The sequence below is a fragment of the Macaca thibetana genome, chromosome 4 (genome assembly GCF_024542745.1).
Source record: "Macaca thibetana thibetana isolate TM-01 chromosome 4, ASM2454274v1, whole genome shotgun sequence".
NCBI lineage: Eukaryota > Metazoa > Chordata > Mammalia > Primates > Cercopithecidae > Macaca > Macaca thibetana.
Genome location: NC_065581.1, coordinates 129,554,580 through 129,626,668, shown reverse-complemented (window position 1 = coordinate 129,626,668; position 72,089 = coordinate 129,554,580).

The window sequence follows — 72,089 nt, the reverse complement described above, 5'->3', positions numbered from 1 at the left end:
AAAAAACTGAAACAAGCAAACAAAAAACCATAACAACAACAACAAAAAACAAAAACAGAAAGGTACAATAACTGAGAAAATCTCAAGAAATGCAAAACCTACAATATGGTCTATTTTTAACTTACCGAATTCACGTTCAGCATTTATTACAACAAGCAGCAGGGATCACATCAGTCTTGGTGTGTATAAGTATCTTCTTTAAGGTGAAAAGGTCCCGCTGATTGTCTGTTACACCTGTAGAGCTTATTTGCTTCCTTGTCAGTAGGCTGTGTAAAAAGGGAGGTGGGAAAGGTAACTTGGAGGGAGAAGTTGGACATCATTTTCCTACCTTTCTCACCTTTGTGTAGCATAGTACTCAACAGATATCCAAGGCCTCCCTCACCTGGCATCAGTATCTGAGAATGGATGTATCTAAATAAATATTGTCCTATGTACAGTAGGACAAAATCTGATGTTTAATATTTCTTCAATCAGTATTCCACATGGAAGCTCTCGAGACATTTAGCAGCCCACTAGGATTCTGTAGAACTTCTGTTGAGAAAACTTGTTGAGACAATCTCACCTACACTCATGGCTTCAGTTATCTAACGCTTTCAAATTTATGTCTCCTGTTGGTTCTGGATTTAAAATTGCTGACTCACCATCTCCTCTTGATCATTTCATAGGCACATCAAACTCAGAATGCCTAAACTTAATTCTCAATTGTGTCTCTACTCCCTCTGCAACCATGCAAAAAAGAAAATTGTGAGCCACTTCCAGTGTTGTTCCCCTCAGCAAATGGCATCAATGTCCACACCCCAGCAACTGGGACATCATGGACATCATTCTTTACTCATTTCCCTTAATTGTACCTTCCATTCTATGTTTAATCAGTCTCTAATTCCTGTTGATTCTGTTTACTAAATGTCACAACATTGAATCTTATTCTATATCCCCACCACTCCAAATCAAACTATTCCCTTTTTTAGGGCTGAATTTCCAGAAGAGTCTCTTAACTGGTCTTATCTATTATGAAACCAGTCCAAGCCATTCTCTACTTTGTTGCCAGTTGGTTGACTTTCTAAAATGCAAAATCTTATCACATTTCTCCCTGCTTAAAACTTCTCAATAACTACCAGCACATTGCTCTTAAGATGAAGACCAACATCCTTAATAGGACATACAATGATGTGTATGATCCTCCCCTGCTAACCTCACAAACCTCTTCTCTAACTTCTGCCTTCCCTTACTGTATTCCATCCATGAATACTTATCAATCCCCTCTTTTAAGAGGCTCCCTCATGCTGTCTTCCCTCTGCTTATAGACCTCCCACTCCTTTCATCTCACTCTTACTCATCCTTCAGATCTGAGTTGAAATGTCATTTCCTCAGAGAAGCAAGAATTTCCTTAGTTCTGTGTATTTCTGCCTAATTTCACTTACCACAATTCCAATTGCACAGTTTGTTGGTTATTGTCTATCCCTGAAGCAGCTCTGATTGCTCTTGAAAGGCAGGGATTGCATTGGTTGTGTTTACCACCTATCTCCAGCATTAACACACAATAAAAACAGTTCGTGGGACAAATGAGTAAATGAATTATTAAATTGACTAATTTGCTTCTTTCATGCTATCGCTCTCAAGTTTAGGAATAAAATCACTATACTCATTACATAAAAGAAATCTGAATTTCTAATTTTAGGGTATTTTTATTAGTTGAACTTTTTACTATAAGCAAAATTGTGTAGCTTCGAAATACCTTTTTAAAAAATGTTGCCTAGTCTACCATCTCATGTATGTTGTAAGTTTTATGTGATTAAATACATTTTGATATACAGCAAAATAACAACATGAAATTATAAATTATACTAATAGTCTGTGACTTTATTAGCATGAAAAAAATCTTCCCATTTATTTATAAGACCAAATAAAAATATTAACGAGATTAGCACTGCAGCTGTTGAGTATTTCAGTGCTATTAAATATTGGAGGACATAATTTTAAAATGTACAAAGATCATACACAGATCATTTTATAGTTTTATTTTTCTTACTATTATTTAGAAAAAGACATTTTGAAATCAGTGTTTCCCACAAAGAAAAATACTTAAATATGTAATTTTAATACATGCGTATGCCAAAGTTAATATTTATTTATTTTTGTTTGGATATAAGCCAACATAGACATGAATGTAGCTCTTTTCTCCTGAGATGGAAGAACAACTATTCAAATTCAATCGGAGCATCTAGATGTAAATGAGCTGTTCATCTAGAGTCCACAGGATGTTCACTTTGGCTTCAATCCTTCGAGACTGGATCCATACCAAGACTTTATATTATTACTATTAATTAGCAGTTCTGGCAAAATTAAGGAATATTGTTATGTCAGCTTGAAATCCTTTAGACTGACTAGTGATCTCAAAAAAAGGTAAGATTTGATCAATAATTATTTAAAGTATGATGATTAAAAATTAAATTCCTGATGTGATCCATGATTTTTTTTCCCCTCTCTTAACTCTATTTTAGAAAAACAGGGTAGGTATTTATCAGAGAGGAATCCAAAATCAGAGGTAGAAAAAGGCATGGATTTTAAGGTCTTCTCTGTCTTCATTTAGTCTTCCCTTTCTTTCCACAGATTACAGATCCAGACTCCTGTGCCTTACTGCTGCCCATGGCCAACTCTCTGCTGATGACCGGGCATGACTACACCAGTTGTTGGGTACTTTGACTAGAACACCAACCAAGTCACTAGAAATATAATGCTTTGTTCTTTCTAGCTCCAAGATATGAACATGTGACAACCTAAACAAACAAAATCCCAACAAGAGTGTCAGATCTGCAAATTACAGTTAACCCTTGAATAACAGAGAGGGTAGAGGTACTGATCACTGGCACAGTTGAAAATTCAGGTACAAGTTTTGACTCTCCCAAAACTTAATTACTAATAACCTACTGTTGACTAGAAGCCTACTGATAATATAAATGATTTATTAACACATATTTTATATGTTATATGTATTAGGTACTGTATTTTTATAATAAAGTAAGCTAGAGCAAAGAAAATGTTATTAAGAAAATCACAAGAAAGAGAAAAGATATTTACTCTCCACTGAGTGGAAGTGGCTCATAATAAAGGTCTTCATTCTCATCATCTTCAAACTGGGTAGGCTGAGGAGGAGCAATAAGAGAAGGGATTGGTCTTGCCATCTCAGGGATGGCAGAGATGGAAAACAATCCATGTATAAATATGGACCCATGTAGTTCAAAGGTCAACTGTATTTACCTTAAATTAAATTACTTGTCTGACCTGAGATTTTCCTGACCATAATCCAAGAGATTGACACATTTTTAAAGTTTGTTCTTGTGCTTTGCAAAATGACAATTTGTTTTCCAGAAGTTGCCCACCACCATGATTTAAGACAGAAGAAGCCTGAGGTTCTCCCAAAGTCTATTGAGCATAAGAGTTTTTTGCCTTCTAGTAAAATAAACCCATATTTGTAAAGTGTCTGCACCAGAAAAATCTTCCATATTATCTTGTGTTTAAGTATTAGGATTGTGCAACACATTTCTTAGAAGAATTCTGCCTACTACTCATGCACACACCAAGCAGGACAAATACAAAGGTGACCACATCTAGACAAATCATATTCAAACTGCTGAAAACCAACAACAAAAAACAAATCTTAGAGGGAAAAGAAACCTCGCATGGGGTAACAATGATCTAAATGATGGCCAGCTTTGCAGGCCAGAAGACAGTGAAATGATGCCTTTACAGTACTGAAAGAAAGACAAAGTCAACGTAGAATTCTATGTCCAATAAAAATATCCTAAAAAATAAAAACATTTCCAGTAGACAAAAGCTGAGAGCACTAGTCTTTGGTAGCTTTGTACTACACAAAATGCCATGAAGAGGTTTTCAGGCTGAAGAAATATACCAGTTGGAACCTAAATGAAGCATGAAGAGTACTAGAAACAGCAAAGATTAAAGACTACTGTAGCATCTTTATTTTTAATACATATGGACCTATAAATTTTAACTTCTTCAAAAAATTGACTTTTTAAGATAAAAATAATAACAATGTATTGAGCTACAGCATATGTGGAAGTAAAATATAGGAAAATAAGAGCACAAGGACCAGAAGCATAGACACCTAGAATTATATATTTACCAGGTTCTTACATTGTTTGTGAAGTAATATAATATCATTTTAATGTAGATTGGGATAAACTTAAAGGCATATATTCTATACTGAGCAATCTGTAAAAAACAAAGAAGCATATCTAAAAATTCAACGGATGAGATTAAATTAAATACTAAACACTACTTTATTAACCCAAAATAAGACAAGAAAAAAGGGATGAAATGAGACAAATGTCACAAATAAAAAATCAATGGTAGGTTGTAACCCAATCATACTAATAATTACGCTGAATATAAATGAACTAAGCACTCATCCCCAAAAAAGTGATTATCAGATAGGAAAAAAGAAAGACCTATCTATATGCTCTTTATAAGAAACATATTTAAGGCTCGGCTCAGTGGCTCACACCTGTAATCCCAGCACTTTGGGAGGCTGAGGCAGGCGGATCACGAGATCAGGAGTTTGAGACCAGCCTGGCCAACATAGTGAAACCCCATCTCTATGAAAAATACAAAAATTAGCACATGGTGGTGCGCACCTGTAGTTCCAGCTACTCGGGAGGTTGAGGCAGAAGAATCGCTTGAACCCGGGAGGCAGAGGTTGCAGTGAACCGAGATCACGCCATTGCACTCCAACCTGGGCGTCAGAGCGAGACTCCGTCTTGGGGGAAAAAAAAAAAAGAAAAGAAACATATTTAAATAAAATGACACAGTCAGATTGAAAGCAATAAGTTGGGGAAAAATACCATGAAAAAATGAAGTATAAGAAAGCTGGTGTGGTTATATAAATATTAGTCAAAGGAGATGTCAAGACAAAGATTATTACCAGAGATAGGGAAGTATGTTTCATAATGATAAATGGATTAATTCATCAAGAAAATATAAAGGTCTTAATTGTGCACCTAATGACAGAGCATTAAACAAAAGGTGACAGGACAAAAGGAGAAATAGGCAAATTCTCATTTAGCTAGTGTGGTGATTTGGTTTATATGTCAACTTGAGTAAGCTACAGTGCCCAGTTATTTAATCAAACACCAATCTAGGTGTTGCTTTGAAGATACGTTGTACATGTGGTTAGATCTACATTCAGTTGACTGTAACTAAAGGATATTACATGATAATGTGGATGTGGGTTCGCCTAATCAGTTGAAAACCCTAGAGCAAATACAAGTTTCCTGGAACAGAAGATATTTTGCCTCAAGATTGAAGCACTAACACCTGAGTTTTCAGCCTGCTTACGTATCCTATTGATTTCAGACTTGACAGCTCCTAAAATCACAGGAGCTAATTCCTTAAATAATTGTCTTAATACATAGATATGTATATCTTCTATTGTGTCTGTTTCTTTGGAGAACCCTGACTGACATAGTGATGTTAGCATCGCTTTGCCTAAGTAGACAATATAATCAGTAAATATACAGAAGATTTGAACAGCATTATTAACCAAGTTGATCTAATTAACAAAGGCAGATATAAATTATTTCAAGTACTTATGGAACATTCATAAAGATCAACATATGCTGCATCATAAAACACATCTCAACAAATATCAAAGATTGAAGTGATACATAGTATATTTTGTGACCACAACAGTATTAAAGTGGAAATTGGTAACAAATTTAAGTAGAAAATCCCCAATATTTAGAAATTCAGCAGCATTCTTTTGAATAACCCATGTGTCAAGTGAGAAATTATGTTGGGGATTAGAAAATTTTTTGAACTGATTGATAATAGAAAACATTATAAATGTGTGAGATGCAGCTAAAAAAGTGCTTATGTGGAAAGTTATAGCTTTACATGCTTATGTTTAAAAAGAAGGAAGGCTTATAATCAATGACCTACTTCTGCTTTAAAAACCTGGACTAAAAACTCTGGTTTCCATTGTAACATGTAAGGGTTTGGAAGTCATTACTTTATCCTAACAACAGACAAAAAGCTGAAAAGGGCCTGGAAAATAAAAACTTGTCTCAGATCTATCAGAGAAGTGAGGTCACAGGACAAACTACTGTCCTAAAAATTAGAGAGACTGAATACAGAGAATCACAACTTAAAGGAGAAGAAACCCACAAGCAGAAACCTCCACAGGAACCAGTGTTGGGCTATATAAACCTAAATTCTAATCAACAAATTCTTAGAGCCTTAATGTGGAGAAATCTAAGAGTTAAAACTCCAGGGGAACCCAGTCATATGGGAACCCCCACACTTTCACGAGTTTACCATTAAGAGATTGACCCTATTCTCACAGTAGATATTGAAGAAAAATCCTCTCATGCTTATGGCAGGGGAAGGGGGAAAGTAATCATTTAAAAGTATACCAGAGCATGCCATTCTTCTTAACAAGGCCTGCCCTCAGGAGAAACTATTTTTACCAGAGCCTAACCTATTGGAGTTTTTCAGAGCCCAGCTGACTGAAGAAAGGAAATATTCAACTCTACCCTACTCTAGCCATCCTCTTCCACCTAAAAGGGGAGATAAGTGAGAAGCACATACAAAGGTCAGAGTCCAGAGGCACAGGCTCACTAAAACACTGAGTGCTCATCACAGTACTAAAGAAATCTACCCTACCCACACTGTCCTACCTCACTAAAGGCCTATTTACTACAGTTCCTTTTACCCAGTCCATGCCCACCTTTCAACAAAGAAATTATGAAGCATACTTAGAGGCAAAATGTACAGTTTGAAAAAAGTAAGCATCAGACCCAGAGTTGGATATAGCAGGAATGTTGCAGTTACCAGATTAGGAATTCTAAAAAATTATGATTGATGTGTTAAGGGCTCTACTGGACAAAATAGAGAACATGGAAGAATGGACGCATAATGTAAGCAGAGTGATGGAAATTCTAAGAGGGAAAAAAAATAAATACTAAAAAAAGAAATGCTAGAGATAAATAACCCTGTGACAGAAATGAAGAATGACTTTGGTGAGCTCATTCATGGACTGGAGACAGCTGAGAAAAAAAAATCTCTGAGCTTAAGGATATATCAGTAGAAACTTTCAAAACTGAAAAGCAAAGAGTAAAATACTAAAAACAATGAAATGAAATATCTAAGAAATGTGATAAAACTACAAAAGGTGTGAATACATGTAATGGAAATATCAGGAGAAGAAAGAGCAAGCAAAAGCAATAATTAAAGCAATAAGCACGCAATTTTCCCCAAATTCATGACAGATATCAAACCACAGATCCAGGAAGTGGAGAGAACACCAAGCAGGATAAATGCAAAAAACCAAAACAAAACAAAACAAAACAAAACCCAAACCAAATCAAAAACAACTTCCTGAAAGAAGTCATAGGAAAAAAACACCTTACCTCTAGAGAATCAAAAGTAAGAATTACATCCAATTTTCTTCAGGAATGCATGCAAGCATGAAGAGAGTAGAGTAAGTTATTTATGGTGTGTATTAGTCCATTTTCATGCTGCTGATAAAGAGATACCCAAGACTAGTTAATTTATAAAGAAAAACAGGTTTAATTGACTCACATTCCACATGGCTGGGGAGGCCTCACAATGATGGTGGGAGGCAAAAGTCATGTCTTACATGGTGGCACAGAAGAGAAAATGAGAACCAAGTGAAATGGATTTCCCCTTATAAAACTATCAGATCTTGTGAGACTTACTCACTACCATGCTACCATGAGAACAGTATGGGGAAAACTGTCCCCATGATTTAATTACCTCCTATGGGGTCCCTCCCATGACACATGAGGAATTACGAGAGCTACAATTGAAGATATGAGATTTGGGTGGGGACACAGCCAAATCATATAATTCTACCCCTGGCTCATCCCAAATCTCATTTCTCACATTTCAAAACCAATTATGCCTTCTCAACGGTCCCCTGAAGTCTTAACTCATTTCAGCATTAACTCAAAAGTCTCATCTGACACAAGGCAAGTCCCTTCCACTTACAAGCCTGTAAAATCAAAAGTAAGTTTGTTACTTCCTAGATACAATGAAGGTACAGGCATTTGGTAGATACATCTATTCCAAATAGAAGAAATGGGCCAAAATGAAGGGGTTAAAGGCCCCATGCAAGTCTGAAATCCAACAGGGCAGTCAAATTGTAAAGCTCCAAAATGATCTCCTTTGACTTCATGTCTCACATCCAGTTCAGACTGATGCAAGATGTGGGTTCCCATGGTCTTTGGAAGCTCTGCCCCCTGGCTCTACAGGGTACAGGCTCCCTCCCAGCTGCTTTCACGGGCTGGTGTTGAGTGTCTGTGGCTTCTCCAGGCACATTGTGCAAGCTGTCAGTTGACCTACCATTCTGGGGTCTGGAGAAGTGGCCCTCTTCTCACAGTTTCCCTAAGCAGTGCCCTAGTGGAAACTTTGTGTGGGGGCTTCAACCCCACATTTTCCTTCTGCACTTCCCTAGCAGAGGTTCTTCATGAGGGCTCATCCCTGCACAAACTTCTTACTGGACATCCAGGAGTTTCCATACATCCTCTAAAATCTAACCAGAGGTTCCCAAACCTCAATTCTTGACTTCTGTGCACCTGCAGACTCAACACTATGTGGAAGCTGCCAAGGCCTGGGGCTTTCATCCTCTGAAGCCATGGCCTGAGTCATACCTTGACCCCTTTCAGCCATGGAATGGCTGGGACACAGGACACTAAGTCCCTAGTATGCACACAGAAGAGGGGCCCTGGGCTCCACTCACAAAACCATTTTTTCCTCCTAAGCCTCTGGACCTATGATGGGAGGGGCTGCTGCAAAGGTCTCTGACATGCCCTGGAGACATTTTCCCCATTGTCTTGGTGATTAACATCTGACTCCTTGTTACTCATGCAAATTTTTGCAGCTGGCTTGAATTTCTCCTCTGAAAATGGGATTTTCTTTCCTATTGCATTGTCAGTCCTCCAAACTATTCCAACTTCTGTCTGTTACCCAATTCCAAAGTCACTTCCACATTTTTGCGTATCTTTTCAGGAGCATCCCACTCTACTGGTACCAATTTGCTGTATTAGTCTGTTCTCATGCTGCTGATAAAGACATACCCAAGACTGGGCAATTTACAAAAGAAAGAGATTTAATGAACTTACAGTTCCATGTGGCTGGGGAAGTCTCACAATCATGGTGGAAGGCAAGGAGGAGCAAGTCACCTCTTACATGGATGGCAGCAGACAAAAGAGAGAGGTTGTGCAGGGAAACTCCCCTTATAATACCATCAGATCTTGTGAGACTTACTCAGTATCATGGGAGCAGCACAGGAAAGACCTGCCCCCATGATTCAATTACCTCCCACTAGATCCCTCCCACAACACATGGGAATTCAAGAAGAGATTTGGGTTGAGACACAGTCAAACTATATCAGTGCATTAAGGATTGTCATGTCTTTATGGAGTATTGACCCTTTTATCATTTTGTTATGTCCCTCTTTATCCCTGATAACTTTCCTTGTTCTGAAATCTGCTCTGTATGAAGTTACATAGCTACTCCTGCTTTCTTTTGATTAGTGTTAGCATAATTATCTTCACTCATTTTCTTTTAATCTATATGTGTCTTTATATTTAAGATGAGCTTTTTATAGACAATGATAGTTTGGCCTTCTTTTTTGATCCACTTTGAGATACGTATTTCAATCAGTGTATTTAGGCCACTGAGTTTTAAAATGATTGTCAATGGATCTGGACTCATATCTACCATATTTGTTAATGTTTTCTGTTCATTTACCTTGTTCTTATTTTGTCTTCTATTCTGTTTCTGCCTTTTGTGGTTTTAAATGAGCATTTTATATGATTTCATTTTCTGTCCTTTCTTAGCATAACAGTTATACTTCTTTTTGTACTTTTCAAAGTGATTCTCTTAGTTTGTAATACACATTTACAACTAATCCAAGTCCAATTTCAAATAACACATTACCACTTCATATTATTACCAGTACTTTGTAATAAAATATTCCAAACTTCTCTCTGCCATACCTTATATTATTGTTGTCATTTATTTTACTTATACTTATAAGCATGTATAAGTATCATAAGCTTAAATATATCTATATTTAAACATATGTACCCACATAAGCATACATAAAAAATATAGATTTTTTAAAACAAACTACTGTTAGATCAATTAAGAATAAGAAAAAATAAAAGTTTGCATTTTACTTCCACTTATTTCTTCTTGATGCTCTGTTTCTCTTTATATAGATGAGAGTTTCTGAACTATATTATTTTCTTCTGTCTGAAGAACTTCTCTTAATGTTTTTTCAAGGCACTCCTAGTGACAAATTCACTCCATTTTTGTTTGCTGAGAAAGTCTTTATTTCTCTTTCACATTTTCTTTTTTTTAATTCTTCACTTTTGAAAAATAATTTCACAAGGTACAGAATTCTAGATAGGGGGTGGGGGGTTCTCTTAACATCACGACATGATTTGATTGTGGCCCCACCCAAATCTCATCTTGAATTGTAGCTCCATGAGCGGGGCTCTCATAGAGAACCTGTGCTAGGGCAGTGAGGAAGGGAAATGTGGGGTTGAAGCCCCCACACAGAGTCCTTAGTTGGGCACCACCTACTGTAGCTGTGAGAAGAGGGCTACTGTCCAGACCCCAGAATGGTAGATCCACCAACGGCTTGCACCATGTGTCTGAAAAAACCACAGACACTCAACACCAGCCCATGAAAGCAGCTGGGAGGATATACCCTGCAAAGCCACAGGGGCAGAGCTGCCCAAGACCATGGGAACCTACTTCTTGCATCAGTGTGACCTAGATGTGAGATATGGAGTCAAAGGAGATCATTTTGGAGCTCTAAGATTTGACCACCCCGCTGGATTTTGGACTTGCATGGGACATGTAGCCCCTTTGTTTTGTCCTATTTCTCCCATTTGGAATGGCTGTATTTACACAATGCTTATACCTCCCTTGTATCTAGAAAGTGACTAACATGCTTTTGATTTTACAGGCTCATAGGTAGAAGGGACTTGTCTTGTCTCAGATGAGACACTGGACTGTGGACTTCTGAGTTAATACTGAAGTGAATTAAGACTTTGGGGGACTGTTGGGAAGGCATTATTGGTTTTCAAATGTAAGGACATGAGATTTGGGAGGGGCTAAGGGTGGAATGATGTGGTTTGGCTCTGTGTCCCCACCCAAATCTCATCTTGAATTCCCACATGTTGTGAGAGGGACCCAGTGGGAGGTAATTGAATCATGGGGGCAGGTCTTCCCCATGCTGTTTTCATGATAGCGAACAAGTCTCACCAGATCTGATGGTATTATAAGGGGAGTTTCCCTGCACAAGCTTTCTCTTTTTGCCTGCTGCCATCCATGTAAGATGTGACTTGCTCCTCCTTGCCTTCTACCGTGATTGTGAGGCTTCCTCAGCCATGTGGAACTGTAAGTCCATTAAACCTCTTTCTTTTGTAAATTGCCCACTCTCAGGTCTGTCTTTATCAGTGTGTTAGAACAGTCTAATATGTGCACATAACAACAGAGTGTCAAAATATGTAAGCAAAAACTGATACAAGTGCAAGGAGTAATAGTTAAATCAAGTATTATTATTGGAGATTTTAACACACCCCTCTATTAGAAATGGACAGGTCCAGTAGGCAAGAAGATTAGTAACAACAGAGTTGAACTCAATAGCACCATCAATCAACTGGTTATAATGGATATTTATTGACTGCTTCATCTAACAACAGCAGAATACACATTCCTCCAAGCTTACATGGAACATTCACCAATATAGAACACATTCTGGGTCAAAAAACACTTATCATAACAAATTTGAAGGAATAGGAATCATACAGTCAATGTCTTCTCTCAGACTGTAATAAAATTAAACTAGAAATCAAAAACAGGTAGTTGGAAAATCCCCACATACTTAGAGATTAAACAACACACTTCTAAGTAACACATAGGTCAAAGAAGAAATCTCAAGATAAAATTTTAAATACTTTGAACTAAATGAAAATGAAAACACAACTTATCATCCCACAAGTTTTTAAAATGCTTAAAGGGAAATGTATACAGTAGTACTTCCTTATTTGCAGTTTTAGTTTTTGTGGTTTCAGTTATCTGTGGTCAACCACAGTCTGAAAATATTAAGTGAAAAATTCCAAAAATAAACAATTCTTAAGTTTTAAATTGAATACTGTTCTGAGTAGCATGATAAAATCTCTTGCCTTCCCACTTCATCCCCTATGAGATGTAAATCCTCCTTTGTTCACCTTGTATACATTCACTACCTGGCCATTAGTCATTTCGTAGCTGTCTTTTTTTTTTTTTTTTTTAGAAAGGGTCTCACTCTGTCACCCAGGCTGGAGTGCAGTGGCTCAATCTTGGCTCACTGCAAACTCTACCTCCTGTGTTCAAGTGATTCTCCTGCCTCAGCTTTGCTCCCCTCCACACCACCACTCCCACCACCCCGAGTAGCTGGGATTACAGGTATACCACCACGCCTGGCTAACTTTTGTATTTTTTGGTAGAGGTGGGGTTTCACCATGTGAGCCAGGCTGGTCTCGAATTTCTGGCCTCAAGTGATCTGCCTGCCTTGGCCTCCTGGAGTGTTGGGATTACAGGCATGACTTGTCTTGGTTATTAGAGTGACTGTTGTGATATGGCAGTGCTTGTGTTCAAGTAAACCTTATTTTACTTAATGGCCCCAAAGCACAAAAGCAGAAATGCTGGCAATTCAGATATGCCAAAGGAAGCCATAAAGTACTTCCTTTAAGTGAAAAGGTGAACATTCTTGACTTAATAAGAAAAGAAAAATATTATATGCTGAACTTGCTAACATCTATGGTAAAAATGAATCTTTTATCCATGATATTGTGAAGAAGGATAAAGAAATTCACGCTAGTTTTGCAGTCACACCTCATACTGCAAAAGTATGGCCACTCTAAGTGCCTAGTGAAGATGAAAAATGCATTACATTTGTGGGTGGAAGACAGAAATAGAAACATGTTCTGATTGACAGCATGTAGGCTGGGTACTATTCAAGGTGTCCGGCATCCACTGGAAGTCTTGGAACACAGCACCTGTGGGTAAGGGGAAACTACTGTAGTATTGAATGCATATATTAGGAAAGCAGCAAGATCTAAAATCAATCATGCAAGCTTTTACCATAGAAAACTAGAGAAAGGGCAAATTAATCCAAAGTAAGCACAAGAAACAATAAATATTAGAGTAGAAATCAAAGAAATTGAAATAGAAAATCAATAGGGAAAATTTTTGAAACCAAAAGCTGGTTCTTTGAAAAGATAACAAAATTGATAAGCTTCTAGCCAGGCTAGCGAAAAAAGAGAGAGGGCACAAATTACTACTATTGGAAGGAGGAGATTTCACTTCAGAGCCCATGGACATTGGAAGGATAATAAAGGGATACTATGAATAATTCTGTGCCTATAAATTTGATAACCTAGAGGATATAGACGAATTTCTTGAAAAATGAAATCCGATAAAACTCACACAAGAAGAAACAGACAGTTCAGATAGGCCTAGATCTACTAGGCCTATCTATTAATTCTGAAATAGAATTAATAATTAATAACCTTCCAAAACAGAAACCATGAGACCCCGATCAGTTCACTAGTAAATTCTACCAAATACTTAAGGAAAAAATTATTTCAATTCTCTATAGTCTTTTCTAAAAGATAGAGGCATATGGAATATTTACTGACTCATTCTATGAGACCAGCTTCACCATAATGTCAAAATCAGACAAAAACATTATGAGAAAAGAAAACTACGGATCAATATTTCTTATGAACATAGACACAAAAGTCCTCAACAAAATATTAGCAGACTGAATCCAGCAATGTATAAAAATAATTATATTCCATGACTAAGTGGGATTTATCCCAGGTACGCAAGGTTGGCTCAAATTTGAAAATCAATTATTGCAATCCATCACATCTACAGACTAAAGAAGAAAAATGACATGGTTATATCAAGAGATGCAGAAAAAGCATTTGTCAAAATTCAATACCTATTTGTAATAAAAACTCAGCTAGAATTTTAGAGGGGAACTCCCTCATCCTGATAAAGAATATCTACAAAACTCCTACAACTCACATGAGAATTAATGGTAAGAAACTAAAAGCTTTTCTACTAAGATCGGGAACAAGACAAGGATGTTCCTTCTCACCCCTTCTTTCAACATTTTACTGGAAATTCTAGCTTATACAATAATACATGAAAGGAAATAAAAGATATACTGATCGAGAAGAAATAAATAAAACTGTCTTTGTTCATGGATAATATGATCGTCGAGGTAGAAAATCTGAAGAAATCAACAAAACAATTCCTGGAACTGATATGTGATTATAGCAAGATTGCAGGGTACAAGGTTAACATACAAAATCCAATGTCTTTCCCATATGCTAGAAATGAAAAAGTGGAATTTGAAATTAAAGACAAAAATCCATTCAGATTAGTGCATCCCCAAAATGAAATAGTTAAGTATACATCCAACAAAATATGTACAAGATCTATATGAAAAAAACTACACAACTCTAATGAAAAAAACATCAAGGAACTAAATAAATGGAGAGAAGGCCGGGTGCAGTGTCTCATGCCTGTAATCCCAGCACTTTGGGAGGCTGAGGCAGGTGGATCATCTGAGGTCAGGAGTTCAAGGCCAACATGACCAACATGGCGAAACCCTATCTCTACTAAAAATACAAAAATTAGCTGGGTGTGGTGGTGTGCACCTGTAATCCCAGCTACTCGGGAGGCTGAGACATGAGAATAGCTTGAACCTGGGAGGTGAGCTGAGATTGCACCATTGCATTCCACCCTGGGTGACAGAGTGAGACTCCATCAAAAAAAAAAGAGATAAATTAAGAGTTATTTCATGTCCATGCAAGGAAGAGTCAATATTGTTAAGATGTCATTTCCTCCCAAATTGATCTACAGATTCAATGAAATTCCAATTAAAATCCTGATAAGTTATTTTGCAGATATCAACAAACTGATTCCAAAGTTTCTGTGGAGAGGCAAATGACCTGAAATAGATAACAAAATGCTGAGTGAAGTTGGAGAACTGACACTATTCAACTAGGTTACAAATGAAATGGGAAAATAGTTTCATAGTTGGCTTTGTTCTATAGTTTACATTAGGGTTAACTCTAGGTGCTGTACATTCTGTAGGTTTTGAAAAATGCATTATATGCTGTTTGGGAAAAACCAAAAACAGTAAATGAGTAATATATGCCTTATCAGCCTATCTTTATTAATTCACATATTTAAAGCAGACTTATTCATATAAAGCTTTGCTTCTTATAAGAAATAACTTTAATACTGGCTTTCTCTTTAAAATAAGCTGAAGCTGTTTGAGATCATATAAAACATTATATATTGATGAATAGGGAAAAACTTTCTTGTGTATACAGGATTTTGTAATTAAGGTTGAAAATGTAATCTTTAATTCTAAAAGGCTTAAAAAAAATTTTATCCCCCACATGTAAAGTGAAAAGTGATGTTTGTCTTTCTATGCCTGGCTTATTTCATCTAGCATGAGGTCTATCATGCTCATTCATGCTGCCTCAAACGACAAGATTTTATTATTTTTATGCCTAAATATTATTCCATTGTGTATATATACATGACATTTTCTTTATCCATTCATCCTTGGAAAGACACTTAGGATGATTTTATATCTTGGGTATTGTGAATAGTGCTGCAATAAACATGAGAGTGCAAATATTTCTTTGACATACTGATTTCATTTCCTTTGGACACATACCCAATAGTGGGGTTGCTTGATCATATGGTATTTCTATTTGGAGTTTTTCGAGAAAACTTCACACTGTTTTTTATAATGGCTGTACTAATTTGCATTCTTACCAACAGTGTAAGAGAGTTCCCTTTTCTTTGCATCCTCACTTGCATTTGCTATTATTTGCCTTTTTGATATGGATAATAGCCATTTTAACTGGGGTGAGATAATATCTTATTGTGGTTTTGATATGCATTTTCCTTATAATTAGTGATGTTAATCTTTTTTTATTATACCTGTTGGCCATTTGTATGTCTTCCTTTGAGAAATGTTCATTCAGGTCCTTTGCCTACTTTTTGATCAGGTCATTTGTTTTCTTCCTACTGAGTTGAGTTCCTTAAATATTTTAGATATCAACCCCATATCAGACATTCAGTTTGAAAATATTTTCTCTCATTCTATAGATTGTCTCTTTATTCTGTTGATTGTTTCCTTCTCCGTGCAGAAAATTTTTAGTTTGATATAATCCCATTTGTCTATTTTTGCTTCTGTTGCCTGTGCTTTTGAGGTCTTATCCAAGAAATGCTTGCCCAGACCAATGTCCTGAAGTCTTTCCCCAATGTTTTTTCTAGTAGTTTCACAATTTCAGGTCTTACATTTAAGTCTTTAATCCATTTTGATTTTATTTTTATATACTATGAGAGAAATAAATCTGATTTCAAATTTCTGATTTCTTCTGCATTTAGATATCTAGTTTTACCAGCACCATTTATTGATGAGACTGTTCTTTCCCTTATGTTTTCTTGGTGTCTTTGTTAAAAATGATTTGGTTGTAAATGTCTGGATTTACTTCTGAGTTCTCTATTCTGTTTCATTGGTCTATATGTCTGTTTTTATGCCAGTACCATGCTGTTTTGGTTACTATAGCTTTGTAGTATATTTTGAAGTCACAAAGCCTATGCAACTATTATCAATCTGGGCACATGGATAACATCAAAATATACATTTTTTCTTTCTTAAGAGTCATTCACATCAAAATTTGGGAAGTTTTTGGTGAATATAGGACTTTAACTTTTGTGAAAGTTAAAAAAGTAAAAGAAGATCTTCCCCTAAATAAGAAAGGATCTAGTGTTGGAGAGAACAGAAACACAGCTGAAAATATTCATGAAAAGATGTGGAATAAGAGCTCAGGGTCAACCAAGGATATTAATCAGACTATTAAATATATTCTCTTCTAATTACATCTGAAGTATGTTTACCCTGCTTAAAAAAGTGGACCAACTGATAAGTACCAAACAATTCTGGAGTGACATAAAGAGAGGCATCACCCAAAGAAGGTCATGAGTTCACTGGAAAAATGAAGTAACACTGTTGTCATGAGTGGCCAGAGTAATAGCCAGAAGAGATTGAATGTGCCTAAGTTTAAGGATAAAAAGGTAATTGTGATGGGAGTTTGGAGAGGAAGCTAGGCCTGTAGCCAAGGAATGAAAAGAAAAAAAAAGGAAATACAGACAAAGGTAGCAAAAGAGTTGGGCAATTTAGGAAGCTAGGTCTGTGAACAAAGGGAATGTACTAGGTTCCTCCCTTCATGCAGTGCCCAGGGAACACTTTCCAGGGCTCAAGTGCCCTCTAAAGGCACCACTCTGCCAGGTTGGACTCAGAGCCAAATGTAATTGTGCTGCTCTCTTCCATTCAAGTAGGCACCTTTGTTTAACATAAATGACCACTTTTAAAGAGCTCAATCTTCTTGGTTCCACTCTTGAATTTTCAGTGTTATCAACAAAAACCTGTTTTGTTTTTGCATTTTCCCCTCAGTGCCTTAGCATGGTGTCCCAAACACTTCTTGATGATTTTTAATACTTGGATTATAAACAAAATGCCCTTCATAATCTCCATTTCACTTCCCCTCAAATAAAATAAAAAATTTAAGATACTGCATTCCTGAGTCCAAGGAATGTTACAGTTGTCACCCCCAAAATTAGGACAATAATCACACAAATTATAATTCTTCTATTCAGAACATAAATCTGATATTCTTGAGCTCATTTGCTAAATATTAAGTATCCTCATATGGTTTCTGGTTTACATACATTTGCCATGTATAATATCCATAAGCCATTCTGGGTGTGTGTCCCTATTCTATAATCTCTGGTTGGGAGAGAGAGCATCAAGCCTTGAAATTACCACCTCATGCAGAATAACAGCTCAGGGTCAACCAAGGATAATGATCAGACCATTAAATGTGTTCTCTTCTGTTTGGATCTGAAGTGCGTTGACCCTCTTAAAATAGTGGAGCAGATGATAAGTACCAAACACTTCTGGAGGGATATAAAGAGAAGCATCACCCAAAGAAGGTCATGAGTTCACTAGAAAAATGAAGTGAAACTTCTTCATTTCATGTCAGCTCCTAAAGGATGTGCTGCAGGATGTAGGGTGTGGCTTTCTTGATTACCCATTATGGTGATCCTACCAGTTTTCATTAACGAGAATATTGTCACTGAATCTTAGCATTTTTGAAATGAAATGTTGTGGCTGTATTATGTAGTTCTTTTTGCCAGTCCCTGAAATCAGTTTTTTAAATAACTTACCTTTAAACTCTTCCTCTGCATTCCCTTTTGTTTCCTGGATGTGAATGTGGATTCAATAGTAGATGTTAGGCCAGGGCTACCTTATCAGTCATTTCTTGGCTCTTCAAGGTGAAGCCGTGACCACAGACAGTCTTAGAAGGGAATTCTCTTATCTCCTTTCCTTATTTATTCAAAGACATTCAGATTGTATTTCACTATTGCTAGAGAATTATTTAGTACAGCTGGATGGATTCTCCAATGCATTGGGAACATTCATTCATGGAAACTGGCTCTAGAGCAGTGTTTCTCAGACTTGTATATGCATATGAGTCCCCTGGGGATCTTGTGAACACGCAGATTCTATCCTGTAGGTCACTTAATTTCACTGAATTTGTGCAATGCAAAAAGTCCCTTTCTGAACCTGAACCCATGGATCACCAGCAATACCTGGAGCTTGTTAGAAAGGCAGACTTTCAGATCCCACTCCAGATCCATAGAATCAGAATCTGCCTTTTAATAAGATTCCAGAGAGTATTCGTTTGTACAAAATTTGGGAACCATCATCCTGAAAATCACATAGGATCAGCTACATAATGGCGAAAGCAAAAGCAAATTTACTGTACCTTGTCTTTGCTATGTTATTCTCTGATTATTCCCTGAGGATGCAGCTGCATATGATACGGAATCATTCATATCAAGAGAAGCAACCTGTCCAAAATACCTTCCTTTTTGTATTGAAATTTGAAACAGTGATGTCATTTCCTGTAATATACCACATGCTAACAGTTGCAAATTGGTATCTGAGGGCTGTGTCTAGACTGAAGATATGTTTTGTTGGTTATTTTGTTTGCCCTGTGCATGATTAAAAGACAATGTTATTGTACAGGTGTGAGCAGTTAGCAGCTATTTTCTCACATAGAGAAAATAATACAGAGGTGTTATGCATGGTATCTATAGGCATTTGAGTTTGGAATCCTTAAGAGCAATAATTCCCAACATAAATTCCATGGAACAGTAATGTAAGAAAGATAAACAGGTATTATCTGAAAAAATAAAAAAAGATTTCTGTGATGCATTGGCCTGATAAGCAGTGAAACAGAAGAAATTTGGGGGAAGGATATTACAGAGGCTTTATGTTATAAAATACAGTTTGAACCTCCACCGCAACATTTCTCAAACTTATTTACTCAGGAAACTCTTTGTCTCAAATGATTAGAGCTCTATAGAACATACTTTAGAACAGGAGTTGGCAAACTATAGCCTGCAGACCAAATCCAACCTGCCACTTGTTTTTGTACTGCCTACAAACTAAGAACAGTCTTTACATATTTACATGTTTAAAACCAAAAGAAGAATAATATTTCATTACACATGAGAATTCTGCAAAATCCAAATATTGGTGTTTATAAGTCAATTATTTTTTGAACACAACCACACTCATTGGTTTACATTTTGCCTTTGGCAGCTATCATACTATACGGGCAGAGTCAGCAGCTGAGACAGTGATCACATGGCCTGTAAAGCTGAAAATATCTATCATCTGACCCTTTAAAAAAAGTTTGCCATCACCTACTTTAGAGCACACTGTGATTACCGCAACTTTTTTTTTTTTTTTTTTTTTTTGACATGGAGTTTCCGCTCTTGTTGCCCAGGCTGGAGTGCAATGGCATGATCTCAGCTCACTGAAACCTCCACCTCCCAGGTTCAAGCAATTCTTCTGCCTCAGCCTCCTGAGTAGCTGGAATTACAGGCACCTGCCACCACACCCTGCTATTTTTTTGTAGTTTTAGTAGAGATGGGGTTTCACTGCGTTGGCCAGGCTGGTCTCAAACTCCTGACCTCAGATAATCCACCTACCTCAGCCTCCCAAACTACTGGGATTACAGGCGTGAGCCACCGTGCCTGGCCTGCAATTACTTTTGCATCAACCTAATAAAAAGGCTTGGCTTCCTCAACTGGAAAATGATAATAATAACATAGTGTCTTTTTTGATAAGTATAAGTGTACTAAAGATAACATTGAGTAACAAATAAATATTTTCTCTTGTAGACAGTTTGAAATCAATGTAAAATCATATAAAATATTCATTTTACTACATTATAATAATAATTCTTTTCTGGGGATTACCACTGTTTTCAGGCTTTTAAAAAATAGAGTTTAGATTTGATAACAAATGTTTGCAATATTCAGTTATTACAACGTGTGCCTAAGTACATTTTAAGCTGATTAATCTTTTCAAACTTTTTAGTCTCAGGAGCCCTTTACACTCTTAAAAATTATGAAGGGCCTCAAAGATATTTTATTTTTATAGGTTATATCTATGAATATTTCAGAAATTAAAATTGAGAGAATTTTAAAAAGTATGTATTACTCATTTACAAATATTAATAAACCATTTTATATAAATATCAATAACATATATCTTGTGAAAAATAACTATATTTTTCAAAGAGTGGGATTTTTTTTTAAATAGCTCATTAACATCTAGTTTGATAGGAGATAGCTAAATTCCCATATCTACTTCTTTATTTAACTGTTGTGCTATTACACTTTATTAGGCCACTGGAAAACTCTTCTGATTCTTTGTGAAAGAATAAAAGTGATCTCAAAAAATTTTTAAAAAATAAGTCGTATCAAGTATCTTATCTGACCACAATGAAAAAAACCTAGAAATCAATAAGAGGACTCTGGAACATTTGGAACTGTACAAATACATGTAAATGAAACAAAAAGCACCTGTTTAACCAATAAGTGAAGGAAGAAATTAAGAAGGAAATGTAAACATTCCTTGAAACAAATGAAAATAGAAACACAGCATACCAAAACCTATGGGGCACAGCAAACATAGTATTAAGACACAAGTTTATAGCAATAAATTCTTACATAAAAAAGAAAGATTTCAAGTAAACAACCTAATGATACACCTCAAGGAACTAGAAAAGCAAGAACAAACTAAATTCAAAATTAGCAGAAGAAAAGAAATAATGAAGTTCAGAGCATAAAAAAAATTGAGACTAACAAAATAGGAAAAAACTCAATGAAACAAAAAGTTGCTTTTTGAAAAGATAAACAAAATTGACAAACTATTAGCTAGACTAAGAAAAGAGAGAAGATCCAAATAAATAAATAAAATCAGATCTGAAAAAAAGGACATCACAACTGATGCCACAGAAATACAAAGGATCATTAGAAACTATTATGAGTAACTATATACCACTAAATTTGAAAAGCTAGAGAAAATGGATAAATTTCTGGACACATACAACCTACCAAGATTAAACCAAGAAGAGAGAGAAAACTTAAACATACCAATAATGGATAACAAGATTGAATCTGTAATAAAACGTCTCCCAATAAGGACAGGTCCAGAACCAGAGAGCTTCAATGCTGAATTCTACAAAACTTTGAAAGAACAAATACCAATTCTCAAACTATTCCAAAAATTTGAAGTGGAGAGAATTCTTCCAAACTCATTCTATGAGGTCAGCATAACCATGATACCAAAACAAGATGAGGACACAACAAAAAAAGAAAACTACAGACCAATACCCCTGATGAATATATATGTACAAATCCTCAACAACAGACTAGCAAACTGAATCAAACAGCACATAAAAAGATCGAACACTGTGATGTAGTAGGATTTATCCCAGGGATGCAAGGATGGTTCAACATATGCAAAACAATAAACATGATCCATCACAATAACAGAATGAAGAACAAAAACCATGTATCATCTCATTAGATGCCAAAAGAACATTTAATAAAATTCAACATTTCTTTATGATAAAGCCTCTAAATAAACTAGGTATAGAAGGAGAATACATCAATACAATCAAGACCATATGAGACAAACCCACAGCTAACAACACACTGGACAGGGAACAACTGGAACAAAACAAGCCACTCTTAGCACTCTTATTCAGTATAGTACTAGAAGTCCTAGCCAGAACAATTAGGCAAGAGACAGAAATTAAGGGCACCCAGATTGGAAAGGAAGAAGTCATATTGCCTGTGTTTGCAGATGCCATGATCTTATATATAGAAAATTCTAAAGACTGTACCAAAAAATTCTTAGAATTGATAAACAAATTCAGTGAAGTTGCAGGGTACAAAATCAACACATAAAAGTCAGTAGTGTTTTACACATAAACAACTAACTAGCTGACAGACAAATCAAGAGAGTAATTTCATTTCCAATTGCTACAAATACAAATTACCTAGGAAAAAATTTAACCAAGGAGGTGAACAATCTCTGCAAAGAAATCTATAAAACAGAGATGAAAGAAATTAAAGAAGTGCACACAAAAAAGGAAAGACATTCCAAATCATCCCAAATTTATAGCCTGGAAAATTAATACTGTTAAAATGACTACTATCCAAAGTGATCTATATTTTCAATGCAATCCTTTATAAAAATATCAATAGTAGTCTTCAAAGAAATAGAAAAAAATTCTTAACATTTGTATGGAACCACAAAATACCCTGAATAGCCATAGCAATCCTAAGTAAAAATAACAAAGCTGAAGGCATCACATTTCCAGACTTCAAAATATACTACAAAGCTATAGTAACCAAAGCAACATAGTACTGGCATTAAAAACAGGCACATAGACCAATGAAACAGAACCCAGAACCCCAAAATTAACTGACATATCCACAGCCAAATGATTTTTGACAAAGGTGCCAAAAACATTCATTGGGAAAAAGACACTCTTTCAATAAATGGTGCTGGAAAAACTGGATATCCATATGCAGAAGAATAAAATCAGATCCCTGTCTCTCACTATATACAAAAACCAACTCAAAATTGATTAGGATCTAAATGTAAAACTTGGAAGTATATAACTACTAGAAGAAAACATAGGGGAAATGCTTCAGGATGCTTGTCTGGGAAAATATTTTGTGAATAAGACCTCTAAAGCACAAGGGACAAAAGCAAAAGTAAACAAACGAGATTGAATCAAACTAAGAAGCTTCTGCGCAGCAAAGTAAAAATCAAGAGTGAAGAGACAACCTACAGAATGGGAGAATATTTTTTCAAACTATTCATCTCACAGGAGATTGAAATTCAGAATATGCAAGGAACTCAAAGATCTCAACGGCAAACATAAAAACCTCCAATTAAAACATGGGCAAAGTAGCTGAATAGATATTTTTCAAAAGAAGATAGACAAATGACCAACACATATATGAAAAAGTATTCAACATCACTAATCATCAGGGAAACAAAACCGGAACTGCAATGAGATATCATCTCATCCCAGGTAGGATGGCTGTTATCAAAAAGACAAAAAATGACAAATGCCAGCCAGGATGTGGAGGAAAGGGATCTCTTACCCACTGTTGGTGGGAATGTAAACTAGTACAGCCACTACAGGGAACAGTATGGAGGTTCTTCTAATAACTCAAAATAGGACTACTATATGATTCAGCAAGCCCACAACTGGGCATTTATCCAAAGGAAAGGCAATTATTATATTGAAAAGACATCTACACCATCATGTTTATTGTGGCACTATTCACAACAGTCAAGATATAAAGTCAATTCAAGTGTCCAACAACAGATGAATAAATTAAGAAAATGTGGTATGTACACAATGGAATATTATTCAACCTTTAAAAATAATAAAATCTTGTCATGCATGGCAACATGGCTGGAACTGGAGGACATCATGTTAAGCGAAATAGGCCAGAAACAGAAAGTTAAACATCACATGATCTAATTTCTATGTGGGAACAAAAAAAAGTTCTTCTCTGAAGTAAAAAGTAGAAGAGAGGCTACTAAAAGCTGGGAAGTGTAGGAGAAAGGGGGAGATAAGAAGAGATTTGTTAAAGTATACAAAATTACAGCTAGGCAGAAGGAATAAGTTTTAATGTTTGATAGCACTGTAGAATGACTGTAATTAGCAATAATATATATTTAGAAATAGCTAGAAGAGAGAATATTAAACGTTTCCAACACAAAGAAGTGATAAATGTTTGAGACGATGGATATGCTAATTGCCCTGATCTGATCACTAAACATTGTATGTATCAAAACATCACTATGTGCCCACAAATATGTACAATTCTTTTGTGTCAATTAAAAACATAAATTAATTAAAAAATCAAAAAAACTAGTTAGTGTTGAGAAGGATGTAGACCATATGTCATTCTCACACATTGATGGTGGAAATACAAAATGGAACAGTTACTTTGGAATACAGTTTAGCAGTTCTTTATAAAGTCACACATATACTTACAATATGCCTCAGTTATCCATCTCCTAGGTATTCATCCAAGATAAATGAAAACATATTTTTGTACAACAATTTGTTCCAGAAGCTTCATTCTAGCCACAAACTGGAAACAACTCAAACGTCTTATAGATGATAAATGGATAAACAAACTGTGGTACATCCATACAATGGAATACTATTCAGTAACAAAAAAAAGAAGAAAATACTGGTACACACAACAACATGGATAAATTTCACTTCTGTTAAGTGAAAGAAGCCAGACATAAAAGGTACATACTGTATAATTCTTTTATGTGAAATTCTAGAAAGGGTGTAAGTATGGTGAAAGAAAGCAGGTCTGTGGATTCTCACAGCTAGGAAAGAAGGGGTTACCTATAAAGGGCACAGATGAACTTTGGGGGGTGTTGGAAATATCCTATACCTTGGTTGTTGTGGTGATCGCACAGCTACATACATCGATCAAAACTCACCAGACTGTATACCTAAAATTGGTCAACTTTAGCCTGTATAAATTGTACCTCAGTAAAGCTCATATTAAAAATCAATCACATGGCTATACAGCAATGTGAATGTACTTGATGCCACTGAACTGTACAATTAAAATGAATAAAATGGTAAATTTTATGTCATCTATATTTTATCTCAATTAAAATACATGAATAATATCCCTCTCTAAAAATGAGAGTGAAAAAGGCAAATAATATCTTAGAATTATTATGGGTCCTCTGAAGGTGTGTCAGGGGCCTCCAGGGTTCCCTGTACCATACTTTGAAAACTGTTACTCTTTTGTAACTAAGAATGAATAATCATATACATCACACACACACGTGCACACTCATACACACGTTTATAGTGGTAAAAATTATCAATGGTCTTCAATTTAGGAATGTAGTGTTTCAAATGTTTGCTTTTAAGTATCCTGTTTGCTTGTTGAGCCCAATTGACTTGTACTAATAGTATTTCAGAAACCATCTGTTTAGGTATTTGTGATTCTGTGTATAAATATATAGAGAGTCCAACCTGGATGACAGGAACATGACTCCCTTCTTGCTGACAAGTAACAGTGCTGGAACCTCTATCTCCGCATCACTCCTTACCTGATAGTGAAATTTGGGATTTCTTCAGCCCGAAGCTCCTACTGGGGCTCCCCTGGCCAGGGTTGGAGGTAAGAACCTGATGAAAATAGGGACTTGGGATGTGAGTAGGTAGGTGTGAAAAACTTTTCTTTTATGAAATGCAGGGATTCGTGCAACACTTTTTTTTCATCCTATTGCTTCTGTGTTTTGGATCAAGTCCTGTCTTGTTCTCTCCTATTTCCCCATATCCTCCTATATTTGCTAGGCCTCTTACAATTCAAACTAGCTTACTTAAAGACAAGATAATGTGTTGGTTCACATTACTTGAAAAGTCTAGGTATAAAAAGTAGAGGAGCTAACTTCAGACACTTTTAGATATCATCAGGACGTTTTCTCTCTTCTTCTCTAAACTCTACTTCTCTGTGTTGGCATCATTCCTAGTTAAACTGGTCCTTTCTATGTGGTGAAAAGTAAGGCAACCTGAATGCATAGTCATTGCGGAAGGAAAGAAACCTGCTTTTTTGCCAATGATTAAATCAGTCCCAGATTAAAAGATGCCAACTGGCCAACCAGGGCCACATGCCAGTTCCTTAGTGGAAAAGGGGAGTCCTTGATTGGAAACCCCTCCAGAATACATGGAAAGGAGTAGGAGAGTTGGAGAAGGGATTTAGGGAAGACAGCAAGGGAAAAATTTGTCCTGCAATTCTTGTTTCTAAGTGAAATCAAGGACCCTTTGAAGTTTTCTAAATGTCTTAGCAATTTTTAAATTTTCATTGTCAATTTGAATTAATTTGCTATAATAATTAATTGCTTTGAAGGAAATGGAGAAATAGATTCCAAACTGTAGGTAGGATACAGACTTTTAGAAATGTCACTCTACAACTAACCTAGTATTCTTCAACCCCAACTAATCATGGCTTCATGCTCTTCAGCTTCATGACCAATGTATGTAGCTGTCTGTTTCTGCCTTGATCATTTCTGAAGCTGCTGTATCCTTATGTTTTCTCAACACAGAGGAAACATATGCTACTATGCCTTTTTTCTTGAGGGGGAAGCTGAGACTCAGTGAAGTCAAATAATTTGTCCAAGGTCTCTATTAGTAAGTGATATTATAGAACTGAATCCTTTTCACCCCAAGCTAATTTTCTTTCCACCATAGGCTCTACCTCCCCATTAAACCTCTTGCTAGCCAAATATGCTCTGAATTTGTTCATTCATTTTCCAAATATTTATTGACAGGCACTGTTCTGGACACCGAGGGAGGATACACAGTGAACAAAATAGACAAGTTCTTGTTCTCATGGAGTGAATGCCCTAGTGGAAGGGCAGAAAAATAAGCAAATAAATATATATGATGTCACACGGCAACAGCACTGGAAAGAAGAGGATGAGAAAAGTGTGCTTTTTAATTAGGATGATTAAAGATGACGTCTCTGAGGTTACGCTTGACCAGAGCCCTCAGTGAAGCCAGGAAGCATGGCAGGGGGATAGTGAAGTAAGGGCATCCCAGACAGGAGAACTGGAGGACAAAGGCTCTGGGTGTGAAAGTCTTTGGCATATTTACAGGGAACAGGATAGAGGTGGGGGGACCTGGAACTGATTTGGGGTCAGGGTGGAAGCAGCAGGAGATTAGATTAGAGAGGTAGTCAAAGGATGTTTTAACCAGAAAGACCAGAGAGATGGCAAATATTCAACTGTGTGTTCTCGTTCTCTGGAAGAAGAAAGCACTTTATCATGTTACAGTGCTTATCTTGAGAATATGAAGAAAGAGAATCTTTTATCATTTCAGTCATCTATAAGTGAGTATTCAAATTTATATGTTCAATCATTTAGTAGTTAATTCTTTCAGTCAACATTTACTAGGCACCCACTGTACCCTAGATACTCAGCCAGATGTTAGAGCTATGAAAAAGAAAAAGAGATACCATTTTCTGTTCTCCAGAACCAGATGTGAGCATGTTGTATACAACTGGAGGATGATCAGGTTGACAAGGGCATCTTGTGTTACTGTCCACACATTTTTTACCCCCCAAAATGTGCGGTTTCCACAAGTACTAGCTGGAAGCCTGCCATTTACTGACATGTTGCTACAAATTTTTAAATTAAATGTTTTACTAGAAATGGATTCAGTGTGGTATTGCATCCGTCTGACTACTGTTTCAGAAGGGTTTAAAAGCATTTAATTTCCATGTCACATCCATTAAATGTGAATGATGTCATGCACTCCAGGGAGCAATCCATTTCATAATTTAAAGTGAAACCAACAAAACACGACTCAAAAGGGAAACAGAGGTGACAAGGTATGGAATAACATGAACCAGTGCAGCTGCACCTGTCATGACCTTTCCTGGGGTTAACCTGGCAGAGAACAGAGAGTTTAAGGGAAAATGAATCAGAGAACCAAGCTACATTCCATCTTCCTCAGAGAGAAAAGAGCGTAAATCAGGAAGAAATAAAGTTAATGTGGTATGCAGCACACATTTTTAGCGTTGGTTTCCTCCACACTGAAATGAGGAAAACAGAGCATAAGGAAAGCCACGTGAGGGGACTGCATAATGAGCTGTGGGATTCCAGAGGATGTAGATCTGCGCGAGCCCTCTGACTCCACACTTGAACTGCGAGGCCAGCTGGCACCCTCCCTCTGTCTCCACACTGCCTGAGGCCCTTTCCTGTGCCTGCCCTTCTGAACAGGAGAAGAAACCCGGGGATATGCTCTTCCCAATACTCACTCCCCTGCCCTTCAGCTCCTTCCACCTTGTTTACATTTGTACTTGTGTATTTCATGTGGGTTGTGAAAGCTGGTAGCATGTTATGGCTACAGAGTGCTCTATTATATTTTCAAGGGCAGAAAAAGTCTGTATGTGAAGCTGCCAAATCAAATCCTTGCCAAAATGGTCCAAGCTAATGAGAAGGTTTGTAAATTACAGTTCAATGGATGAGACAAGGAGGACAAGGAATACCATGTCCACCCAGCAAATAGAATCACTGGGCATCACTAGCTTTTTTACTGGTGTGTGTGTATATTTATATTTATATACACACACACACCATATATATATACACACACATATATAATATATATAATGCAAAAAATATATATATTTTGCATGATCTTAGTCAAAGTATTAAAAAATTTAAGCATTTATAGAGTAAAGTTTTATCAATTCCTATATATCTAAGCTGGAACTAGATCAGGTGTTACTTAAACTGACACCTAATGCAATGTTTTATATAATAAAGATGATCAATAAATTACTGCTTAATGAAAGAATGTGTGTCTACAAAAATAAATAAATATTAGATTGCAGAACTGATCATTAAGGGCAACATTACCATTTGAGTCCATTTCCTGCCCCACTTCATCCCCACAGTAAAGTTTAGAATTTTCCACATATTCTGATATGATTTAATTTTAAGTAGTCCTAACACTTATCAGCTCATTTCTAGACTGATTAACGGACGTCAACCAATTTTAAATTCTAAATTGGTCTTTTCCCTCTTTCTTTAGATTTTGAAAGTTTTGTATGCATTTGCTTTGGAGCCAAACAAGAGAATAAATTTTAAAAATCACAGCTCTTTGAGTCTTTAAACGTTTTTCAAGTTATGAAGTCATTTAGTTTCAGAGACTTTTCCATTTTCTAGCTGAAAGCAAGCAACTTTAAGAATCCCTGTATAAGAATTCCTAGAAGTGCCTGGTCAGAAAATTAAAGCAGAGGAAGAATTGATTTCTTTGTTATAGTCTCCATAATTGTTTAATCAGAAACAATGCAAAAAATTAATCCATTTCTTAAAATGTTTACATGACTCTTTCTATGCATATTCATTAAAAAGTATAAAATATTTTTGTAATGGATCAAAATTTAACAAAATTTAATTTATTTTATTAAACTAAGTTTTTTTCTTTAATGAAAACAATCATGATAATTAAGAAAACAGAAAACATTCAAGTTAGAATAAAGCCAATAATATTCCACACTATCAAGCTTAAAACATCATTATGAAAATTTTGAAGACATTAATTTTAGATTCAGGGAATGTTAATTGCTTGGGCTTTGCCTGCACATCAGTAGCAATGATAGTCAGATACAAATTTAGACTTTAACTGAATTCCTCTTTTCCTGCAGGTCCTTTCTCCTGTATAATTATACTCAATCATTAAAAAGAAATGAACTCAATACCTTAATATACATGGAATTACTCTGTTGTATCTACAAGAAGCACATTCCCTATTTTCAGTAAGAGTTTAAAAGAAAAGAACACAACCTTTTGAATTATTTTTAAAATGCAGTTTGTAAAAGCTCCAGTGTTGCTTTTTGTTTTTAATTTTTTTTTGTTAGTTGTTTCTTTTTGTGCTATTCACTATGATGCATTTTGTGTTGCTGGAAACTAGAGGTAACAATGGAATAGACAAAAAGACGGGAATAAAAAACAAAGGGAACAAAGTAAAAAAGGAACTATGAGACTTTTCGTGTGATATGTTCTAGAGTTCAGTACAGAATACTGTGGAGTTTGGTTTTAGGTGGAGTTACCTCTGCCTATTGGAGTCAGGAATGGCATCCACATAAAAAAATGTATCCGAAAAATGTCCAAAGCAATCTACAGATTCAGTGAAATACCTATCAAAATCCCAATTTTCTCTTTTTACAGAAAAAGAAAAAAAAATTTCAAAATTCATATGGGACCACCGATGACCACCAATAGCTAAAGCAATCCTGAGAAAGAAGGACAAAGTTGGAGTTCTCACACTTCTTGATTTCAAATTATATTACAATGCTGCAGTAATTAAAAGAGTGCATACTGTCATAAAGATAGACATATCGCCCTGTGGAACAGAATGGAGAACCCAGAAATAAACTCACACATATATGGTCAACTGATCTTTGACAAAGGTGCCAAGAATACACAATGGAGAAAGACTTTTCTCTTCAGCAAATGGTACTGGGAAACACGCAAAAGAATGAAAATCAACTCAAATATATTAGAAACTTAAACCTAAGACCCAAAACTGTAAACCTCCAAGAAAAACATAGGGAAAAACTTTATGACTTTGTCTGGCAATGACTTCATGGATATAACATGAAAAACACCATCAACAAAAACAAAAACACCATAAGACTCCATCAAACTAAAAAGCTCCTGTGGAGCAAAGGAAACAATCAATGGAGTGAAAAGGCAATTGATGAAATGAAAGAAACTATTCATGAACCATCTATCTGATAAGGGACTAATCTCCAAAATGTATAAGGAACTTCTATAATTCAATAGCAAAAAACCACATGACCTGATTTAAAAATGAGGTAAGGTTTTGAATAGACATTTCTCCAAAGAAGATACAAATGGCCAACAAGTATAAGAAAAAATGCTCAATGTTACAAATCATTAGGAAAATGCAAATAAAAACCACCATGAGATTTCACTTCACACCTGTCCAGATGGATGTCATCAAAACAAACAAACAAACAACAACAACAAAAAAATCAAAAAACAAAAGACAAAAAGTGTTGATGAGGATGTGGAGAAATAGGAACACTTGCACACTGTTGGTGGAAACGCAAAATAGTGAAGCTGTTACAGAAAATACTATGAAGGTTCCTCAAAAAATTAAAAATAGAACTTCCATATATATGATCCAGCTATCCCACTTCTGGATATTTATCTACAAGTGTTGAAACCAGGATCTTAAAGAGGTATCAGCCACTCTTATATTCATTGCAGCACTATTCGCAATAGCCAAGATGTAGACATAACCTAAATGTCCGTTGACAGATGAATAGAGAATATATGATATATACATTGAAATATTATCAGCCTTAAAAAGGAAGGACATTCTATAATATGCAACGACATGATGAACCTGGAGGACATCAAGCTAAGTGAAATAAGCCAGTCACAGTAAGACCAATACTGCGTTATTCCACTTATATGAAGTATCCAAAATAGTCAGATTCATAGAATCAAAGAAGTAATGGTGTTTGCCAGGGAATAGCAGGAGGGAGGAATAGAGAATTATGAATCAACAGGCATAAGGCTTCAGTCAAGCAAGATGAATGAGCCCTAGAGATTTGCTGTACAACATTGTACTTAGAGTCAACAATACTGTATTGTCCATTTAAAAATTTGTTAAGCGGTAAGTCTCATGTTAAGTGTTTTTACCACAATAAAATGAAATAGTAAGATAAAATGTACCCGAGCTGAGACTTGCAGTCCTGTGTGAGGGACAGGAGTTTGCCCAAAGAGGAGAGTGAAGATGGAGAGAATGTTACAGACAGGCCGCAGCCTGCTTCGGGACCTAGAAGTGAGTAAACAGGCTCCCTACAGGATATGCAGACAGTTGGGCCTGGGGAGAGTGTGCTGGGATGCTTTGAGGGCCATTGGGAGGTGAGGCTGTAAGGCAAGCTGTGGCAGACCATCACAAGCCCTTTATAGACCTGCAAGAGACTTCCAGGTTTATGGTTTGCCTGATATGAGGGGCTACTGAAGAGTTTTGTGCAAGACACGTGAAGAAGTATTTGTGACATGATAAAATGTCGTTTCAGCCATCTTAAAACCGCTCAAAGCTGACGGTCTCCTCGCCTGCCTCCCGCGGCTTCCATCACCATGGAAGAGACTATGGTCCTTGAGGTGGTATAGAGTACTGAAGCAAGGCTGTCTTGAAGAAGAGGAGACAACCCAGTAAGCACGTTAGTCAGCATAAGCTAGGTTATGACGTGGTAACAAACAATGCTTAAATCTCACTGGCTTAGCACAACACGAGGGTATTTCTCACTCTTTCTGGATGACCTACACAAGACAGCAGGAGGTGAGGTGGGTCTGTTCCACAGTGGCACTCAGGGACCCAGACTCTGCCATCTTTTGACTGCACTATCTCCAACATGAGAACTTTTTAGTCACCACATCAGGGGAGAGACAACTGCAAGGGTTTGCAGTGGCTCCTTTATGCTTCACAATGGAAGTAACACATGCTATTTCTTCTTGTAGTCACAGCCAATTCCATGGCTTTGCCTAACCACAGCAAGCTGGAAAATGGGGTAGGGGGGTGGAGGAAGCAGATAGGTGCTTGGTGAGCACCACAGTTTCTGCCATGGTAATTTCAGGTAGCTAGATGGAAGCCATGGGAGGCAGGACCATCAGCTTTGAGTGGTTTTAAGATGGTGGAAACGACAGGCCACAGAGACTGAGGCAGTTTGGTGGGATTGAGAGAGGAGTGGCTCAGGATGATTGCTGGGTACTCACTAGTGGCAGCATACTCAGCTTAGTGAGCAAAACTGGCAGAGAGTAGGTGTGAGGTAGGGATAAGGGTCATCTTGACTAGCACTGCTATCTGTGAAGCCTAATCAAACATGTCCACGTCCGGGCGAAGCCTAATAAAACATATCCATGGCTGGGCACGGTGGCTCATGCCTATAATCCCAGCACTTTAGGAGGCCAAGGCAGGAGGTCAGGAGATCTAGACCATCCTGGCTAACACAGTGAAACCCCGTAGGTATTAAAATTTAAAAAGTTAGCCAGGTGTGGTGGCGTATGCATGTAGTCCCAGCTACTTGGGAGGCTGAGGCAGGAGAATCACTTGAACCCAGGAGGCAGAGGTTGCAGTGAGCTGAGATCGTGCCACTGACCTCCAGCCTGGGCGACAGAGCGAGACTGTCTAAAAAACAAAACAAAACCACCACAACAAAAAAACCAAACACATGTCCACTAGGAACTGCAAATCAGGAGTGCAAAATAGAGTCAGACCTAACTGTTGATATTTGTACATCATCACCCAGTTATAGGCAGAGATTGAAAACATGTAGGTGAATGAGTCTCCCAAAGGAGAGAATATATAATAAGATTAGGTGACAGTTTAAACAGTTGAATTGTTCATGCAGTCTGGGTCCAGAGACATCACACCCAGATGGATTCGAGAAATGGAGGCTCAGAAGGTCAGCTTCCACAAATCTATAATTAACTGGGTTTTGATGTATGCTTGCAGAGGCTAGAGACACACTGAGAGATTTATTAAGTGCAATATTTATTTGACATCCAAAGAAATAAGACAAACCTTCTTAAAAACTCTTGCAGAGATTTACTTTAGATAGCAAAGAACAGTTTGACACTACAGATTATTAGACACCACAAGAGTTTATTAAATAAAATGGGTGGAAGCATTGATTCTACATCGTAAATATGTCTCTTTGGTCCAGGGGTTGTCAAACTGTGTGTCTCAGAGGGGTCTCAGGGATGCCAGGAGCTGGTGCAGAGCAGAGTGACTCATGTCTTCCACCTCTCCCTCCATCAGCTCTGCAGTTACTGGTTTTATATTGTAATGTTTCACATAAGATTTCATTGGAGAAAAAATTCTGCACCACAAAAACAAAAAGTTTCCTTTCCATCTCCAATGTTAAAAAGCCTTAGGCTGAGACTTTCATCATTTCCTGCTTGGATCGTTGTATTTTTCCTTCCTGGGGGTCTGTCTCGCTGCCTCTGGTCTTGTCTCTTTGTCATCCACCCTCTGCATGGTTCCTAAAGTGATCATTCTCGAACACAAATCCAAATCTGATGTTGGCTTCTGGGGCATTTATTGACTACTTACCACTGTTTATAGAAAGTTACACTCTAAAGAATGGCCCCGAGAAAGCACTTCATGATTTGGCCTTCACTTACCTTTCTCCAGCCCCCTTTTCAGGATGTCCCCTTTTGCTCCTTGTGCCTCAGCCATAAACAACAACTTGTGCTTGCAGTGCCCTGAAGGTGTAGAAGGCTTTTGGTTTAGTATATCCAACTTCTCAGCTGCAGCTTCAGCATAATGTCATCTTAGAAGACTCCCCAGCTTCCGGTAGTTCAGTTAGAAGTCCTCCTCTGGGGCTCCTGTCGTGTACCCCTCTGACAGCACATTGCCCACAGTTTTGTATTCATTGATACTTAGTTTATCTCCCTACTGGATAATCAGCAATTGCCTTCAGGAAAGGAACTGGCTCATCAGCTCTGTCTCCTCAGACCTTGGCTCTGCACTTGACCCTCTACCATGTTGTTAAACAAGAACATGAATGAATGTCTTCCTTTCTGGAAATCATTAAAATAATAGAATTTTATCTGCTTGATTCATTTGAAAAGCTTTGGTCTATGAATATAGACTAAATGGCTCCTTAAGATTTTGTCTATATTATTTTTGATTTTTTTGTTTTTTTAACACCTTTGGAATGTCATAGCCTTTGTAAATATAATACTTAAAAGTAACATTTCAGAATATTTGGAAATACTTTTTGACTATTTAAAACAAATAAAACATGAAATATGAAATATAGTAAACATATAAAACAATAATTTGAATAAAAATTCTTTCTTTCCTGGAAAACACCACTGCATTATTCCTGTTTTAAATGTCCTAAAGCATTACATTCTTTTGCAGCAACTCCACTACACATTTGTTTATGGCATTCACTTCCTACAAGATACAGTTAAAACTCCTTAGCCTGATTTCCAGAGCCTCTGTAATCTGACCCAAATGACTTTCTCAACCACATTACACACTAATCTTTCACATGTTTTTCTTTTGCTTTATTTAAACCTTTTCCCCTCATATTTCTATGTATTCTTCTTGGCCTTTGGTGAATGTTTTCAATCAGAGAATTTATACCTTCGGATTTCTGGAAAGGTCTCCACCATTATATCTTAGCATATTGTTTATTTGCTCTTTGTTTATTTATGTCTTTGGAATTTCTCTGAGGCAGATACTAGAACATTTATGATTCCTAACTTCTGTTTTATATCCTCCATTCCTTTATTTTTGTCCTCCATGTCACAGAGATGTTCTGTTCCATCTTCTGTCTCATCTTCAAGCACGACTTGTCTTGTATAATCCATTTGCTTAAATTTCTAAAGAGATTTAATGACTGTACTTATACTTGACTTTTAAGAGCCTGTTTCATAACTTGCTGTTTTTATTTTACAGATGCCATTTCTTCCTTTATATTTTAAACACTGTAAACATACTTATTGTCAGCTCTCTTTCATGTTGTTCTATTCTTGTTAGTTCCTCATGTCCTGTAAGCTGTCTTTCATGATGCTAAGTGTCCTATTTTTTTAAATTCTGTTTTATTTTGCTTATGAGTTTACTTCAGAAGGAAGTATCTTTTCTAGAGATCCAGATAACCACCTGGGGTGGTTTCCACTGGTGTTCCTATCAGCACCTTCAAGACACTCTGATTCTGAATTATTTTTTGTGTTAGTTTTTCAGCCTGGAATTCTGAGTCTGTTCCCACTCCCACATGTTGTTCAGTCTTGGGGTTCTCATACCTCCAGAAGACTCCTATTTTACCCACAGGGTGGGGCTATTGGCTCATTTCCAGCAGTTATCTTGGGTATGCAGGCAGAGATGATCTGGTTCCTTCAAGGTTAGTGCAGTGCTTTCTAGGGTTCTGATTCTGCACAGGAAGCCCAGTTCCTATTCCTTCTATAAACATGTTTTCCTAGTCAGCTTCTGGCCTTGAATAGCCATGAAAATCCCAGGCTTTAAGACCTATAATCTGCCTTAGTTCCAGATACATTGTCATGTTGACTCTATGTTCTAGCATTTGGAGATTTCCTTTCTTGCTTTTGTGTTCTGCTATATAATATATAAAAAATACTTTTAATCCATATTTCTAAATGTCTTTGGAAACATTGTGTTCAATTCCATCTTATGCTGTTATTTCTTGACTATCTGAATATGTAGTCCTTATTTCTTTCGTTCTCTTCATTTTGAATAATCTCCCAAATGCTCTCTGCCTTTTGCAAATTCACTCATTCTTCCAGGACTTGAGGAGTCACTGAAGATAATGCTTTTTTCCTCCAGGGACCAAATTAACCCCTAGGAAGGTTCTTATATGAACTCCTTTGACATCCATTTGATACTTAATCATTTTCTCTTATAATTACCATATCGCTATTATTTGTTTTCTTGTGAAATTATAAGATCTTTGATTTGGGGTCATTTCTTAAGCTTCTTGAATTTCTTCACCTTGTCTCACAACAAATTCTTCCTAATGGAAGAAAAACAGAAAAGAAAGACGTACTAGGATAGAATAATTTAAAATGTTTTAGATTTTATTTAAGAGAGTCCAAGCACCCAGGAAAACAAGATTTTGTTTTGTTTAAATTTTGTTTTCCTTTTCATGCTGCTTACTTATTTTATTCAGGATTCATGAATTTATAAGGCCAGAGAGATTTCATGTAAGATCCTAGGTTACTGAAGGAAAACTGAAAGATTTTATGTCAAGTAGTATAAAATTAATATGACAGATGCAACCTTAGAAAATTTGTTTCCTGAGATTCCTAAATTAGCTACTTTTGTGGGTGTCTGCTTAGTATTTAGTCCTGAGTAAATAAATAAACAAACAGCTACTTCTGAGAGCTACTTTCACGGGGAAATGTTTCTGAGTTCCAGTTCATGGGAGTTTAGGAAGGTATGGGATACAAATTACATTTCAACACTGAACCAGCCAATCAATCCTTAACACTTTTGAAGTCTTTAGCTTTGCCTGTGAACATGGGAACACCCAAGGGCACCTTCAAATTAAAAATAAACATACGTTCTAAAGAGTCCTAGACGTGCAATTTGGTAGAAATTTAAGGGGTGTCTTTTTATAGTCACAGAGTCTATAAAGAAAATACAATTCAGGTGAGGTTACGTCCTTTCCAGTCATAAAAGTGTACGTAAATGACATCTAACTTGAAATTCAAGTACTTTGCGCATGCTATTCCCGCTCTCTGCCCCAATCCCATAATTGCTTGGTAAAAACTCACAGTGCATTTTTTTTTCAGTTCCAGCCAGATTTTTATATCTATTGGATGGATATTACGTTAATAAAAATAATAGTTAACATTTATTGTATGATTGCCTTATGTCAAGCTATGTTCTTATAATTATCTAATATGTTGATAGGATTTGGCTCTGTGGCTCCACCCAAATCTCATCTTTAATTGTAATCCCCACGTGTTATGGGAGGGACCTGGTGGGAGGTGACTGGATTATGGGAGTGGTTTCCCCATGCTGTTCTTGTGATGGTGAGGGAGTTCTTACGAGATCTGATGGTTTTAGAAGTGACAATTTCCCTGCGCGCTCTCTCTCTCCTGCCACCTTGTAAGACATGCCTTGCTTCTCCCTCCCCTTCCACCATGATTATAAGTTTCCTGAGGCCTCCCCAGCCATGTAGAACTGTGAATCAATTAAGCATCTTTCCTTCCTGAATTACCCAGTCTCAGGTATTCTTTATAACCTGTGAAAATGGACTAATACCCAGATAACCCTATGGTGTTGCTGCTATTATTATTTTCCCTTTGCAGATGGGGAAAACTGAGATAAAGAAGAGTTACATAATTTACCAAAGTCAAAAGAGTAGTCTTAAACTACTGTGAAATTTCTGTAGGCCTCCTTTTTTTTTTTTCTTCAAAACCTTTAATATGCTAATACACATTTTTTTGTATTTTTTTTTTAAATTATACTTTAAGTTCTGAGATACTTGTGCAGAACGTGCAGGTTTGTTACATAGGCGTACACGTGCCATGGTGGTTTGCTGCACCCATCAACCCATCATCTACATTAGGTATTTCTCTTAATGCTATCCCTCCCCTAGCCCCCAACCTCACTGACAGGCCCTGGTGTGTGATGCTCCCTTCCCTGTGTCCATGTGTTCTCAATGTTCAACTCTCAGTTATGAGTAAGAACATGTGGTATTTGGTTATCTGTTCCTGTGTTAGTTTGCTGAGAATGATGGTTTCCAGCTTCATCCACGTCCCTGCAAAGGACATGAACACATCTTTTTTTCTGACTGCATAGTATTCCATGATGTATATGTGCCACGTTTTCTTTATCCAGTCTATCATTGATGGGCATTTGGGTTGGTTCCAAGTCTTTGATATTGTTAACAGTGCCACAGTAAACATACATGTGCATGTGTCTTTATAGCAGAATGATTTGTAATCCTTTGGGTATATACCCAGTAATGGGATTGCTGGATCAAATGGTATTTCTAGTTCTAGATCCCTGAGGAATCACCACACTGTCTTCCACAATGGTTGAACTAATTTACACTCCCATCAACAGTGTAAAAGCATTCCTGTTTCTCCACATCCTCTCCAGCATCTGTTGTTTCCTGACTTTTTAATGATCACCATTCTAACTGGCATGAGATGGTATCTCATTGTGGTTTTGATTTGCATTTCTCTAATGACCAGTGATGATGAGCTTTTTTACGTATGTATGTCTTCTTTTGAGAAGTGTCTGTTCATATGTTTTGCCCACTTTTTGATGAAGTTGTTTTTTTTTCTTGTAAAATTTTTTTAAGTTATTTGTAGATTCTGGATATTAGCCCTTTGTCAGATGGATAGATTGCAAACATTTTCTCCCATTCTGTAGGTTGCCTGTTTACTCTGGTGATAGTTTATTTTGCTGTGCAGAAGCTCTTTAGTTTAATTAGATACCTTTTGTCAATTTTGGCTTTTGTTGTCTTTAGGCCTCCTTTCTATTCATGTTTCTACTTTAGAAGACACACATATATATATGCTTATATATATATGTTTATATATAGATATATATTTGTTTATATATCTATATACATGTTCTAAATATGTATGTCTATAAATATATGTCTTCTACAATAGAAACATGAATATATATATCTAGAAACCTATATGTCTTCAGAAGACAAATATATATGTATATGTCTTCTAAAGTGTATGTGTGTATGTATATATATGCGTGTGTGTATATATATATGTATATGTATTTGTCACAAATTCTCCTGGGGAATTTATGTTTTATTGAGATGAGAAGCAAACATGGCATTGTTGGTTAACTTATCACCACCTTGTTGCTGTCTAAATTCAACCACTTCCTATTGTGTCATGATTTGATTATAAATTTCCTCTAAGCCTCTTTTTCTGGATACTCACTTATCACCACTAATCCTACGTATAAAAAGTTGGATACTGGCCACTCTGAAAGTTGACAATCTAATATAGATTAAATGTAAAAATAAAGCTAGTGACTCCAAAACCCACCACTAGCTGGTTCATCACACCTGTATATTTTTATGCTTTCTCAGTCCACACTCTGACCCCACTCATCTTCTTGGAAGCCTGGCACTTATTGTTGGCTATTCAGTTGCACGCTGCAAATGATCTTATGTGCATGGAGCCCTGTTTGCATTTTTTTTTTTTTTAAGAGAGAGTGTTGTATACTTAAATCTTGACAAGCAAAAGAAAAAGAATGAAGTTTGGAAACCATCACTTCTAAAAAGCTTGTATTTTATTATTTAGAACAGACTTGTTTAAGGGAAAGATAAAATCAATATTTTTCCCCGTTTTCAATAAGTGCCTAGATATTAGATTTTATATTTGTTTGAAACAACATTTTAAACTTGGGAAAATTTTGGGTAAGAAAATAAATAAATAAGGTGAATATAAATAAACCTTTTAAAATTAAATTATCTTCACTGAAGAATGTATTACTGGGAAAGGTTTTTAAAACTTCACTAGAGGTCCTTCCAATTTTTTTCACCTGTATTCCTCAAGATGGGGTAGTCGAGGACAAATTGATTACTGTTTTAAGCTTCCTTCCAAATTTCTATTGCTGTTATTTATGATTCTACTCCAAATGTAAAATTTAGGCCTTTCCAATATTTACTTTTAAAATGAAGAGACTTTCTGATTCTTATGAATAAAAATCATGTTGATGGAAAAATCAATAATCTTGGTGCCAAAGTGCTTCATTCAAACTTTTAGACAATAAAATAAGCAAGACATTAAACTATAGCAAAGGTTCCAACCTTTTACTAAACTACATTCACCTTGAGGAGCTTATAAAAGTACAGATTTCTAAGTTTTCCCTATCTATTCTTTCTTCCCTTCCCAAGATTCTGAAATTAATTGGCTTGGGTGAGCTTGATCCAATACATTTTACTAAATACATACGTTTATTATATGTTGCCTATATTATAAAATATAATTATAACAAAATAAATATAATAAATATAGTATAAATGAAGTATACTTATTATATAATTATTTAAGGCTGAAGATCCGTGTCTGCAAAGGCATTGTATTTAGTTGCTCTTTGCTAATGCCAGACAAATTCATGCAAAAGACATGCTTGGATAAGAAGAAAGGAAAATGAGAAATAACATTCCTATTTGTAATTTCTATCTATTTATTTTCACAAAAAACACAAGTAGCTAAAGGTAGTCATTTTGCCTCAAATTCCCAATCAGGTTTAAGAAGTTTTCTGTCTGAACTTCCTAATTCTAAGTGAGAGACTGAAAATGCAAATGAACAATGACCAGAGCACCTATGACAACACAACTCTGACCCACAATGTCTGTGGCCACCAGCCCAGGAAGCAAAACCCCACTTCTGTAGCCTTCAGCCCAGAGTGGTCAGGACTTGGTCAATGACTGCCAGGTTTCCTTTTTTTTTTTTGGCTTCTGCTTCCAACTCAGGACCAAGGAGAGAAAGCCAAATCTGTTACCCTTCTCTAAACAATCACTTAGGATGCCCCACTTCTAGTTAGTACACCTCCAGCTTCCCTGAAACTTTCCTTTTTTTTTTTTTTTTTTTTTTTTTTTTTTTTTTAACTGTAAAACATTCCCATTCCCATCTGTCTTTGAGTCTTTGTCAAATACAGGTGATGGTGACCGACTTCCTTGCTCTGGCAAGCTCTAAATCAATAGGTGCTGTTTGTTCTCATTTTGGTGGTGGTTATTTAGTTCCATGTAACTAAAAATGGGGAAAATGAAAATGGGAAAAAATAAATTATCCTTGCGCATACATGTAAGATAATTTATACCAATTTATGCAATTTCAGAAAATGAGAGGAGAAAGCAGATAAAGTCACCAAGGCAAGTGTTCAAAAGGGCAATAATTACAGTGACAAGAGGAATCCCAATAACTTTTATTCTCAGCAAATATGGCTACGCAGTCAAGAGTGTTGAGGACCTGAGAATGAGAAGTCACTGCTTTGGCTCCTGTGATTCCACCAACACTTGCCTGAATTCTCTTGAATCAATGAATCAGGAGTGGAAGACTAGAAGCAACAAAGAGAGGAGCAGGTAGTAGAGGGGGTAACTTTTAGAAGGCTGTACAGTGGTCCCTTGATATCCACAGAGGATTGGTTCCAGGACCACCCACATGTACCCAAATCAATGTATACTTAAGTCCTGCTATTGGGACTATAGAATCCAGGTATATGAAAAGTCAAATGTGTATATGTGTGTATGCGTATATGTGTGTATATGTATATATGTGTGTGTATATATATACACACACACATATGTACATATATCTCTATACATACATATGTATATATGCATATACATATATATATGTATATGCAGTATTTTTGATCTGCTTTTGTTTGGAAAAAGTCTCTGAATAAGTAGACCTGTGCAGTTCAGACCCATCTTATTCAAGAGTCAACTGTAATTTCAATATTTTGTAACAGTTTAGTCACCAATATTGAAGTTGAGAGCAGGAAGTTCTCTCTTGTGGACAATATGGAATGCTCTAAAACTTGAATCCAAATGTACATTCTTGGCATCACCCAAATAATGTGAGTGTGTAACATTTATGATCTATTCAAGAGGAAAAACCCAGCTCTTTACACTGTAGACCTGTTTTGTTGTTGTTGTTTTAGTTTTGAGAAGGCAAGGTTTTAAGGCAATTTAGTTCTAAAAGCATTACTGAGTATTTACTATTTGCAATTCACTGCACTTGGTAATAAACTAGAGAGAGATGCACAAACTCTCTTTTCTCCACCAATTCTTCAAAGGAAAAAACATTTCCATTGTAATTAGGTGACAATCTACACAGCTAATTGTCCATACCAATTCAACGATAATTTACAGTTGCAATATGGTGTCATAAAAGGAGTCATAAAACTTTGTGACTTTGTTTATTTTTTCTCTGTAAGATATGTGATGCAAATGCAAACTAACATCAAATAAATAACTCCTCCTGTCTTTTAAAAATCATGCATGATCTAATACTTTTCACAACTCTGGCATTTAAAGTACTTCCATTATGACTAGTTAATTGCATAAATTCAATAATTAATTATATTCTAATGATCAAGAAGAATCTTTATCAAAAATAAAACTTGCAGACACTGGGAAGGAATTAAGGCATGTTAGCACATTTTCTACATCAATCAGGTACTTTTAGTGTAAATGCGTTATCAAGTGAACTGAAACATTAAATAGAGGAATTTGGTATCATTGTGGGAAAAATAATCTCATCAGTTTTCAAATTTGGCTGCCCTTTGGAGCCATTTGAGAAATTTTTGAAAAGCAAGACACAGGTATTCTAATTTACTTGGTCTGCAGTGTGGCCCTTGCCAGGTGATACTAGCATGTGGCATAGAGTGAGAACCATCATTATGTAGTCTAGAATCTAGTTTATTACTCCTTCAATATTATACTTCTCCTCCTGCTCTTGGGACTTTTCCTGATTTCATAGGTTTGTTGAGCAGTTTTTGTTGTTGTTGTTGTTGTTGTTGTTTGTTTTTTTAATGTTGACTTCTTTTCCCAAGTAGGTATTCTTCCTGGAAAGAGATAGTACTCACTGTAGATGATTAATTGACTTCCTAGTCAAATTAGTCCTTGATGAGTCTAAGCAGTGGGTGGTAGACATGTCTCATCTCCCCACTTTGATCAGCCTGGGACAGGCATGCCATCCATCTTTAAGATAACAGACCTATAGACCTAGTAGGCCAATGCTAGAAACAAAAAAGGCAACAGCTATATCCAGGTCATTACAGCTTGTCAATTTGCTTCTCCCAAATTACTGCACTTCTTGTTTCTTCATTGGTTTACACGCCTGCTTATTCATGTCCCTTGATCAGCTTTTCCTCAATCCTGGGTACACAACAGCATCACCTGGGGAGCATTTTAGATGCCTGATGCCTAATTGCATCAGTCTCTGGGGGTGGGACCCAGTTATCAGTGTTATTTAAAGCTCCTCAGAAGACACTGTGAACCATTGCCTTAGGCTGTAGTGCTCTCGATATTTACCTAAGACATTCATGAATCTGCATTTTCTTCAGTTGGTATTACAGAGCTACAGACCAGCTCTGACCCAAGCTAATTTATATAATGGCAGATAGATACTATTAAAAACCTTAAAAAAATTTAATAGAAGTCTTTGGTGATATACTTACAGAGCCCTTATACTTTGGGCCAGGGGCTCTTGTAAGTTCTGCACGTAGATTGAATTATTTACTCTAACATCTTACAGATGAGAAAATTTCCCAGTGTTACACACTTAGTGTTTGGGCCAAGATTCAAATGAGGCACTCTGGCTCCAGAATGTTAACCACAGGTGACCAGCGATGTGGCTGTTAAAACTACTAGATGTGATTAGATAGGTGATATTCTTACTCTTCCATTTTGCAGGTAAAGAATCAAGGTACAGAGAAAGTGTCCTAGGATCACACAGCTAGTAAGTGGCAGAGCTGGGATTTGAACTCAAAACAGTCCCACCCTCAAGATGATGTTCTGTTAATAATCTAGCCTTTTTTTTCCTACAAATATTCAACTGACCCAGCTTTCCATAAATTTATATTACTGCAGATTGTAATTTGGTATTGCAGGTTTCATTTGCACTTCTGAACTTACTCTCCATGTTTTACCCAGAATTTTATTTTTTAAAAAAGAAATAAAACTTCGGTGGATTTTTCATTCTGCTACAACTGACTGCACTGGAGAAGCAATTACTACAGAGATGCTACAGCTGCTTTCTCGATATTAGCCCATGGGTTTAAAATGTCTTTGATTTGTAAATATGTTAGCTACCACAAGTCCATCAAGATGGTATGTAGAAAGAAGAAAATATTCTCCACTCCAAATCTTTATGTGCCTGAAAATGCCTTTAATTTCCCTTATTAGTTTGGTATGTCCTTAATTTTATATTAAAAATACAGATTTCTTCCAGCTATTGGACATTGTCCCACTTGAAACTTTTAAAAACAAATTAATCAGAGTTTTATGGTAATTACTATGTAAATAGGACAAATATATCTCAGCCCTTTGGCAAGTAGCCTTGACAATTGAAACAGTTTCACATTGTGGATTTCAATCAATGTAACAAAGTTACTGAGCACAGCCTAAAATGAATCAATTCTAGATTGCAGGAGGTTTTTAAAAGTTTCTTGCTTCTCGCATTTTAATATAAAAATCATCCCAGGCTATTGTTAGAATGCAAAAATCTGATTTGGGAGGCTGTAAGTGAGATGCTGGACTTCGTATTTCTGGTAAGGTCTCAAGTGATGTACATGCTGCTGGTCTGTGAACCACACTTTGAGTAGCAAGGACACAGGGTGGTGGTAAACTAGTTCTCCAGAGGAGGAAAACAAAGCCCTGGCTTGTAGTATTTGCTAATTTCCATGATATAAATGTTCCCACAATGACCACATTCAAGCTACCAACGTGATGTCATTGAAAATGGAGTTGGCGAGAGACATGCAGCATGCTGCCCACAATTAGCTCTCCAACCAGGTACAAGCCAGTTCCAGCACAGTTCCAGCACACCACTGGCCTACATAAGCATAAGTGCATGCACCTTCAAGATCCCACAACATAGCTGTTTCACTCTGCAAAGCATTTCAGGAGGTGACGGAGAATAAGAATGTCATAGGAAAAAATGACAAGATTAATTACAAAATTTTCAGCATAGGTGCAAAATAATCTAGTTCCAAGGCTATAGGCTGATGAGAGGGCGTGTTTAAGAAGTTAAAAGACATGTGTGGCCAATAATGGAGCCTTTGGGGAAGATCTGAACCAGGTTTGGACTGTGATGGGTTTGGATGAGTGGGAAAGGAGAACACTCACAGAAAAGGAAGTGGGATACGCACTAGCAAAATGTGTGATGCTAAACAAGAGTGAAGGAAAACTTGGAATTCCTAAAGAGTTGGGAGTACAGTCATTGGTCCAGCAGAATGAGGGCATCCTGCTTTCACAAATGTTTTATTCTCTGGCATGATTGAGGAATAACATATTCAGATTAATCGAACATCCAGGTTAGCAGAGAGTTGACATATGTACCAAAAAGAAATGCCAATGTTTAAAGTAATAGAATATATTAGAGTACCCAGAACCAAATTTCTTTTTCTTCTTTGATGAAGAAAGAACTTTGGGATCTTCCATGTCTCAGAGCCATGGCTTTGAGCACCTTTGGTCCCTTCTGGTAGGGTTCTGGGATGGAGCCTGCAAAGTTTTGTTTGCAGTGTCCTGTAAGAAGAGTGTATTTTCAAGCCTTTCTCCTGGGCTGTAGAATGAGAGCATCCTAAGAAACCGACTCCCTTGGAGAGAATTTCTAACTGGGAGAAATGCTCTCCCTTGTAGTGCATTGAGTGCTTAAGAGCTCAAACTCATTTCCACATCTGTAATTGGGGCTAATAATACTGATCTCATATGGTTTTGGTGATTATTAAATGGAACTTGGTCAAGAAATATTGGTGCTCAATATTTGAATGAGCACTACAAGTTAGTGCGGGCCTTGTAGCCAAGCATACACCATTACTAATTGTTAAATCAGGATCGCTTAACACAGACTGATTGTCTACAAGGCCATAAACCCCGTGTGAATTGTGGACAGGATGAGGCTGTGGGGAGAAAGTATTGACTGGTCCCCAAGCCTGCAGAGCTAAGGTTTCTGCATTCTGCACACATCTTTGAAAGAACCTTTGACCACCTGTGCACAATGTTTAAATGCCTAGGAACCTTCCCTTGCTACCCAGGCAGAGACTTTCCCTAGACCCCCTGACAGTTCCCTCAGTCAGCAACTATATGAGAGAATCTTCTTACGTTTCTAAAATCTGAATAGAGGTTTATTTGGGAAAAAATCCTTTTCCCTCCTGTCTCTTGGAATAAATGTACTATTTCGTTTTCTTAATTTGTACTATGTTAAGAACCAGTAGAGGGAACTTAAGGTCAATCTGTCTCTCAGGTTGAGTAACTCTAAGCTATAAGCTCCAGAATCTTGTCTTTGTCCCTGATTCCAAATGGGCTTGTGGGGAAAAGTGATATAACCATGAGATCACTGTGTTCTTTTAGATGATTTCCTGTTTCCTGTGTATTTAAATACACAGGGAATAATCCCGCTATTAAAATGAGACCCTGTATGTGTGTATGGGCAGAAGTTCAATGAAAAAGGAAGAAAAATATGCTTGCTGAATACCAGATGTAGAATGCATAAATCCTGTCAGAACAAGTGGGGAATAGCTTTTATGGCTGACTTGCAAGAAACCTAAGGGAATTGGGAAATCAGATAGGCATGTGTCAAGCAGACTTATTTAAATCATCCACTTCCTCAGCAAAATAAAACTTTGAGAGGGTTCTGCTTCCTTTTGTGGTTTGAAATTACAGTTGTACAGAAGTCCTGCTTGATTGAGGGCTTCCAAGCAAAGACGTTATACGACCTAGTTCAGGCGCCCAACAACACTGGGGTCACTCAATGCCTCTCCCTGAGGTCTCCAACCTTGCCTTGTGTGTACTTTGTGTCCTTTGTCATCTCAGAAGTAAATTGTAGTGCAGCTGACCACTGCTTCATGGCCCTCCAGCTTGTTGCTGCTAAAAGGCTTTTGCATCTGAAAGAGAAAGATGCCCGCTGGCTTCCTTCTTAGACCACTGCTGTCGATCCTGAGCACAAACCTTAGTTCTGCAGGCTTGGAGACCAGGCAATGCTTTCTCCTTGCAGCCTCATTCTGTTCGCAGTTCAGGGCTTATGACCTTATAGACAATCAGTCTGTGGTAAGCAATTCTGATTTAAAAACTAGTAATCTGTGTATGCTTGGCTACAAGGCCCACATGAATTTGTAGTGAGAGATAAAACTAGATACCAATTATTTCCAGGTATAATATCCTAACAGGTAAGTTTTTCAGGAGGCCACATTGTAGTTCGGTAGGTTACTGGTGAGTATAGATACAAAGCAAAGGTATTTAAGTACAAATCATTTCCTTTAAGGTGTGGTAGCTCCCTAAATAGTCCTTCTCAGGATATTTCTGTTTTAAAATGTCCCATTAAATATGTTATTTTTATATACAGTATAATTTTTTAAAAGCATGCTGACATGGAAAGATGGGCTTTGCAGACCCAGGTTTAAATCATTCCAAATCTACTGTTTACTAATGTGTGCACTTCAGCACGTTACTCTACCTCTCTCAGACTCATTTCCTTATCTTCTTGCTGAGAATGTGTGTGTTAAAAGTATTAACACGGAATCTAGCATGGTGGCTAGCACTGTGTGAAGCCCTGACAAATTCTTATTCCTCACCATTCGTCTGTTCATCTGTATTAGTTCGTTTTCACGCTGCTGATAAAGACATACCTGAAACTGGGGACAAAAAGAGGTTTAATTGAACTTACAGTTCCACATGGCTTAGGAGGCCTCAGAATCATGGCGGGAGGCAAAAAAGTACCTTTTTTTTTTTTTTCTTGGAATGAAGTCTCACCCTGTTGCCCAGGCTGGAGTGAGTGGCACGATCTTGGCTCACTGCAACCCCTGCCTCCTGGTTCAAGCAATTCCCTTGCCTCAGTCTCCCAAGCAGCTGGGATTACAGGAGCCTGCCTCCATGCCTGGTTAATTTTTGTATTTTTAATAGAGACGGGGTTTCACCATGTTGGCCAGGCTGGTCTTGAACTTCTGACCTCAGGCAATCCACCCACTTCAGCCTCCCAAAGTGCTGGGATTACAGACATCCACAAGCGTACCCAGCCCCAAAAGGCACTTCTTACATGACGGCAACAAGAGAAAAATGAGGAAGAAGCAAAAGCAAAAACCCCTGATAAACCCATCTGATCTTGTGAGACTTATTCACGACCATGAGAACAGTGTGGAGGAAACTGCCCCATGACTCAGTTATCTCCCACCAGGTTCCTCCCTCCCACAACACGTGGGAATTATGGGAGTAAAATTCAAGAGGAGACTTGGGTAGGGACACACAGCCAAACCATATCACTACCCATCCATCCATCCATTCATTTATTCCTTCACTAAACGCCTGTTGAACACCTTTTATGTGCCAACCACTGTCAGTTAGTGGAGGCACAGACAAGAGTGAGAGGTGAGCTCAGTTGATGGTATTTAGGTGGGTCTATTTCTGGGCTCTCTATGCTTCTCCATTGACCTATTTGTTTATTTTTTTCTCTTTTTTTTTGCCAAAGACTTTCTTAATCTTTAACAATGTAATTCCAGTGAGAGAAAAAGAAGTTTCAGAAGTAATATTACCAAATCATGGGGAATTGTGGGGGTGGTGAGTGAGTTCAGGAGCGATAGAGATAGAGAGAGAGAGAGAGAGAGAGAGAAAATGAAGGCCATACAAGGTAAAGTGTTGAATGTTACGTGCTCTGTTGACTGTGGGCCCCAGGATGTGTATGATGGAACTTACTGAAACAGAATTTGCACATTTATAGAAAGGATGCAGTTTTAGAAAATAGCTAGTTATGCTAGCGTCTTGTTTCTTCATTGATGCTGCAATGTTATATAAGCACTGAATCCTCCCACATTTCCAGCTCTTATCTAAAAGCCAGAGTGTGTACCACCTGGGTTGAGAGGAAGATGAAATGAAATTGGGGAAGTGGGGAAGTAAATGGTGAAAAGCATCCTGAAAGAAACCAACTAGATATGTTCAAGTCAGCAGGTTATTTAGTATTTAGAGTTATTTAGTAATTTGAAAAATGTGTAATGGGTGTACTGACATGCTTTTTCTCTCATTTTCTCCCTGTTCCACCTGTAGCAATTCTACCACCTTTGTTGACCTCTTCTTCTTCCCCGACTTATTGTTGTAGAGGCTACCTGAGCTCATTGTCCCTGGAGATGGACCAAATAGAAGAACAAGCAGTGCCTGTGTGGTGAGTTTCAAGAGGCATCTGTTCTCTGGGGAGTGGGTGGGTGGTAAAGCAAAGTTGGCAGATGTGCATATTAGCTATCCATTACTGTATAATTAATTATACACAAAACTAAACTATACACTAAACTAAAACTTCACAGCTTAGAACAGCAAGTATGTATTATCTCACACAATTTCTGAGAGTTAGGAACCTGAAAATGGCTTAGCTAGTTTGGTTCTGGCTCAGGGTGCCCTATGGAGTTGCAGCCAAGATGTCATCTGGGACTACTATCATTTGAAGGCTCAGCTGGGGCTGGAGACTACACTTCCAAGATGGCTCACTTATAGGGCTATTGGTGGGAGGCTTCAGTTCCTCTCCACGTGGAACTTTCCTCATGGCATGGAACTGGCTTCCCTCAGAGTGAAAGACCAAGAGAGACACTAAGACAGAAGATGCAATGGTTTTATGACCTAGTCTTGGAAGTGACATACTGTCATTTCTACCATATTTATTCATTAGAAGCAAGTCATTAAGTCCAGCCCACACTCAGAGTGAGAGGATTTAAGCTGAACCTCTTGAAGAAATGGTATCAAAGTATTTATGGACATTTTAAAAACTACCACAATACATATAGGTGAACTTCACAAGGTGCAGACATGGGCTGAGACAGAATATTGGATAATATCTCATTCTGCTAACAGCAGTCTCATCTGTAATAAAATTCCAGCATTCAGCAATTATCACAATCAAGTAGGAAAAGGGCTTGTTGGCAAAAACTTATCAAAGATGTTACTTCATTTATCCATTTATTCTGAGCCACAGCATAATAGCAACAAATTGTGTGTCCTGTGTAATTTGGGTACCTCTGCTAAATAATAGCTGAACAGATTTTATCCTATTTTTAGAATGGTTAATATATACACATGGCACAAAATTTAAAAGGTATAAAAGTTTCTGGTTCAAAAATAAGATTCCCTCCTTTTCTTTTTTTCTGATTCTTTGAATGCAATCAGATTTACTGATTTCTCATGTAATCTTCCATGTATAGCCTATGCTGTACATGTAGGTACACATATTTTTTCTTTCCCACAGATAAAATACTGTACGCATTGTTTTATTCTTGGCTTTTTTTAATGGACAGTATATCTTCAAGGACTTGTACAATAGCACATATAGACCTGCTTTATTTTTTTTAAATGTCTGCCTAGTACTGCATTATATTTATTTAAGCAGTCATCTATAGACAGACGACATTAAGTTGTTTCCAGTCTCTTGTTACTATGGACAAAGCTGCAATGACTATCTCTGCACATTCATCATTTCTCACACAGGAGTAGAATTCTTGTTCATTTGTAACATTGACAGATACTGACAAATTTCTCCCCAAAAGGGCTTACTATTTTGCTCGCACTACAATATGAATGCCTGTTTCTTCAAACCCTTGGCAATACAATAGACTGTCCACTTTTTGATATTTGCCAATTCTGTAGGCACAAAATGGTCTGCAGTTGTAGTTTTAATTTTTATTACCCTTATGTATGAGGTTGGGCCTCCTTTTATGTGCTTAAAATCATCTGCATTTGCTTTACTATGAACTATTTGTACTTCATCTTTACCCACCTTCATATTGAGTTGGTGGGTTTTTATTTTCCTTACTGATTAGTGGGAGTTCTTCAGGATTAAAGAAATTAGCTCTTCTAAGGAATGGGTATACATGGACAGACAGAGTGGAATAATAGACATTGGAGACCTTGAAAGGTGGGGATAAAATACTGTCTACTGGGTACAATGTATGCTATTTGGGTGATGGGTATGCTAAAACCCTAGATATCACCCTAAGCAATACATCTATACAAGAAAACTGCCCTTGTACCGCTAAATCTATTTCTTTTTAAAAGAAATTAGCTCTTCATCTAGAATGTGAGTGGCACGTATTTTTTCCAGTGTGTTTTTTCCATTTGTTTTTTGACTTTTTAGTGGTTTTTTCTTTTTCCATGCAGTAATTTTAAAAAATATTTTTCTGTGGTCACATTTATCAGTTTTTTTCTCTTATAGTTTCTGGGTATGCATCATTCTTAGAAAGTCTTCCCACTCCTAGAGTTATTGAGAATCCTCTTAAGGTTTCTTTTAGTACTATCATAATTTGATTTTTACATTTCAAATTTGATTGAATTGTTTCTTTTAATGCTTTACTCTCTACTGAAGTATAAAATACTGCACTGACTTTGTGTTTGTTTTGTTCCTGGTTCAGATATTTCTAGTTTATTCTCAGTTTTCTTCATTTGTGAAATAGAGATAATAAATATTACTGAGTACCATCCATGACTGTGAGTGGAGATATGCCATCTTGATGACTGAAAGCTAAACCAGAATTTTCTTCCTTATTCTCACTACTTAGAAACCTTTGCTGATGATTCGGTTTGGTGCCTTAATGGGACAATTGAGACTAACACAGTCTATAAGATAACTTGCTTTAATTTAAAAAGGCAAAATCAAATTAGCCATTTCATATCTGCCTACATCGGGACTACTGCTTTCATTTGTAATGTTTAATTACTTTTTTTTTTCAAGAATACATACACATGTCTATCACTTCTAAAATAATTTTGGCTCCCTATGAAGCAGAATTGGGAAGTGTCTTAAAGTTAGTTTTGAATTGGTTATTTGGAACTCAAAGTGATACTTCATTAACACAATACCTTAAATGTTGGTTAGGTTCTTGAGCCTTATTACAATTTCCATACTTATGTATTTATGATTCAGAATAGGAGGAATGGCGCTATGTCAATGATACGTACGATATTTAATGCCATTGTGTCCCTATTAATATGCATCCGAGTGGCGTATCAGGAATCCCAAATATGTCTTCCCCAGTCCTTCCCCTGCATCTTAGCAGCATATGTGAGAACTCCAATAGGCACTGGGAACTGGTTGCAGGGCCAGAAAGGACACTCTGGTCAGGAGAATACCTCTTTATATTAGTACCAGGGAAAGCTATTTTCTAATATTTGGCAGGATCCTGAATAGGATAACTAGAGAAATTAGGTCTGTGGTGTAGAATTTCAGAGGCATATCATATTTTTTCTTGGCAAATAATATGGTTTGGCTGTATCCCCACCCAAATCTCATCTTGAATTGTAGCTCCCACAGTTCTCATGTGTTGTGCGAGGGACCTGGTGGGAGGTAATTGAATAATGGGAATGGGTCTTTCCTGTGTTGTTCTCACGATAGTGAATAAGTCTCACAAGATCTGATGGTTTTATATGGGGAAGTTCCCCTGCACACGCTGTCTCTTGCCTGCTGCCATGTAACACGTCCCTTGCCCTTCCGCCATGATTGTGAGGCCTACCCAGCCATGTGCAACTGTGAGTCAGTTAAACCTCTTTTCTTTATAAATTACCCAGTCTTGGGTATGTCTTTATTAGCAGTGTGAGAACAGACTAATACAGCAAGCAATTAGCTTTAGGAAAGTGGGCAAGCATGAAATAGGGTCTTAGCCACCAAGGTGGGTTTTAAGGGAAGGAAGGTCCTGGGGAAGAGAAGGCAGCAGGCAGATTTCCAAGACAGGGACTCAGTCATACACAGAAAGAAGATAGTAATGTAGGTGTCTGGCATGGGAAGCAAGGTGGGAATTGAGGCTCGGAAATAAGAAAAAATCTAGATATCAGGACTAAAGTCTAAGACTACCCAGAAGAGTGAAATTAGGCTGAGCCCCACACTGATGGTTTGGAGGTAATTCATCTCCAGTGTTTAAGGTAGGGACCTGGGAACTGCATTCAAAGCATGGGTGAAAGGTGAGAATGAAGTGGGTCTGACTGTGGGGCAAGGAGAGGGCAGTGGCTGATGATGGGGCAGGGAGGACATTTACCACCTCCGAGTGGAAGTTTACCACTACTGAGACAGTGGATGACCATTATTTGGTGAACTTCTTATACTGCTGTATTTTGTGTATAGTATAAAATTCTATATATATGTTTCAGGATTATTTAATGGTTTTGCCCATGTGGAAAAAGGCATATGCTTATTCTATTTCTCAGTGACATTTATGAGTGCTATAATTATAATAACAATGATGAAAGGTTGCCTAATCAATATGTAAATAGTACTTACAGTGAGCCAAATCTATTAGAAAGCCAGTCAGTCTAAAAGAGAATAAAGTTCCCATGTTGCAAATACAAATTATGATAGTTTGGAATAAAAATCAAATTATATTTTGCTCTGTGATGCATTGTGCATGCTATCTATGTTCTTTGCATCTCCTTCCATCTGTCTTCCTGCTGTTTCCCTGCTCATTAACACCTCTACTAGAAAGTGGGCAGGGTGATGACAAGAAATAAAAATACAAGTTGAACTGCAACTAAGAATTTAACATTTAAAAAATGCCAACATAAGAATGATATAAATATCTCGATTGTGAAAATAGACTGTGACCCTGGTTAGTATATGGTATTTTAAATATGTGAAAAATGTGAGGAATTGGAGCACATCCCATACAAAAGAACAAGTTCACAGAATGTTATCGAGGGAAAGGACTGCAGAGATAGACTGCAGGAGCATCTATCCCTACAGGTGGGAACTGCAGAAAAATTCATTAAAAAAAAAAAAAAAAAAAAAAAAGAACTAGCAAGTACGAATAAACTCTTAAGACCTAATCATGTTTCTGAAAGCTAACTGCAAAGCTTGGCCTAAACATGGAAATGCTGAGGTCACTTGCTGGAGTCAGGGATGGCATCTGCAATGGAAAGATTTTTTTTTTTTTTTTAAGAAGGTTATTTCAACATTTTCAAAAAGGAGGCTGGAGTGGAAATATATGACACTAGATAAATATACATCAAAACTTTCATATTATAATAGGCATATAGGTTATTCAGGCTACTTTTATTATGTTTCTACTTTACATCTCAAAATTTCTACAATGAACATGTATCCATTTTATTATGGGAAAGTGGGCTTTAAATAAAAATTTTATGTTCTGCTCTCATTTGTTTATCTGTCAGTGGAGTTTATTCAGTGAATTTTACCAGTCAACCCCTTTTTACAATGGGTTGGAGACAGGGATCAGTGCTAGGAATTTCTGATATGCAAATGATTTTAATGATGACAGCATAGAGTTTAGTCCTGATGAGGTCATGTATGCATGCTGATTAAATTTATCAGACTGCTTCTAAGCAGGAAGGACTTTTAAAATTTAAAGACTGAATGACCCAATTTGTAGGAAATTCAGTGGCTCAAACTATATTTTCTAAGTGGTGCGATAAGATAATCAGACACAATTAACTTGCAACTAGAAGACAATTACCACCACAAAAATATTAATTCTTTGTTCTAGAAATTGCCTACATTCAGTCTCAAATTAGAAGTATATATTAATATATATAATATACAAATATTCATTACATATTACATGTAAAAGCTAATTTAGTATTACACATATTACCTATTAGTGAATCTCCCTGAGCTTTGAGGAAATTATAGACCTTAAAAAATTTTAGTGGCCTTTGGTACAAATGAAGCCAATTTTAGAATTTTACAGATTCTTTTATGAGGATAAATAAGTTTTTGTTTATAATTTTTGTGGTGCAAACTTAATGAAGTGCCCGAATCATCTGCCTAAACATGGAACTTATTTCAAGATGTATTGATTGATTTAATAACACAAAATTGCTGAAGTTTTTAAGATATATTATCTGAAACCAACTGGCAATTTCTGGTTATATTTCCAGATCTGGGAAAACTTTGGTAAACCCTATGTCTGTGAAAATGCTCACTTGCTTATGAATCTGATAAACTTTATTCTGAGATCCACTGTGAGTAATGCAGAACTGAATTCAGAATTGAGGATGTCCTGAGTTTACCCCAGAATTCACCAAAATATTCTAATTTGTTAAATACAAAAACTCTCATTGAAATGGATGAAAATGATCATGATTAGCATTAAAGCCATAAGTGTAGATTAAATAGCTTTCTATTTAATGCTTCTAAATAGAATGCTTCTAATGGTATATCCATGTTATTTTCTATTAAGATATATTCCACTCATGTTTATCAATAAAAGCCAATGTATCACACACATACAGATTTCTGAAAATTGAAGTTTATACAAGTAAAGTAATTTTTTCAAAATTACAGCATGGCTGGCTAGAACCTAGGTATGCAAAATCATACATAATCAGTGGTCATTCTAAACAATGCTACTTCTCCCTGTAGTTAAAGAACTAGGAGGGACCTTTGAAGGAATTTGATAGGAGCTGAAAGTATTGTCATGTATAATCATAAAAAAAAAAAGGTTAAAGTGTTTCCCAAAACAACTTTTACTTTATAAACGATTAATTACAAAAAGATTAGAAGATAAGATTAATTAGGTTTGTATGCCTCTTTTACAATATATTAATTGTCATTGTACAAGTTTTAAAATGTCTGCCTTTTGCTTTTCATTTTTAAGATGGGATAATGACTGTGACTTTATCACACAGTTGTATTGGTGACTATGATTTAATAATATAAAAGGCTTGGACAATGCAATATATCAGTGTAGCAAAAGTTCATTTATACCCCATGATTATATACAAATAAAAAAGAGACAAATAACAATAATAAAATTAAAATAAAATAACAAATAGCTTCGCAGTGAAAAATAATATAAAAAGCTTGGGACAGTGTTTGACACATCGTAAGTGTTCAAAAAACATTAGATATTATTATCACTATGTCAAGCACTATGTTTTGCCCTTAATATACATAATTTTATTCATTCCTTACAACAACAGTGGGAGGATAAATATTATTATCATTCCCACATAGCAGGTTTTGTAAGTGACCATTTTTGCATAGCTCATATGATTAAAAGTCAACATTCATACCCAGATCTGTATAAGTCTAGAACAGCAAGTTGGTGAATTAAAAACTATTTTACATTTTCAAAGAGTCGTTAAAAAAAATGGGACGGAGACCATCTGTAGCCTGCGATGCCTGTAATACTTACTGTCTGAACCTTTGGAGAACATGTTTGCTGACTGCTACTCTAGTGCAGCTTTTTCTTCTGTAATATCAGACTAGGCTGCCTCCTGAAAACCAGATGCCTATTTTTTTTTTTTTTTTTTTTTTTTTTGAGACGGAGTCTTGCTGTGTCACCCAGGCTGGAGTGCAATGGCCAGATCTCGGCTCACTGCAAGCTCCGCCTCCCGGGTTCACGCCATTCTCCTGCCTCAGCCTCCCGAGTAGCTGGGACTACAGGCACCCGCCACCTCGCCCAGCTAGTTTTTTTTTGTATTTTTTATTAGAGACGGGGTTTCACCGTGTTAGCCAGGATGGTCTCGATCTCCTGACCTCGTGATCCGCCCGTCTCGGCCTCCCAAAGTGCTGGGATTACAGGCTTGAGCCACCGCGCCCGGCCCAGATGCCTATTTTAATTGATAAAATCATTCACATTTTCATTTATTTGACAGTTATTTATTGAGTTCTTGATACTTGTGAGGCATGTGTCAACGTTTGTTCAGGCTGCTCTAACAAGATCCCTCAGGCTAGGTAATTTACAAACAACAGAAATTTGTTGCTCACAGTTCTGGAGCCCAGGAAGTCTAAGATCAAGGCAGCAGCAGATTAGGTGTCAGGAGAGGGTTCATTCTCTACTTTATAGATGGTATCTTCTTGCTGCACCCTAACACAGTAAAGGACAAACAAACGTCTTTGTCCTCTTTTATAAAGGTAGTAGCCCCATGACCAAATCACCTCCCAAAGTCCCCACCTCTTAAAACTATCGCCTTGGGAATTAGGTTTCAACATACAATTTTTTTTGTTGGGTTGGGCAATACAAAATTTAGATCATCACGGCATTTTCTAGACCTATGGTTACCAGGGCTAGGAAAATAAGTGAGATAATAGCATTTCCATCAAGAAAGTTGCAATTCTGTGAGGAAGTCGAAGAGAAAATAGACAATTATGGGACAGGGTGAAAGGTATTTTGGTTCAATATCACAGGCTTCTGTGGAAACACATAGGAGGGACTTTGAATGTAGCATTCAGGGGTCAGATATACCTTCCTGGTAGCACTGATACTTGAAATAAGTCCAAATTTTTAGTTTAAGAGTAGGTATAGGGTATTGTAAATTAATGGAGAGCAAATAAGTACAAAGGCCCAAATGCAAAAAGAAGTATGAGAATTTGAGGAACTATAAACGCAGTTGAAGTTTATGGTAATGGTGGAACTTGGGAGGAGGGTCCCTGTTAAAAAAGAGGGCTAGAAAGAAAGACAGAGTGTGAAGTATAAATATCATGCATGTCGTGCTACTATTTAAAATTTATCCTGAAGGCTATGAACATTGTCACTCTGTGGGATTATTGGGAACTTTCAGCAGGGAAGTGACACACTAAAATTTGCATTTTTCGAATGATCCTTCTGGAAGCAGCATGGGAGATGAAGAGCAGGGGTTCAAGAGTAAGTGCAGGGTTTGCAGCCATGGAGTTAAAGGGCCTGGATTTACCCTCATGTCTTGATCAACACTAACATTACATGAAGAAAACTTCTTCTCAGACATTGGACAATAGGCAGCACAAGAAGGACTGTGCTTTCTCGGGGGAAAAATAAGTGAGCTGAGCCCTGCAATTGCCTAGGATTTCCGCCTGGAGGCACATTCTACACTGTAGAGCAGAGAGGGAGAGTCCAAGCAAAGAAAAGTTGTCTTAGACAATTGAGGGGGCAGAACTTGAAGTTTAGGAAGTCTGGTGTCTGTAAATGGTGAGGCAGAGATCTGCAGAGTAGGGAGCTACACAGAAAAAGGGCTTGAGAAATACACACAGCGGGTCCCATGAGTCTTTGAAAAATATCAAGACAATGCACAGTGTGAAATGCTACAAGGCTGGGCAAAGAATAACTGTGGAGTTATGAGAGGAGCATATTTCCTCAAGTCACACAAACTGCAGAATCATTTGCATTACCACGAGATAGCATGGAGAGACCTCACTGAGCCTCTTTACTTGGAGAATGCAGTAAAGACTCCATCCAGAAGGGCTACTCTGCAGTAGTGGGCTAACCTATTCCTAGAGGAAAGGTTTCTCTAGACCTGCCCAAGCACAACTTAAAAGGAAGCCTCAAAACCATCTAACTAAATACTTATATTAGAAAAGAAGTAATATCAACAATCAATTATCTAAGTTTATTAGAGTCTAAATTCCCACCACAAGAGGCTGGAAAAGAGAAGAAAAGTTAAACCAAAGTAAGCAGAAGGAAGAGAATAAAAATGACAACAGAAATAAAAAACCCAAGACAAATTGAGAAAATTTATGAAACCCAAAGCTGGGTTTTTGATAACATCAATCATATTGGTAAATATCTAGCTAAACAAACAAAGGAAAAACAAGGAAGGCAAAAAGTTATCAGTCAAGAATTAAAGAGGGGACATCACTAACTATCCTACAGATTTTACCCAGATAGTAAGGGAATATTAGTAACAAATTTATAATGACAAAGTTGGATTGTTGGGAAAAGCATCCTGTGGTAGCAATAAGTAACCATCCAACAAAAGCCGCTATACTGTTATAACAGTAACAAAAACACGTCATTCATTAACCAATTTTATGTGGCAGGTCCTGGTTAAAGAAAGTGGAAATAAACCAAAACCAACCAAAGAAGAAAAGCAAGGATTATTTATTCAGCATTTGCTATAGCAAGGGGAGTCAGCCACTGTCACTTGTGTTTTGGGAGAGAATCAAATGCAGGCAGAGGAGTGGGGAGCTTCACAGCGAGAAATTAAGTGAAGGCTTCAGTCATGCCCTGACTGGAGGTTGTTGTCATGGGGAAGTTGGAGGTAGGCTAACCAGAAGCAGAGCATCCTCTGTGATTGCTTGGGGGTGCATATTTGACTTTCTCTGGTTTGTCCTAAGTTTGGAGTGGGGAGATATATTGGGGAAGCTGTCAGTTACGAATCAAGTCCTGGCCATTTTGAGCTGATTGTTACAGAAGTTTTTGCTTAGCTTCCCAGATTGTTTCTACAGATAGCAACCTGACTTATAGCAGGCTGGCTTCCTGGACTATTTATTGTAGTTAACAGATTGGTTTTTTGGGCAAGATTCTGGAGGTTGATGGTCAAAGTTCTATTTTTATACGTGGATTAGTTCATGTCAGTTTGTATATTCAGTCCCTCAGTAATAAATGATATAGCGATATCCAATTCATTCTGAAAGCATACTGAAAAGAGTGACCCAGTCTTCCCGGGAGCATCCTAGAAGGCTTTACAGTGAAGCTAATATTTGAAGTTGCCTTAAATTCTGAGGCAAAAAGAAGATGAGAAGAAATTGCTACCAGAGATGACCACATTAAAAAAAATAATAAGCAGGTGGGTGTGTGGTGTGTTTGAAGATTAGTGACCTTTTAGAGAAGCTTGAACATAGGCGGGTGGAGGCAGACAGCCAGGAAAGGAAGGTGGAACCAAAATGTAATGGACTTTGAATGTTGTTCTAAGACGTAATCTTATGGGCTCCAAGGGAGACAGGATGCTTTAAAGCCAATAGTTATAATATTAGACTTGTATTTTAGGAACATGATCCTTTTGATAGTGGAAAATATGCATGGGGTGGGTCAGGAAACTGGAAACTTGTGCACAAGCTAGGATGGTATTTTACCAATTGGAGGAAGTGGTGGGCAAGGCCTTGATTTGGGCAGGGACGGTGGGGATCCAGCAAAGGGCAGATAGAGCAACCAGGGTGACATTTTGGACATACAGTACATGCTCCGTAAATATCTGTTATATTTTTAAGTGAATAAATGGGACATTTAGGAAGTGGAATGGGTTAGGTTTGGTGACTGGATGTTACAAGGACGAGAAGTAGTCAAGAACTACTAAAGTTTTTAGCTTCAGTGACTGATTGTATAGCAATGCCATGGGCCAAAGTGTGAAAAATAGGGGTATGGCAGTTTATGAGTGATGATGCCAAGTTTCATTTGGGGCATGTCTTCAGGGCTTATAAAGTTGGAATCAGGGTTTGGGGGGGTGACCACGGATGGCACATAGGTAATAGCTGGAATTATGCAAAGTGGTGGGATTGGTCAGAAAGACTTTTCAAAGATAGGGGAGAGGGTCCAGTCCTTGAATGCACTGATTTTCATTTTTAAAATTATTTATTTGCTGTTTGGAGACAGAGTCTCATCCTGTTGCCCAGGCTGGAGTGCAGTGGTGCGATTTCAGCTCACTGCAAACTCTGCCTCCCAGATTCAAGCAATTCTCATGCCTTAGCCTCCTGAGTAGATGGGACTATGGGCACATGCCCAGCTAATTTCTGTATTTTTAGTAGAGATGGGGTTTGGCCCTGTTGGCCAGGCTGGTCTCAAACTCCTGACCTCAAGTGATCCACATGCCTCAGCCTCTCAAAGTGCTGAGATCACAGGCATGAGTCACCATGCCAACCTGCACTGATTTTTAAACAGTGGATGAAAGAGGAAGAAACAGTGTTTGCCATTAAATACTGTTGTGTGCTACTTCTTTGGAATCTTTCCTTTAGTTTCTTGTACACAGTTTAACCACTCATTTACTTGGATGTAGGGAGATGAAACAGAATACCTTTTTTTTTTTTTTTTTTTTTTTTTTTTTTTTTTGAGACGGAGTCTCGCTCTGTCGCCCAGGCTGGAGTGCAGTGGCCGGATCTCAGCTCACTGCAAGCTCCGCCTCCTGGGTTTACGCCATTCTCCTGCCTCAGCCTCCGGAGTAGCTGGGACTACAGGCGCCCGCCACCTCACCCGGCTAGTTTTTTGTATTTTTTAGTAGAGACGGGGTTTCACCATGTTAGCCAGGATGGTCTCGATTTCCTGACCTCGTAATCCGCCCATCTCGGCCTCCCAAAGTGCTGGGATTACAGGCTTGAGCCACCGCGCCCGGCCGAAACAGAATACCTTTTAAGGAAAACTACAGAAATCACATTGGGTGGAATGTACAGAATTCGGAGAATCTGACTCTTTGAGTCCTGAGCTTTGTGTGGGGGTGAATAACCTGTTGCATAAGGGAACCTGAGTTAAAATCCAAGCCCACCTAATTTCTGTGCCCTTGGCCACATTACTTTTCTCAGTTATACATTGAGGTTAATGATATCTATTTTAAAGAGTTTTTAGGATTAAATGAGATAATTCTATATGTAAAGTGCCCACTGGTATCTTGCACGTAGTTTGTGCTCAATAAATATACGTTGTTATTATTTTTGAAGAGCTAGAAGAATGACCCTCAAGAAAAGCCATCAATGCAAGTTTTTTTTAATAAAACAAAATTAGGGTACTATTTTTATTGTTTATATTGCAAAATTGATCATGTGAATTTCATATTTCTCTCTTTTAATTCTTCCCTACCTAAGAGAAAAAGCAAAATCCATTTTTTTTTTTTTTTTGTAGAGAGGGATTTTGGAAAAGTTTCAAAATAGCATTTTCAAACTAGCATTTTATTACTTCTTTGGTTCAACATATGTGTTTATCCTTATCCAAAATTACCCTGAAGATTATTTCCTAATATGGTGCTTCTAGGTTACAAGCATTTATTGGGTGCTTTACCATACATCAGTTACTGTGCTCAGTGCCAAAATACAAAGATGAGTAAGGAGACTTCTCTTGAGAAATTCGTTCATTCATTTACTCAATTAATTATTTAACTCCTTCTAAAGGGCAGTTGCTTATCTCAGTGGTAAAGGTAGAGCAGGGATAGAATAAATGCACAAAAAGACTCAGAGCTTTGGCAGACTGCATTAGAGTGAAGGGAGACATGAGAGAAAATAATAAACAGGTAAATCAAGAAGGTAAGTTTAGATGTTGCTTAGTGAAAAAAAAAGCAAAAAGAAATAATAGGTAGAGAGTGATTGGAAGAGAACAGCATGTGCGGCCAGGTGGCCTCTGGGGATTGGGGTAGGATTGGGGAGGATGAGAGTAATGAGTCAAAATAATTATTATCAAACAAAAATATTGCAGAGTTGGGGGCAAGGGAAATTATAGACATCACTCACACACACAAAAAAACAGCCCAAGGAGGAAAAAACTATAAATGCTTAAAATATATTAATTTGGAATCACATTTTAATCATTTTAGAGGTTTTATATGCTCATGACTCCCACTTTAACCTCATTCTTGAACTAACGATAATACTTAAGGTAGGGGAAAAAATAGATCTCTTTCTCTATTGTCCCAGATATTCACTTTGGGTAAATATCCTGATTGCAAATTAACCTCAGGCATGTTGGATAGAATTTTTGTTATAAGTAAGATTTTTGTGTTGGTCATTCTCCCAATCAAATAGATCTTCATCATCTGTATCCTCGAAGTTCTAGCGAGGGTCTTTAAATTTTCTCATTATCCAACCAGCATGTAGAATCAAAGTGATACTGAAAGTCATAGGACTTTGAAACTAGAAAGGACCATTTTGTCTAATTCACCCTTAATTCTCAGCAGGTGGAATGGAGGCTCAGAAATAAATAACAGAGAGTGAAAAAAGATATTTGGCAGAATAAGAACAGAAACCCTGGCTTCATATCACCAAATTAATTGATTGAGATCTTTCCAATCTTCTCATCTATTCAATAAACTAGCACTTCCTAAATGCCAGGCACTGTAAAGCTCTGGGTTCCTGGATGAGTAATAAATTTTTCTGCAAGAAAACATTCTCTCATTCCCTAGAACATTGTAGAATACTAAAAGATGTCTGAATTAAGCAAATGATAATTCATAACCTCTCAAAGTACAATAGACATTATTGAAAATGTCAAATTGTCACATGAGAGCAAGTCCTTGACATGCTTATTCTTTACCCTTCTGCGTCAACAGTTTTAAAAATGGTATTTCAATGGAGAAGTCTTTGGAATGATAGACTTGGAGCTTAAATCTAGACTGAGACTTATGAACTTTTGACCTAGGAAAAGTTGTTGAGCTTCACTTTCTAGCAGCAAAAGGTGACCAAAGTTACCAGCCCAATGCCAGGGACTCATAGAACTTGGTATGTTATGGAAATGTCCTTTAGCTGCACTGTTTGAAGTTAGGAGACTGCAGGAGGTTGGGCTGAGAAGGCCCCTGGGCCCACAGGCCTCAAACCCCAGTACACCCAGCTCTTCTCTACTTGCCCCCAGTTCTCAGGGCCCTTTGCAAACATGAACTCATGCAGGACAGTGAACTCTGCCCTACATCCAAGGGAGAAACCTGAACTCAGGAGTTGGAGTTTGCAATGAACACTACATCACCGGCCACTCCTACTCAGCCTCTTTGCTTGGTTCTTCTCGCCTCTAATCTCTGAATGCTGTCATGTCTTACAACTCGATCTCTGTAGCGCTTTTCTTTTCTAACTACATTACCCTTTGTCATCTCATCCAGCCTTCTGATTTTAAATGCCATCTATACATAATTCTGATGTATATATTATCTCTAGAATTGGAAATCTCAACTCATATTTGACTACCTCCTCTTGGTTGCCTAATAGTCAATTCAAAATTAGTGAATCCAGATGGAGCTCCTGATTCCCCTCACCGAACTTCCTCCTGTGTGGTCTTTCCCAGCTCACTAACATGGCAACTCCACTTGGTTTTTTCAATTGCTAAGGTCAAAAACTTTATTCTTGATTTCTTTTTCTTACATCCAACATTCAATCTATCAGGAATCTTGTTGGTTCTATCTTCAAAATATATTGAAATCTATTTTTTAACCACTTTCACCACTAAGAGTCTGGTTCAGCCCCCGTCATCTCCTGCCCAGATGACACAATAGCAGCAGTCTCAGTTTCGGTTCTCAGTCCCTCTACTTCTGTATTTTCCCTCTTACTGTCTACTTTCAAAAGAGTGGCCAAAATGACCAGAGTAAAATGGAAATCAGACGTTTCTCTTCTGCCCAAAGTTCTCTACTGGTTTCCTAACTCACTCAGTGAAAGCCAGAGTTCTTAGAATGGCCCAAAATGATTAATAGGGTCTGTCCCATATCAATTTTTAATTTTCTCTGCTGTTACTCTCCTACCCAATCTCTCTGCTTCAGCCACACTAGCCACTTCTTATTATTATCTTTTTAATGCATCATGGAAACTTCTGTCTCAGGCCTTTTGCACTTGCTGCTGCTTCTGCCTGAAATGATTTTCCCTCAGAGGTTTGCCAAGCTCACTTCTTCCCCACCTTCTGAGTGAGAAATTCCCTCACTGTCCGCTCTGAAATTGCAACGCTCCCTCCGACCCCAACACCCTCCAATTCCCTTTCTAACTTTATTTTTCTCTATTTATTATCTGCCTACCTATCTATCTATTATCTATCTATCTATCTACCTACCTATCTTTCTATCTCTGTTTATGTGTTGTTTGTATTTCCCCAATAAAATAAGAGCAATGCTTTTTCCCCTTTGTTTTCCGTTTTATTCATTTCTGTATCCCTAGTGCCTAGAGCTAAGTCTTGATTGGTGGGAGGTGTTTTGTAAGTATTTGTGTGATAAATGAGTGGTGTTATCCTTAATAGTTGTACAACATTTTTTAATAAAAAGGTGTTTTGCTTCATTTTAAGTTTATTTCTTTTTAAATAAATTCTAATTCTTTAGATAATAGTGGGCTTTAGTGTCAAGGATAAAGTGGGAAGATATATCAAAACCACCTACAACACACCAAAAACAGAAAAATCATAGATGATGAATTTTGCAAATGTTAAAAATAAACCATTCTACTCAGCAAGGAAAGAGAGAGAAGAGGCAGAGAGAGAGAGAAAGAGAGAGTGAGAGAGAGAGAGAAGAGAGAGAGACAGAGAGAGAGAGAAATTCCCAGGGGTAAGAACAGAGAAAGTCCATCAGAGTAGGGGCTAACGTGTCATGCCCAATGGCAAAGAGGACCAAGTTAGGAAAGAAGGGGCTGGGGTCTCAGTGCCTGTTCAGGAGGTGGAGTTAAGTGTGTGTTGGCCAAGGTGGAGGACCACAGTGGGGCCACCAGTGGAAGGCTGGAGGTGGGCAGGGATGAGGGGTTGAATCAGTTCCAATTGATGTAGAGGGAGAATAACCCATGAAGGGCTGGAGCCTGGCCCATATCACTTGCATGGGGCTCCAAATTGCACAATTTAGGTAGAGCAGGAGCCTCCAGGTTCTAATTTCAGGGCAGGTTTGGAGCCCTGAAACCCAGAGGTCCAGACTGTGCACATCAAACTCATGATGGTCTTGCCTCTAGGAAGGGCAGAGAAGGGAGGTGGCAAAGAGGACTTTATCTACAGCATTTATTGAAACAAACAATACAGACGTGAAGAAATTATTATCAATTTTCAATTATTGTGAAAATATGGATTTTTTCTCCCATTCTAAGTACTTTTCTGTAATTATTTTAATATCACAATTATTTTCAAAGGAAAAAAACTTAAAGAAATAGCATAGACTTTTAAAATTAAGAGTATCTAGTCTTTCTGTGATATTTCTAGTGGCTTAGGTCCACTTCCTATACACCTTAATTGGTAGTATCAAGAGTGATTTTAAAAAAGAGCAAATGTCTATTAATATATGTTTTTCCGATTTTGTTTAAGTGATAATACATGACAGTCTGTTAAAAAGTACTTTCTTGGGGTAAAAGTAAAAAAAAGAAATCTGAATTTTTCCTTCTGTTACTTTGATCAATTGTGATAGCACTGACTTAGAACTCAAACCATAGGACAACCCATACAATTCCCATCCTATGGCATTTTATAGTGAAGGAGAATTAAAGTCAAAAGAGACAAATATCTTTGTATATTTACACATAATTGTCAAGTAGACTTTATACTGAGTGTATAGTTATATGTGTTAGTATATTGCTTTATTATTAATTTTTTAAAAAAATTCCATTTTACTTTTAGATTTAGGGGGTACACATGCAGGTTTGTTACAAGGGTGTTTTGTATAATGCTGAAGTTTGGGCTTCTATAGATCCTGTCACCCAGATAGTGAACATAGGATCCAATAGGAAGTTTTTCAGCCCTTGCCCCAGTCTCTCCCTCCCTCCTTTTGGTGTGAACCCAAGATTTAGCTCCCATTTGTAAGTGAGAACATGCAATATTTGGCTTTCTGTTTCTGCGTTAGTTTGCTTAGGATAACAGCTTCCAGCTGCATCCATGCTGCTACGAAGGACACAATTTTGTTCTTTAAATTAAAATTTTAAACATTTTTTAAAAAGAAACAATCCAAGATGTTTTCTTGCTTAGTGAAAACTGCTCAGGTGTACATCTGGAATATTTATTTGCTGTAAGGCTGCCTGGAAATTTCTACTGGATATAATAATGTATTATTGATATGGTTTGGATGTCCCCTCCAAATCTCATGTTGAAATGTAATCCCCCTTGGTGGGTGGACAGGCAGGGGGCCTGGTGGGAGGTGTTTGGGTCTTGAGAGTGCATCTCTCATGCCTTGGTGCTGTCCTCACCATAGTGAGTGTGTTCTCATGAGATCTGGTTGTTTAAAAGCGTGTGACATCTCTCCCCACAACCTTGCTCCTGCTTTCACCATGTAAAGTGCCTGCTCCCACTTTCCCTTCCACCATGAGTGAAAACTTCCTAAGGCCTCCCCAGAAGCAGATGCTGGCATCATCTCAGGAAGGATGCAGCCTGCAGAGCCATGAACCATTAAACTTCTTTTCTATCCAGTCTCAGGCATTTCTTTACAACAATGCAGAACAGCCTAGTACAACTATTAATCCATATTCATGTCTATACCAATAGCAATACTTTACCGATAGCAAATGAGTACTTATGTTAACACTCCTGAAAAAAAAAAATCTCACATTTTCCTCAAGGCCAATTTGGAATAAGAGAGGCTTTGTTATTCTGCGTAATTGCACCATATATCATGCTTTCAGATATGAGATTTCGCTTTTGAAATTTCACCTTTTAAAAGAAAATTCTCTGCTTTTCAAAAATAAAAGTATTTTCTTTGGAGAAATAATCTCCACTCAAAATGTTTTTAAAAAAAAAAAAAAACATGCTTTTGAATCACACTCTTGCATCCCCTGTTCACTTTTTATTTTGGCTCACTGCAGATTTGAAAGCTGCTAAACAGATCTTACTCAAATTTTCCAAAACAATTCTTTATTGGAAAAAGACTAGGAATCAGAAACGTGAAATTATGAGCCCAAGAATGCTCTCCCAAATTTAAGAATTTGGTGAATCTAGATATTTAAAATAAAACTCTTTCTCTTGTATACACTTACTTAATTTATCCATTGTAATTACTTGGCATTTCATGTAGATGCACATATATTCAAATTTTTATAAATATGAGCTGCTTGGATCTTACATCCAACCTTGGCAACTGTGGCCTGGGATGAAAGCCAAATCTGTTCCTAACAGAGTGATTATCCATTCCTCCATTACTTATTCCATTTAGAGTATGTGGATATGTTAATGTCTGCAGAAGGTTTTAAGATAGTCAGAGTAAAAGAGCTTTATTAATTCCAGATTTGTGACCAAAAATCTTTTAAATGGAAATGGCGATTGGGAAATCCAGGACGTAAAAGTAGAAGGGGCATTTTAACCAAGGAGGGATGAGAAAGGCTATGAGAAGTAGAAATAGAGAGATGAGGATATAAAAAGAGATCTGGATCTAACATAATCCCAGGAATAACATTCCAGGAGTTCTAAAAACAACTGATAACATCTTAACATTGATAGTCTCATCAATCATATCTGTGCTTGGAAGTCATGCAAGACACTAATAATATAGTACTCGTGATGGCTTAGGTTATATGCCATTCTCTTGGAATTTCAAAGGGTGAGAATAGCTTTCATGAAGTGAGAGTGAAGCATGTATGCTTGTCTTCAGACCATCACAACTGAGAAAAATAATTATATTAATAAAAGGGCTTAATTAGAATGGAGCCATTGAAAGGAATTAAGTCACTTTGATTAATATAATTACCTTTCTTACAGAATTAATCAAGGTTTAACTTTAATGTATAACCCCAGATCACTTGCTAGAATTCTGTCTGTCTGAAAACCAAGTTTTGGAACTCACTTTTCATGTAGATTCATTATCCTGGTGTTCCCACACGTAGTTTATCAGCTGGAACAACTGTGGGGCTTTGGCCACCACCCCAGACCACTAACTCAGAATCCCTTAGATGGAGACTGGAAATTAGGTTGCTTGATTAACCCTCTAGGTCAGAGGTCTTCAATCTTTTTGGCACCAGGGGCCCATTTGATGGAAGGCAATTTTTCCACAATGGGGCAGGAGGCGGAGGATGGTTTCGAGGTGAAACTTCCACATCAGATGATCAGGCATGAGTTAGATTCTCATAAGGAGTATGCAAGCTAGATCCCTCGCGTGCACAGTTCACAATAGGGTTCACACTCCTATGGGAATCTAATGCCACTGCTGCTATAACAGGAGGTGGAGCTCAGGCGGTAATGCTCACTCACCTGCCACTCACCTCCTACTGTACTGACCAGTTCCTAACAGGCCACAGACTGGCACAGGTCCACAGCCCTGGGGTTGGGGACCTCTGCTCTAGGTGTTTGGACCCTTGCATAATGGGGATGAGTTTCAACTATCAAAACATTCTGCACTTCGAGTAACTTGCTAATCTTTGGTATAAAATATAACAATAAAATCTATCATTTATTGTTGTATACTATGTGCCAGAGGATAACATGCATTTTCTCCATCCATACTTTAATGCTTCCAGGCATCATTATTCCCATTTTACAGATCAGAAGTTAAATAGCAGAGCAAGTCTCTGGTTTGCCTAAGGTTTTACAGTTGGTAAAAGGCAGAGCCGGGATTCCGGCACAATTCAGCCTAATTCTGGAGCTTGTGAGCCTCTCAGAGTGGCATCGATAGGATGTTATGATTCTTCATACAATAGCGTGCCCATGTATATGAGGTTTGGTGTTGGCATATTTAATAAGAAGAGTTTTATATTTATTTCCAGAAAGTCCCAATAATTTTCAGCTGGTAGGAATTCTGAGTTGTGAGATGGTAACAGAATTCTAAGCCTAGTTGTCTCACAATTCTTTAGCTGATAAATGCTTTGAGATTTGCATTTTGATAATAAGGACAAAAATATGGAAAATACAAAATACATTTTCTCTCTTCATATGGAAGGGAGAAGAAACGTCTTCTCCCTTAGGAGCTTAGTAGTAAATGAAATGTCCCAGTCTTAAGCTTTTCTCTCTTTGCCTTCTTCCTACTCCCCTTCCCACGCTAGGTTTCAGTTCATTCCCAATGGTGCAGGTGGTTGTAGGAGGTCCAACCTGGCTGAAGAGGAGAAAGCCCATTGGTAAGGTTCTCGTGTTCTTCTGTAGATAGAGATTAAGCCTTTTCCACATCTAAAGGGCTTTGAAATTGGCAGGAGGATTGGAACCTCAATCCTCATTCCTGAGTAATACTTCTAGGTTTCCAGCAACTCATTTCATTTTTGATTCCTGTGATCCATTCTTGTACAAGGTTATATGCAAATTTGATGTAATCTGCATTGTACTTCAACAAACCACAAGTCAAGGGTTTCCTACTGTGAGTTTCCTATAGAAAGATAATGCTGTGAATAAAAATCCTACAAGAAATAAATAATTATGACAGGCTCCACAGAAGCAATGAAATATACCCATCTTTAAAATATAAACATCCTAAAATGTTAACACAGAAAGAGTAATAAAAAATACATGAACATCGAAATGAACGAATTATGCTTGCTAATAAAGGTAGTCTTGCCAGTTTGCATCAAGCTTTTGGTTCTCAGGACCAGCCTGCATGTGTGTTAAGAGTTGTTTTGTTTATATTTTTATCTCTCTGCTACATGCTACACATCAAGTAAACATGGACAATTCTTTGAATTAGTTAGAGGAATGAACATGTTTTTCGGGCAAACTGGCAACCGTGCTGAGGGAGTGTATTTCACATTCAGTTTCTCCACTCTCCTGAAGTTGTCAGGCTAATTGCCTACCAGCTGGGTGTTTACACTTTGGGGCTATGGAGGGGAAAATGTTTTGGCTTATATACACTGACACCAATGGCTTAAATCCCAGTCATTTGAGGGACCCCTGTTGTTCTGCAAATGTCTGCCCATTTCCTAGTTCACTTAAAAATGCTGACAATTGTCTTGTATGTTGTATCAGAAAGGAGGACTGTGTCATTGAAGCAAAAAACCATTCTGAGCACCAGCAGAGTGTGTGTGGTTAACTCACATCTTTCATACAAATATGTATATATAATTATGTTTAAATATTTATGGAATAATGATCACATTTCTGTGAGAGAGGAACAAAAATAACAATTAGATTGCAGCTTGGCTGTGGGGCATGTGTAATAAAGCTTACCCTACCCTTCACCCCTGCCTCCAGGCTATCAGTGCAAACTTCTTTCGTTCAAACTTTTGTATCATATAAAATTTTAATATTATTTTGAAAGAATAAAGGGCTCTCCCTTCTCTGGACTTATTTCACATCCTGACCTCGTCTTTGGTAGTATTTCTTCTTTAGAGACATGTACTCTGGCGTCATTTGAATTACAGAGCAGAACAGTTCTACTAAAATGCCCAAGAATACAATAATAAAAGGTAGAAATTTTAACTTCTTAGAGACAAATGCAAATATTCACTTCTCCATGCTCACAGTTGAAATTAGTAAATAAATGAAGAGCATTGATTTTTATTTTGTTCCTTTAAAGGAACTTAACAACTGCACAGGAATGTAAAGATGTATGAAGATGTAATTATAGCACAAGCTAGAATATGATAAATACTACAACAATGGTACAAGAACAGTCATAGGGGGCCTCTATTTCTAGCAACAGGATAGATGAGATCGTCTAAAAACTTTCCACACAATATGTTAGAAAAGCTGGATACAATTATGACAAAAATCTTTTTAAATGCACAGTTAATCATTCGTGAAAGTAATGTAAATTTCTAAATAGAGAGAATGAGAAGGGGATCTTGAAACCAAAAAGATGACCCTACACCATGCATAAAACTGTCCTGGGAAAATAAGTCACTCTCAGCAAACGAGAGTCTTGGATTTGAAAAGGGTGTCCACTTGACAAGAGCCAAAGGCTTTGGCATGTACAAAGTGAAGAAGTATATCCCTGCACAATGCTAGAATTCTTCAAAATCTACACATTAGGCTGGCGCAAAACTAATGGCAAAAACCGCAATTGCTTTTGCACCAACCTAATATATAGCCGGTGAAATGGTGAATTACCAAAACAAACCCCCAATAAAAAATATAGATTAGGAACACAGAAGACAAGAAAATGTATCTCTCTTCACAGGGGGGTCTGGATGAGTGAAAATCTCCTTCAAAAATCAATAACTGCAGACCTGTCCTTGTAGGGCAACTTGGAAACCTGAAGTGGAGAAATAGGCTTGCTAAGACCTTGCAGGATTTAGAGATAAAGCCCAGAAAAACATGAGTTAGCAATAAAAAAGCAAGCTTACTTTGAGGAATAAGCAACCTTGAGCTTGTTTGCTCAAGCACAATTTGACTACAAGGACTTCAGATACTGGACTTATATCCAAAATATAAATATATTTCAAATATATAAATACATGATGCAGAGATTTAATAACATTAGCAAGGAAAAGAGTACTATAGATTGAGTATCCCTCGTTTAAAATGCTTAAGACAAGAGTGTTTTGGATTTTGGATTGTTTTGAATATTGAATA